A 72089-nucleotide genomic window follows, 5' to 3' on the forward strand; every position below is an offset into this window, starting at 1 on the left:
GATGAAGATGGGAAGGAGAATTTAAATTTTTATTTTATTTTTTATAATGGGGAATTTAATTGTTTTATTTGTCATTGCTATGGATTTTTAGGGGCAGTTTGATTTACGTGGGAGGAATCTGTTAAAATTTTCATAATTAATTAATACTATTTGAACTTATAAGATTCTAGCAAACCCCTGCAAATCTCATTTTCCAAGGTAATCTTAGGTGGAATGTCGGTTTTAAGCATATGGCCATGGGAGTACTCTGCCTGTGATTAATAATAATAAAAAAGGGTTAATATTTAATTGGATAAATCCATCATAATTTGGGGTATTTGGACTTTGCATTCCAAATTATGATAACTTGCAATCCCCACCTCAATTTTTATAAATTTTGCAAGATGTACTCATAATCAAATCTATGGTTAAAGCATTGTTTAAGAGAGTGTGTTGTGTGTAGTATAATTTGTCTTATCTTTCTTTAAAAGTTATTATGGCTTTTTAGTGGAGTTTGTATTGTGCCTTTATGTTAGAATCTCTTTCCCTCTATCTTGTACATGTGTGTATCTGTTTCTCAAAAAAAATTACGATTAAAGCTTATGATCATGTGCAAATCACACGACTCTAACAAATTAATTCTCTTTTATCCCTGCACACAGTTTAATTACATACCATAAAGCTCTTACTAATTTCACAAATAGACCAAAATGCACTACCACCTCTTTCAACAATCACAAAAAGGTAATGGATGGTGCAAGCTCAGAGAAGGTGATTTACATTGACCGGTGAAAATGATAATGGTCCCGTAAAGGGGTTGAAGGGTTGTGGTGGTTGGGTAGGGTTGGTGCTTAATAAACGAAGGCAGTGGTGATGCAGGAGGTTTCAATAGGTTTAGTACTTGATATAACCATGTTTGGTACTCTAATAGAAGGGGAGAAAAGAAGAAGAAGAAGGCTTAGAATTCTCATTTCTATGATATTTTTGCCATGATGTCACTTCTATGAGCAGACTAATATTCAATATTGTTATCAACCATCTCTTTTGTTTCTCCATTTTTATACTTCCTATGTATAAGTTTGCACCCCATTTGATATATGACTTGAGAAAACCTAAGTATATAAAAACAATTTGATAACAAATTTCACATCAACTGAGGTGGCAATCTGTAATTGGTATGTCATAAAATAATGATATTGGTGGTCCCATATGAAAATAATGTTACCACCAATCATATTCTACCAACTTGTGTTTGTAGCACTGCTCATATGACTTTCCACTTGACTTGTGACTATGATGGTTAGATTCATGTTATTTGCCTTGGAAGAGGGATTACAAATCTTTTTAAGGAGTCATATGACACTATTCTAGTCAATTAAAATTGTGTATAAAATTAATTGTCTTATAAGATTTTCCTATGAGCTACTTGATAGAGTGTAATGCATTTTTTGTTTTTTTTTTAAATTTGGTGGATTTCTATTGGCCCCTTGGTGACTGTTGGTACTTGGTAGGGACTACAAATTTCTAACATGTAAATTACTCTCACTTCATTGCTTACCATACAATTGTGTATATTTATATTGACATTTATTTTGTAATTATATCCAAGTCTTGATTGTTGTGGATCAAGGGGAGACACTTATGAATGCTTTGCAAGATGCTATAACTGAAATTTTGCATACTCAAGTTACAAATTTAAGATTGAATGGACTCTTTGATATTGCTTGGATACTTTATGTTTGTTGAGATACAAATTTTTGGGCCCTAATATCATTAGTCCACTCACTAAAATACTTATACAGGCCCATAAACTATTTTGGGCCCACACAAATATTTCCTACATACTTACCATATATTGCCCAAATATTTTCCCATATTATTGCCCATATTGGGCTCTCACAAATATTTCCCACATAAGCCCCATAAATTATTTTGGGCTCTTTCATAAATATTACCCATTATATCCCACATATTACTCAACTTGGGCTCTCACACAAATACTTATCATGTCACTACCAAAATTGGGCCACAAAATTATACTATCTCTACAAAATGCCCAAACTCATTTACCTTGTGGAAAAAATCCAAAAAACCCAACAAAACTCTCTTTACAAAGCCCGTTGCTACACAGCACCCTAAAACCCCGTTGCTACATGGCACTCTTACAATGCTTGTTGCTACGTGGCACTTATACTAAGTCCATTGCTACGTGGCACTTATACTAAGTCCATTGCTACATGACAATATTTTTACAAAATCTCAAACTATTTACAAAAAACTCAAATACTATTTTGACACCTACTTATAGAAGTCCAAATGCTATTTTGGCACCTATTTATAAAAGCTCAATACTATTTTGACACCTATTTACAAAAGCCCAATAATATTTTGGTAACTTTTACAAAAGACCCAATACTATTTTATCAAAAGAATCCAAAACTATTGGGCAAACAATTATTCTATTAAATCCCAAATATCATTTGGCAAAAACAATTACATTACGCTTAAAGCCCAAAACCATTCCTTGGCAAAAACATATTTTCATATACTAAAGTCCTTGACTCATGGGAAGCATAAACTACTTATAATATATTACTCATTTCTAAAACTACTTATTCTTCAAAATTTATGGGAACTATACTTATTTTTTCCATAAGAAACTCTAACTATAAAAGCCTATATATATTATCCATGGCAAAACTATTCATTTTGCAAAGATGAACAAGCCCAAAGAAGCCTAACAACAAGGCCCAATCAAGATAGCACAGCCTATGTGCTAATCCCAGCAACCAAGGTTCACTTGAGTAACTAAAGTGATTAGACTAGTCACTACACTAGTCAGGTTTCAGGATAATTGAGCTGACAGTTGGGTCCCATTACAACCATTTTCAGCTTGTTAAATCAGATTAGGAGGGGACACATGTCCAGCTGAGCTTACACCCTTCATTGACAAGTTGATTTTCATGATTGCTGATGTGATATAAAGCTGTGTTGACAAGACATAAGGCTGTGAAGTTGCAGCCAACCATTCTCTCCCTCTTCTCCAACACAACCGGTCGAGGAATTAGGAGTAGCCATGAATAGATCATGGAAGCTTTTGGAATAACTTGTAAACAGCTTATTACCATGCCAAAAATGTATACTTTCTGGTTCATAAACCAAGCACATGAACCCAAATGGGGAAACTTAGGAAAATGTGGTTTGAAGGGTACCAAAGAGATCTTTAGCAAAGTTTCCAGTAGAGGGCTCCAAGATTGACACTTGGCGTAAGGTGATATAATTTGCCTTAGGAGGCTCTGATACTAGTAGCAGACAACCAAGATCATTGTCACGGACGATCTCCTTCGACGTGTAATGGTGCTAGTTTCTAAGTTAAATGAGAGATAAAAGGAGGTCCAAACTGAGGTATAGTAATATTTCCCATAAAATTTAGTTATGTTTTAAACCATAATATTAAACAAGTTACATAAAGAGTAATTTACTTCATCCCTTTTTGTACTCTCTTAGCGTGTGATGTTCAAGTTTGAATTGGAAAATGGATCTGATTTATGTTTTTGGCATTTGAGTTTTAAGAAAACTGTGAGCTTTTAGCTTGAAATTGTGTTTGCTTTCATTTTTCCCTATTGTTTGGTTGCTGAGAAAATAATAAAGGAGAAGTTTTTTTGGTTTGTTTTTTGTTTATATGATATTATTATGCTTACCCATATGCTGGTTTAGCTTCAATCTGATGATTTTTTCCTGTCTGGATAATATTATATCGTTTTGTGAGAGACCGCACCCCGACCCTTTTTTATGGAGTGTTAGGGCCAAACCCACATGAATGGGTGGAGTTGTGTTATTGCCTCTCAAAATGGAGGTTCGACTAGTTGTATTTTCCATTTTAGATTAAGGGTTTTACAATGGAGCCGCCACTTATTTAAACATTGGGATAAATAAGAAAACCAAAATTGAAAAATTTCCCAATTTATTAATTTTCAATTGAATTTACATTGATCATAGGAAAATTACATGGCTTTAGTCCTAGGTACAATCTAAGATAAAGTGTATGGCTTGGTTTCCTAGGTACAATCTAAGATAAAGTGCATGGCTTGTTTTCCTAGTTACAATCTAGAAATTGAAAAATTACATGGATAAGTTTTGGATCTATTAACCCTTGATCTAAGCTCGGAGGCTATGTTACAAGGTAGGAAGGTGTTAGGCACCCATCTTGTCCAGTGAAACTGGTCTTCTAGACTATGGCAGCCAACATTCATATCACATCATTCAATATGTTATCAATCAATTTGCATGTTGAATTTGAAGTGTGTGCACGTGATAAACCCTAATTCAATTTATTAAGCATTTCATTTGGATTGAAAAATAAATTCTAATGATTGTGTGTGGATGGTGATATCCTAGATTCAAGAATTTAAAAGAATTAAGAAACAAACATGTTTTTTATATTTTTTATGTGGATTTAAGATCTAAACTAGTGTTTATGCATGAACATGTGAATAACATATAAGAACAATTAAGAACATTCAAACATATTCAAAGGAATTTAAATGATTATTATCATGCTTTAATCTTAAACTCTTATCATGGCAAAAAAAATAAAAATAAAAATAAGGGAAAGAGATTATACCTTCATGCAAGATCCATATGGTGGATGAGAAGACTTTTGAGGGAGGTCTTAAGGTAGAGGAAAAGAAGAAATAGGAGAAGAAGAGTGAGTCTCACTTAATACCTTGAGTCTCAAAAAGACTAAGATATGACAAGACCACTCAACTTCATTAGAACTCAAGAGAGGGGAAGAGAGGGGTTTTTTTGTGTCTTAGAATGGAGGATAAAGGGAGTTTATATAGTAGTAGTTGAGGAAATATGAATGGAATGTTATTTAATAAGGGTTGACAAAGAATCATGAACATTGACCTCATTTTAGCCTTTGGGGAAATCTAGTATATTAAATGTAAAGATTGGTGGGAGTGAGGAGCAAGCCAAAATTCGGTTTTCCCGTAGCTGCTGTAAAGGTCTGTAGAGCCAACTTTGAAAAATCACATTTGACTTAATCCTGATCGGAATTGTCTTGTTCTTGTACTCAAATTGAAGCCCCGGATGTCTAGTTTCTAGAAAAATTCATAGATTCAAAATATTTTGAGAGATATCGATAAAATGGTGAGCAGAAGTCATTTGTTAGAAAATGATTTCAGCACAATTAGCATTAATAGGTCCCAAATTAGCTCCCAATTAACATTAAATGACTCCAATCACTCTCATTTCAGACTTAATTGATTCCAAATTTACTCTGATTAAAAGATAATTGCACCAATTACTCATTGAATAATTAATATTTAACTATCTAAATAATTAGGTGTGTGCAACCTTACCATGAAATGTAGTCCTAACCAATCAAATTGTGACACATCATTAATCTCAAATTGACTATAATTATAACCAATTGGAACCAATTGTTCATAATCACATAGAGTCGGACTCAATTTGTAATAGTGCATCTCGAACATTAAAACTTGATTTGATGATAACTTTCAATCTGATAGTCCGATTGGGGCTTATGACCAGTCGATTTGATCGTTATAATATCAAGATCATTTTAGTGAAATGAGATTAAGTATCAAGATGCATATTTCCAAGGAAAAATTACCCTTTTACCCTCAATGTGAGGTTAAATGCGAGTCGCAAAATGGGGTATCAACACTTTTTTTGAAAATATTTGATTTGAAATCAGCATAAGTAAACCAATCCATTCACAAACACCAACAGTCACAAAGCCCTTAAGAACTTTTCAAAATCCTCGACCCAAAGAAAGAAAACTCAAACATCAAAAAAAAAGAAAAGAAAAAGAGAAGTAAACACCCAACACACAAACGCCATGGGTTGGCAAAGATCAACGATAATGCAAAATACCACAAATAAACCAACAAATCAAATGTATAAAACAACTCAGATTTTACGAGACCCATTATCAATTTTGAAATAAAATGGAAAAAGAGGGTTTTACACTAATATACCTTCAGATTGATGAAAAAACTAAGAAAGAGGTCGACGGTGAGGAAGATCGGTGTAGTGGCACCATGAAGAACACTCTGAGGTCGGAGCAGTATGGTTTGGCTGAGGTAGGCTCGGTGAGTGCATGTGTGAGGAGGTGAGGGCAAGGCAGAGGCTTCTTTTTGTTTGGAGTTGTGGTGGTATGAAGTTGAAGTGATCTTGCTAAAACCTGATGAAGAGAGCCATTGGTTCTACCATCAAAAGTTGCGATGGACGTGACTTCTCTCTGATCGTGGGTACTAAAAATGTGTGTGTATTTACCAAAATTTCATCATAACTTAGTTTCCATAACTTGAAAACATCCAAAAGTTGTTTCAATTTTGCTAACTCATCACTCAAAAATCAGAGAATTGAGTGATGAAAACAAAACTTGAAAATAATGCCAAATAGACTTCCTCCGTGTGGGACCCACCAGTTTTGAGTTATGGGTTATGAAAACAAAGTGATGAGGGATGAAAAACATGAAATCCAAATAGCCCCTAAGCTTCTGAGTTCTTAGTTTCAAACTTAGAAACTAAGTTCTTCAGCCCCTAGCTCACAAATACCCTTTACACCTCTACTTATAAGCTCTTATCTATCCTCAACAGAAAGTCCTAGCAACTTTACTAAATATTCTCTCTCTCTCCCACTACTCATACTACCAAAATGACCCTCACTACTCACTATATGTGCTATATCCATGAGCATACCCTTGCATCATAATGATCTTGTTGCGCTAACTAGAATCTCTCTCTCTCCCTTCATCTCACATCAAGCTTTCTCCATTACTTGTTATACTAGAACCCATATTGTTTGTTTATTCATTTACTATTGAAGGTTATGATGTAATTGTTACTATAGAGTTTTTCTCTCATGTTCTTGTATTAAAGGACTTCTTCTCACTAGAACCTATGGATGATGATTTTGGAGATGTAGACACTTTCCTTAATCTGTGAAATAATTAACGGCTGGAAATTTATTCTGTTCTGTCTCATTTTACTATTGGAATATTTTATTGCTAGAATATTTTACTGCTGGGCTATTTCTTTATTGTAGTATGCTTTTTTGTTGTGTTGAAGTGTCTGTTGTAGGAAACGTTTTTTTGGGTCATCCCATAATCCTTTTCAGTCCCAACCTAGGCCCAAGGCATAAAATAAGGTGAATTCTCCAAATCTTCACCGATAGCCTTTGGGTCGTACTTCAAGCCCATTGTTGAGTTTATGTTTAGGCCCCCAACCTAACACAAATCTCATTTGTCGAAAGGAAAACTTTTCCACCCCCGACAATGTTTCATCAGGATTGAAGGAAAACATTCAAGAAAAAAGTTGAAACATTAGGTGCAGAAGGTATGAATACATATCATCTTTCTTCAAATTAACTAGATAAAAAAGGGCATGAACTCACAGATAGCTTGATTGACACTAAATTTGGCACAAACAAACCTACTGGGGATCTAGAATTAGATCTCCCTTTAGGGAAATCACAAAGAATTGTCAATTTGGAAAGCGTTCTAGCCTTCTAGGGCAAATGGGAGAGAATTTTAATTTTTTTAGGGCTAGTGACTTGCATATGATAGTTACTTTTAATAATAAATCTGACAATATTGGGGTGTGTTTTTGTTAGGGTTATTCTAATTTTGCAGTTTGGAGTTCAAAATATGCAAGTGCCTTTATACTATATACGGATTTGTGCCAAAGAAAAAAAATTATATATAAATTAAAATATATACTTCAACAATATAATTCTTTTTTATAATTTAATAGTTACTTACAATTGTAGGGCAATTTAATTCTTAGGTGTTTCTGTCGGAAATATCAAGAAGTGTCAATCAATTAAACTACAAAACTCTCAGTACTTCAATAATATAATTGAAATTTTAAAAAAGAGTAAATAGTAAAAATGAAAGAATGACTATTATTTTTAACTAATTGTCAAAAGGCAAAAGTACACAGAATAAGACTTCAAAATTTTTTTTTATTGAAAAAAAAAATTATAATAGATTCCTAAAATAAGTAAAAAATAAATAATGAATCCTTTCAATTTTATTGAAAGTTTTTGGTAATTCGTTTTAATTATAATATTAATTTTTTCTTTTAAAAATTATTAATATAATTTAAAATAAATAACGAAAATCCTTAAAATTTTTAAATTCCTTGAAAACCTTTGGTTCTCTTTTTTCTTTTTTTGGGAGAAAAAGATAAGTATATATAAATAGTATTTTATCTTTTTTTAGAAAAACTTTTGGTAATTAATTTTGAATTATAATATTATCTTAAATTCCTTCAAAACTATGTTAACAATTTTTTTTAGGAGGAAACTACGTTAAAGATTATGTACTTATAATGCATTACGTGACAAAAGCATGCATACGTATAAATTTATGTTGAACAGCACAGTGCAGACACAAAGTGTTAGGCCTAATTTTTTATTATTATCTAAGACAAATATATTATGGTAGATTATTAACGTAATATAAAATAAATAATTAAACATATTAAACTTTAAAAAATTGTTGGTAATATAATTTTTATTGAAACGGTACCTTTAAACTTCATAGAACTTTAGTATAGAGTTTAGTTAGAGGCATAGAGAAAACTATTTTACTAATTTTAACGTCCAATTGGTGCAAACAAAACTTGTAAAACTCAACTTTTATTATATAGTATAGATATGATGTGAAATATGTCACTACTCATTTTCCATAACTTTGGCCACCAACCATTAACAGAACCCATCAACCACCCTCTTCAACCCACGTTCAATGAATGGAAGCAACCCACTCTCCCACTAGCTACAACCTTCACCATAAAAATAAAAGCTCCTTTTATAACATCTATTTAACAACTGATTTTTTTCAAACCTAGATAAAACTTGTTATCATTCTTGAGAATTTTGAAATTTCATGCAACATTTCTATCTTTTTATAAAAAATAAAAAAAGGTTTCATGCAACATGTAAAAATTGGAATTAGAGCCAAGTCACGAGTTCGATTACCTGTTGTGCATGTGTAGGTGTTGGGGGTAGGATTGTTGGGCAAAGGCCTAATGGGCCTAGTCCAACATCCTGTAGAGCAGGGACGAGGCATATATTGACTAGGGGGGGGGGGGGGGGGGGCAATGGGCCAATGACCCTCCCTAATTTTTTATTAATATATATATATATATACACACTAATTTTAGCAATTTTGTTCAATAAAATTACATTTTGCTCCTCTTAACAATATCATTGATTCTTTTTAGAGTAATATTGTTACAGGCACAAATTTATTTACAACATTTTTACAAGCCCTTGAGGTACAAACTCTTATTGGTTAGCATCTGGATCTATTACTTACATCTTTTTTTTACTTGCCAATAACCACTTACCATATTAGCAATTTGTAAAAGAATTTGTAACTCTAGCATTTTCCTCATTTAAAGGCCATTAAAAATTTATAAATCTAAAATCTAAAACAAAATATACAAGCCCAAATAAATTAGTGCAATAACAAAAATTACCAATAGTAAAGTTAATAATAATTAAGCATAATTAACTAATTTTACTTCAAACAAACAATCAGCCCTTTAAAAAGTTAAAAAAAAAATTGTGTCTTTACCTAGCAAAAAATGCACGCATCAAAAACTCAAAAAAAAAAAAAAAAATTAGCAGCTAAGAGGCAGCAAAGCCAACGATCAGAGTCACCCTCCCCTAACTTCAAGTCCTAGCTCCATCTTTGCTGTAGAGGTGAAGGCCAAGTTGGGCCAAGTCTTAGTCAACCCATTAGGGCTGGGCTGTCAACCATTAAGGGAATAAAGTTGCACCATTACCATTAGTTGTAGCTTTTAGTGCAATAGGCAAGGGCTTGGTCTTCACAAATTGTATTTTCAAAAAAAGTCTAAAAGAATGTTAGATGGCAAACCAAACAAGGAAACCTTGTATTTTAATGGGACATTCAAGATTCTTTGAATCAAATCATCTCTTAAAAGTTAAAACATTCAACTAATATCTTAAAATAAAAAGTCTCTACATTATGTTTTGTATGATCATAGAAGTAAATGCTTAAGAGCAGGTATTGGCAACATGTTAATGAAGCAAAGTGCAGATAAAAGTGACTGTGAGACAACATATGGGGTAAGTGTTCCAATTATCTCCTTGTTGCTATAGGATCATGACTGAAGACTTTTGGTAGTGTAATGCTTCCACTTGTACGATACAAAAATTAATGAAATAATTAGTTGCCTTCTAAAAAGTTAAAATGATATACCATGTTTTTAAATAAAGCAATGAAACAGTATCTTCTAACTTCATGATTCTAGATATAGGTGCGCAACAATCATACCCTTTTTGTTTTTGCTTTGTTTTTGTTTTGTTTTGTTTGGATGAATGAACCAAATTTTCATTTGCTCAATATTTAAGCTTGTGCAATATCATGTTTTAGAGGCAGCATTGCTTGCTGTTCTGTTTGCAAGTGTTCGTTTATTTGATTTTTTTTTTCATGAGAAGAAAAAACAAATTTACTCTTTTACTTACACTCCATTTGTTTCAATGGAAAACCTTATGTAAGAATAGTTTTCCTTATTTTCCAGTGTTTGGTAGCATAAAAAAAAATGAGTCAAAGGAAAACTATCTTTGGTTAACATAAAAATATGGCTTATTTTTTGAGATTGTTTTTCATTAAATTTTTTTGGAAAACAACTCTATTTTACAGCAAGCTAAATAAGGGAAGTTAGGAGGTTGTTTTTCAACTCATTTAAAGTTGCTACCAAACATTGAAAAATGAGATAGTTTTTATAGAAAATGCTATTTAGAAAATAACTCATTTTCTAGAAAATATCATTGTTGAAACAAATAGAGCGTTAATTAACATATGATTCACATTTTATTGATTAGTATTGTAAAGTTGTGATTTACAACTATGTTTTATGTTGGCTTTATTCCATGACAAAAAGTGTTGTAATTGCGTAAATTTGTTTCCTTGTATTTTTGTGGGATTTTATTGTATTGAGTTTAGTATTAAGTTGGTGAAGACTCAAACTTAATTGAAGATCAGTGCATTTCGTGACTAGCTTGCAAGAAATTCGCGAGAAGGGTTCCCGCGAAAAAGGACATGTGAGAAGCACATGACTGGAAGTTGGAAAGTCGTGCTAGGCTGTCAATTTCGCAAGTGTCTCACGGGTAAGGCCTTCCCATGAGATACCCGCGAAACTTTCTGCCTAGAGGATTTTTAAGTGTGACTTTCTTACCCTTCACCCACACTATATATATCCTCATTACTCACAAAAGTAAGTGAGGCCATTCAGAGTGAAAAACTCTAAATAGGTTTTTTACAACGCACACACCCATCTTTTAGAGAGAGAGAGAGAGCTACCCATCTTTAGTGAGAAATCATTGTAGTCTTTTCTCATTCCTTTTCCCATTGCCATACCTTGAGAGAAGATTTGTACTTAAACACAACCCACACCCTTTCAGAGTGTAGAGAGTGTTTTGGAGCTTGGGAAGCTTTGGGGATTTTTCAAAAAAAGCCGGTGAGGCTTGGCGGATGCAATCGGGCGTATTGCGGGATCTGGAAAGCTAGAGAAGACATGACTCCGAGAAGTCTGTTGGTAGCAGGAGCTTGGAGGGCTCAAGTACATTAGGTAGACTAGGCCTGGAGGGTCTTTTGTTATTTATGTACTCCAACTTTATTCTTTAGTGGATCGATTTACCGCTTGGAGAGCAGCGGAGAGGTTTTTTGCCGAGATCTTCAGTTTCCTCTTCGATAGCACATCGCCATGTTATCTTGTGTTTGCATCTCTCTTCTCTTACTCTTGTGCTTTACTTTTATTGTTTGTTGTTTTTGTTTATGCACTAAAGTAGTATCGGCTGATTGCACTTCATTTACTCTTGTTCCGCACTTAGATAAGTTAGAGTAAAATCAACTGAGCCGTAATTTATTAATTTGAGGTCTAAATAGCTCTTGTGTTTTTAACACAAATCCGAGCTTTCAAGTATGAAGCGTTACATAAGGTGCATTTCATTTTAATTTCAAAGTGACATATTCCTAAATAAATTTAAAACACTTTATGCAGGGAAAAAAGGGTCAAAAGGGAAGCAGACTCCACTTAAATGAAGGTCTTTTGCGAAATTGAGTTGTGCTAGTGTTAAAGGAATGTAGGTTAGAATCCTGTGCAATTACCCTCATCCCTCTCACAAAAACATTGTTACTTCTTCATTTTTTTTTTTTTACCTTTTCAAATTTTTTTATTCAAGATTGAAAAGTTGTTTTTTAATTCTCAACCTTAGTCCTTGAGAACAATTGCACATAATGCAAAACGCTAAAAGTTGCCCATTATTTCAATCAAGGAATATACAACTTAATTATAAGGGTTTGTCTACAAAAATTGGAAAAGTTTCACCACCATGAAAATTTTACTGAAAATTAACATCTATTGAGTAACCTTTAGGAAGAAGTTATGAAAGATAAAAAGTTTGATGAATCTATATATCCTGGCGTCTACATAGGACTATTAATAAGTTGAATTTTTCATCCCATATATAAAGATTCTCTTATTTGGGAAATACATTTTCTATAATTTCTTCCTTGATTAGCTTTTTTATTAACTTTATTTTCAATAAGAAAAAGACAAAATGTTTGTTATATTATGACCATGGAGTAGCCATCAAAGAAGTATATCTTTATTACCATTATTTAAACCAACACATTATTTCCTTTTTTTCAATATTGTCTTATGCAGTTATTAACTGATAATTGGTCAACCTTGAATATTCTATATATGAACTATATTCCTTAAAAAGAAAAAAAAAAAGAAGAAAAAGAATTCAGTTCCTCTAACGCTCTGTTTGTTTCAGGAATGATGTTTTCTAGAAAATGAGTTATTTTCTAAAAAACATTTTCTATAAAACTATCTCATTTTCTAATGTTTGATAGAAACTTTAAATGAGTTGAAAAACAACCTCATAACTTCCCTTATTTAGCTTGCTGTGAGATAGAGTTGTTTTCCAAAAAAATTTAATGGAAAACAATCTCCAAAAATAAGCCATACTTTTTATGTTGACCAAAGATAGTTTTCCTTTGACTCATCTTTTTTTATGCTACCAAACACTAGAAAACAAGGAAAACTATCTTTACACAAGGTTTTCCATTGAAACAAACGGAGCGTAAATTTGAACTGAGTATTTTTATATTACTAAATTGAAATTTTAAAAGTTAATACCTCTTGTAAATTATTGTTTCTTCTCTTTTCTTAATAAATTCTCTGCTTTGATACACTACTAATGTAAAATATCCAAAATGGTCTGGACCATAAAGTTGTTATGTAAATGAAATTATATTTTCCAAATTAGTTTTATTATTTTAAGATAATTGTATTATTCTATAATACTAAAAGTACAATTGTTATATAAGATCAGGCATTCATTCGTAGCCACACATATAGTGGTGTAATGTCTTTATCTACTAAAATCATGATCTCTCGTTTAGGTGTACAGTCCTTTAAGTGGTAATATTTCTTCTCAAAAAAAAAAGTGGAAATATACTAATATTTGACAAGTAATTGGTTTTGATAATTTCGTCGACCTAATTCTTGATAATTTCTCACATTTAGTTTAACTTTCAAAATTTTGTTCAAAGACATTTTGAGTAATTACAGCTATGTTTTTCAATGGTTCAATCTTGCTTTGTTTCATGCAAGATACAATTAACAAATTTGGCAATATTCATCCACTCACAAGTGATCCTAAAAATAAGTGTGTAGCTAAACTAGTAGAGTTTCTTGCGGTCGAACTTGTATACACCAAAAATCGATTAATATTTTAATATGATGATAAAGATAAAGATCAATCATCATGATATAGACACCGAAAGTTAAAATTCTATTATATCTCTAAAAAATAAAAAATAAGAGTAACTAAAAAATATATTAGATAAACGTCAAGAAATTTGTCTTGCAATATTTTTACTTCTTCACGCACCTTTCGAAAATTTGGACTGTTCAACCATTTTTTTTATAGCATAAAACCGTAGAAACCAACCATACAAGTTCTAGATGTCCATAAAGATAAAATAATGACAAATGGATAGTGGATGTGATTATAATCCAAAATTACTAAAAGAAACTGAGAGGTTTAATGAACTAAAGGACAGTTGGACCATAAATTTTTCTTTGGGACCAAACTATATAAGACTATAAATTTGGAGTTAGGATTCCATGGTTGATATGCACTATATTTTGGGAAGAACAAAGTTTCTCTCCAAACTAGTTTGGAGAGAAACTCTTCAAACTTCTCATATTTTCTTTTTTGGGTGTGAATTTTGAGAATCTAACTATTGAATTTTATGTTCCTTATGTTGTTAACATACGTATCAAATTTCGTTCAAATTGCATATTATTTACTATTTGATCAATTAACTTATTTTTTTATATATAACTTTAAATCACAAAAACTTGAAATTATAAGATTTATTTGATGACACAGCAATTGATCTTTGATTTTCTTGAAATTTTGTAAGCATTAAGAATGTAATAAGAACATGCAATCTAACGGTTAGATTTTCAAAATTCACACTCAATATAAAGATATATGATGAGTTTGTAGAGTTTCTCTCCATACTAGTTTGGAGAGAAACTTTGTTCTTTTGGGAATTCGCCATGCATTAATATTTTAAGAAAGTCCCATTGGCAAATGCCAAAATCATTTTTTCCCCATAAGGCCCATAACATAGTTCAGTTTTTGACTGAGGTAAAATGACAAATGTATGATATTATCAAATGCCTAAAAATAAGAATTTTAATTTAAAATGGAGTGTGTGTTTCTCATAATACGTGAGTTCTACAACTGTATAAGACCCATATAATGTGAGAAAGATCATGCATATTAAATGCATGAAATATTATTGGGAGCTTCATGTCACTATGTGATTAGTTGTTTTGTAGTTTCTCAAAAAAGAGAAAAAAAGATTAGTTGTTTTGTAAAATAACTTGAGTTTTGTGGGTGTCAATCTAAACTTTTTCTCTCAGCACACGATTAACCAATCCACAAGCTCTACTCCGAGACGTGCTTGTCTCCGCTCATTAGTGGGTTCTCAAACGCAGTGCGCCTCTGCGGCAACTTCTATTTTGTGGCTTGGGTGAGTTAATTTTCCCTTCTTTGCTGTAGTGGTGCCCAAATCTTAAAAGAAAACTTATTAAGTGTTGCCAATGCCACAGGCAAGTGTGCAACTCTCCAAAATTAATTTTAAAATGTAATAACTCATCTCTCCCTTCTTTAGATTGGGATGCTTGGAAAATAGATGTTTCTCTTTTATTTGTTTAATGAAAATTTCTCTTTATAAAAAATAAAAAAAATGTCACTATCTTATTGACCGATATAAGAGAATATCGTTCAAATTACTTCTTCCCACTTATTGATGAAAAAAATATTCTATTAACAAAACCCATATAAATGAAGGGCAGTTCCCTTTAGCTTTTCATTCATGCCATGCATTGCTATATCTATAATTGTTTTTACTTTACAAGATTCTATTGAAACTTACCTAAAACATACACACACATACAATTTTAGCAAATAGTTAATTCACTTGGTGCTTTCCATATCTTCCATAACGGTAACTTACTCTTCCTTACCATTTCTCAAAACAATAAAGGGAACTTTTATTATTATTTATTTTTTTTATACCTGATAGGCTAAATACTACTAGTAATTAGCTTCCTTTAAAATTTAAATCTTCTCAATTCTCATATCCAAACATAGCAAACATCATAATCTATTCTCAACCTTTATTAAAGAATAGAAAAGAAAAAAAAAGAAAAGTGGCCAAGATAACTACACGCTAATAATGCACATTTACCCAACTAGTCAAAATTCTAGTACCATTTATGTTCGTAGCTGTAAATAGGGTAAGCCATCAAAATGGAGACCGAGAAAATGTATGGAATATTAAACAAAAGAGGAAAGGAAACACCCAGAAAAGAAAAAGATCAAAACAAAGGCTGCAATTTGGAAAAAGTTGAAAAAAAAAAAAAAAAGCAAAAGCAAAACACAAAAAACATCAACAAATGCATTAACAAAGAGCAGGTAGCAATTGATGGCGGCTATAATGAGCAAAGAGAGAAAGCAAAGAAAAGAGTGAAAGACTCTTCACAGAGAGAGAGAGAGAGAGAAAAGCAAAGAAAGAGAGAATGAAGGAAAAGAAAAGGAAAATATGGGGAGAAGAGAGAGAGAGAGAGAGAGAGAGGGAGAGACAGAGAGAGAAAGAGAGGGAGTGTGAGAGGAGTGTGACACGTGGTGTGTTGTGATTGGTTGAGTGGTTTGAGGTTCAACAACATACGGCAACACCAACAACAACAAAAACAAACATCAACACCAACACATACTCTCTCTCTCTCTCTATCTTTGCTGCCATGTCAGAGTGTAACCCCGTCCTATGACCCCGGCGAATCCGTATTTGTATGCTTCTCTCTCTAAAAACTTTCTCTCTCTAAAGTTAAACTCTCCCTTTCTCTCTCTCTCTCTACATATATTTATTTGTTTGTCTCCTATACACTTTCTCTCTCTTTCTTTCTTTGTTTCTCGTATCTCTCATCTATCTCCAAAGTTTTCTATACCCTAATCTTGCTCACCTCTCTCTATATCTCTATCTCAATCTGATGAAGTTTGCTCTTTGATCCAACAATAAGACTGGTAAGCTTCTGAATTCAACTGGGTACTGTGTATTTTTCAGTTTTTTTTTTTTTTGCTTGTTCCTTGGTTTGTACTTTTGTGGGTATTTGTTTATTTGTGTGAATTTGAGCTGACCCAGGTGAGTTTTCATGCTCATTTTGGTGTGAATGTTGTTGGATTGTTTGGATATTGGGTTTTTGCGCTGTGATTGTTGGTGCTAAAGTTGGTGTCTTTTGGTGTGTTAGCTGAGTTTGGTGAATTAGGTATTTGGAGTGGGGTTGTGGGATAAGTGGGTGTTCTGGGGTTTAGTGTGAGCTGAATGTGTGTGCATGCTGAGATTGATGTGATTTGGTTCCTGAATTTCAGCATTGTTGTTCTCTTTTGCGGTGTATGTAGTCATTTTGAATGACTCGTGGCTTGAAATAGATGGTTTAGTAGATTCAACTATTGGGTTTGGATTTGGCAGTGATTTTTCCTCTTAGTAGTTGATTATTGGCTTTTTGAATGGGTTTTATAAGTTTTTCTAATGCTACTTTTATATTGGGCATGTCAGAATGTACTATTTATCTTTGAATCTCCTGCTATACGTAGTGAATTTGTACCCGTGCATTCTTTTTCGATTAAAGAGTTAATGAGTTCGATTCATTTTGTTGCGGTAGCCATGAATTAATTGCCTGGTATTGTATCTTGGATTGTTCTTGCTTCAACGTGTTCTAGTACTTCTTATTGAACTAATTTTCTGTGTCCGCTTTTGGCATGGCAAGCTACAGAGTGAAACTCTTGTGTGAACCACTAGTTTGTGCCTTGATGTGTTATATTTAGTGTGAGACAAACAAATAATTTGCTTGCAGAAATGCATTGTTTTTTGTACTGAATCAAGCTTGTATAATGTTTCTTGAACTTTAAATTGATGTTGGTCCTATATCTACATTTTCTGTGCTATACTTAGTGATTTGGAAATTCTCCGCTTAATGACATTTGTTTCAGTCTTAGAAAGCAATGTCTTTATGTGTCTGTGTAGTAATCAGTTATTTAGAGTTGGCACCAATTTGCAATGGACCCTGTAGTCTGCGCCTTCATATTTTTCCTTTTGTCGCATGGTTCCTATCTTTCCTCTGTAGGCACATGTTTTTTCTGCCACTGTCAGTGGAACTCTTTTTTTGGCCACGCATTGTGCTTGATTATTGAGCTCTTTTCACATTTAATTTATGTGATATGAAAGCTGTTACTATGGGGTTCAATTCCAATATTTTGTTAGTCTTGCATTTTGTTTACTTGATCTTTGTTTCCGTGTACTGTAAATGTATGACTTGATCTTTATGCTGTTTGCTGCTAAATTGTTATGCTGCAGGAACAAAACTTTTAGAGCTTGCAGCAGAATGCTGTCTAGAAGCTTTGATGCATCAACCTTATTGCGGACTTGTGATATACTTGCTATACCTTTGATCCACCTATGAAAGACCCAGGTTGAAAGATGAAGGAAAGCGATTCATCGGCTAGTAAAATGATTAACAAAAACTGGGTCTTAAAGCGCAAACGGAGAAAACTCCCTTATGGATCAGGTCTATCCAATGGTAAAGAAGACAGCTCCGTGGCACCAGAATCCCCAAAGAATAATTCTTCAGCTAAACGCAGGCTAAAGGGTGAAATTAATTCTGAGCAATTTTTATCCAAGAAGAAAGGAAATGATGGGGTAGGTTATCTTCCGTGCGAAAATCATTTTCTATTGTTTATTTCTTTTAGTTGCTGAATGTTTTTCAAGATGTTGCACCTTTTATTGATTAAACATGTATTCAAGAGGAATTTTTTTGGTTACAAATGTCATAGGCTCCATGCTGGAAGTTCTACATTAAGTTATACGTGATGCAATTTAACATAACATTGTGTAATCATATTACCCCTTCTACTGAACTGAAGCACTTAATAAGAACTGCTGTTGCTGGAGTTGCTTTATCATTGATGCTGGATTTAGCTTTTTTGTGCATTCCTTTTCCTTTTCCTGTTGGCATGGGTTATATCACTATTGTTTGATTGTATTTTTTTCAAACATCCTTGACACCTTCAGGTGAAAGAGTATTCAGAAAATCATCACTCTGGGCTCATTGAAGTGATTTCTTGAGCTCTTGCTTGTTTTTGATGTTGCTTGATAATTAGTTTCTGTGGGCTCCCATAATATATCTGTTACTCATATGTAGCTTTGAAATTTATGTTTATCAATATGTTTAAAAAATGCTCCAAAGCTATAAAACTACGTAGCTTTTTCCTTGTAATTCAAAAGAAGTGTTCATACTGTCAAACTTTTGATTGGTTCTTAGTTTTGCATACTAAGAATAAGGTGGTTTAAGGGTTTGATCCACTGAAATAGGAATCGATTTAGTTTAAGATTGTTTCTTCCACTTGTTTTAACAGATATAAAGACAACCATGCCTAGCTTACCTTTAAATAAAAAGAACTTTAGTTTTATTCACATGCTGCACTTATCCTTTTATGTCAGCTGAGCAAGTTCTGTTAATATTATTATTGTGACTGTATGAAACACTTGCCAACTAAAATGGTTGTCCTTGTTAAAGCTAGGGTCCATTTGGTTGGGAGCTTAAAAAGTGAGAGGATAGAAAAGTTGAAGTATAGAAAATGTTCTAGTTTTCTCGTGTGTTTAGTAGAGATGATGGAAAAGTGGAAGTATAGAAAATGTTCTAGTTTTCTGTAGTAGAGATGATGGAAAAGTAAAATAGTAAATTCCAAGTGAAAAACATTTTCTCCCCACTTTTCCTCCCAAATTGGGAGGATGGTTTTTGGTGGGCCCAGTTGGAAAACTCCACACACCCCGTTTTCCATCCTCCCTCTTTCACCGCACCAAACAAAGGAAAACTTTCATTTTCCATCCTTCCCCTTTTCTACCCAACCAAATGGACCATTAGGGTTTTTTTGGGCACTCTTTCAATAAAATTACTTATAAAAAAGAGTCTTTCTGCTTTCTGTCCCTTGCAATAGTGGCTGCAGGTCAAGCATTAACTAACTACTTCCCCCTTTTGCTCTACCCAATTTCTTTGTCTTCCAGTATTACTATGAATGCGTGATCTGTGATCTTGGTGGCAACTTGTTGTGTTGTGATAGTTGTCCCCAGACCTATCATCTCCAGTGCCTTAATCCACCTCTAAAGGTATGTTTAGTTAATGTATCTTTAGCTAGCTAACTTGAGGGCTATCTAATTTATAATTTTTTTCCTAGTCATATATGCCACTCTCGACACTTGTTATTTTCTTGTTATGATTTTTTATTGTGTGTGTTTTTAATCAAATGAAGCGCATTCCAATGGGGAAGTGGCAATGTCCAAGCTGCTGTCTGAAAAATGACCCTTTAAAGTCCATAAGCCAACTTGATACGATTTCAAAACGAGCAAGGACGAAGATAGTCACTGGAAAATCAAAAACTGGAATTCAGTCTGACATGGCCAAAGTATCCCGTATTTTTGGAAGCTCCATTATTGCAAGGAAAAGGTCCTCCAGCAAAGGAAAATCTGTCAAACTAATTGAACAGAAACCTGTCTCCCCCCAAATAGATATATCCTGTAACACCAAGCCAAGTCATCCATCTCCTGGTTTGCTAGAGGGTAGTGCAGCATGTGTGCATGATGATAATGAGAAGAAGCCTGATATATCTCCAACAGACTCCCCTGTAGACAGGAAGTCAATGTCTCCTGCTAGGGAAACTTCATCTCATTCTAAAGTGACAAATACAGAGGCAACTGAGGAAGCTCCTGAGGAAGCTCCTGAGGTAAAGCCTGATTTATCTAGTAAAAATGTCTCTCCAGGAAGAACTCTGGTTCTTGCAATCAGTGCTGCCACTGAGGAACATAGAAAAAGAAAACCCAAATCGAATAATGAAGACAGTCAAAAGAAGCATAGGACTGATAAGGGAAAATCTATTCTTAGTTCTTCTAAGAAACGTAAATCCAAAGCAAATACTGACAGCCCTGTAACTAGTAAATCACTGCAGAAGCGTAAGTCTATCAACCATGAGGTTTCCACAGCTTTGTCAAAGGAGGATCTTGGAACAAAGAGTTCAGATGCCCAGAGGAAAGATGAGGTATCATTTTGTCTCCTACTTGTGTGAGTATTTATATGTGTACATTTGTTCTGTGTTTTTCCAGAAAAGATTAGAAACCCCCGGAAACTTGAAAGCATTGGAGAATAAAAATGGTAGTTGCTGCAATGTTTCTGTTGTTTTTTTCTTTGAATATGATTAGTAAATATATTTATTTTGATGCAGAAGCTTCCTCAGGAAGCAACAAACCTATCACATGAGTTAAACAAAAAAGGTCGTGTTGATGAAACAGTAATCTGTGGAGAAAGTGTTGCCACTGAAACTCTGCAGGTAAATGAATCTCTTCAGCACAAAGTTTGTTAGATTTTATGTGTTAAGTGTCTTAAATATAGGTTATGCGGGCCAATTGTGAATATCATGACATATTTTTGTATTTCTTATATGTCTACATGCAGGTTGATCGGGTTCTGGGGTGTCGAGTTCAAGGCGATTACACGGGCCTTTCACGTCACTTATCTGTGAATGTAGCTGATGACCTGCGTTCTGAGGACTTACTAATTTCAGAAACTCAAAACAGACTCTCAGAAGAAAATTCTGCTTGTGATACTGATTTAGATGTAGGAGCTGCTGAAAATCATACTGAGGGTTGTCAGAATATTGATAAGAGTTTTGACAGGGAAGAAAGCTTGAAGAATGAAATGAAAGTGGATAAAATACACGTATACAGAAGATCTGCAACCAAAGAATGTAAAAAAGGAAATGCCATGGATCTTTTAAGAAAAGATATCAAGGATTTAGATTCTTGTGCTATAAATGGTAAAGATCAAGATGGATCTGCTGTAACTACAGAGGATTTTGAAAAGGCAAATGAAAGAATGGTTACGGAGGAGAATACTGATGTCAGTTTGAGAAATCAAGATATTGATGAAGTTCCAAAAATTTATGAAACACATGTCTCTAATGAAACCAAAGATGATAAAGAAGTGGATTTAGAAATGGGAATGAGAAGCTCTGCAGAAAACAAAATTCAGGAGCCCACCCTGGCTGAATCTGCTTGTGTTGATGGAGAGAAGGTATCTTATGAGTTTTTAGTTAAGTGGGCTGGGAAGTCTCATATTCATAATAGTTGGATTTCTGAATCTGAGCTCAAAGTTCTGGCAAAGAGGAAACTTGACAATTACAAAGCAAAGTATGGGACAGCTGTAATAAATATCTGTGAGGAACGCTGGAAGCAGCCTCAACGGGTGATTGCTCTCCGTAATTCCAAACTTGGCAATGGTGAAGCTTTTGTAAAATGGACTGGTCTCCCTTATGATGAATGCACTTGGGAAAGATTAGATGAACCTGTTCTTCAAAAATCTTTGCACCTGATTGATCTGTTTAATCAATTTGAATGCCATACGTTGGAAAAAGGTTCTCCGAAGGATGCTTCACTAAGGGGGAAGGGTGACTGTCAGCAAAATGAAGTAGTTACACTCACAGAGCAACCGAAGGAACTAAGAGGTTCATTATTTCCCCATCAGCTAGAAGCACTCAATTGGTTGCGAAAATGTTGGTATAAATCCAAAAATGTGATACTTGCTGATGAAATGGGGCTTGGGAAAACAATTTCTGCTTGCGCTTTTATTTCATCTCTGTATGTTGAGTTTAAAGCTACTCTGCCTTGTTTAGTATTGGTTCCACTTTCCACAATGCCTAACTGGCTTGCTGAGTTTTCACTATGGGCTCCCAACTTGAATGTTGTGGAGTATCATGGGTGTGCAAAAGCAAGAGCCATTATCCGCCAATATGAGTGGCATGCTAGTGATCCAAGTGAGTTGAATAAGAAAACGGCTGCCTATAAGTTTAATGTTCTTTTAACTACATATGAAATGATTCTTGCTGATTCCTCTCATCTGCGTGGAGTTCCTTGGGAAGTTCTTGTGGTTGATGAGGGCCACCGTCTGAAGAATTCTGGAAGTAAGCTTTTCAGCTTGCTGAATTCATTCTCCTTCCAACATCGTGTACTGTTGACTGGTACACCTCTTCAAAACAATATTGGTGAGATGTATAACTTGCTTAACTTCTTGCAGCCAACTTCATTTCCTTCTCTATCGGCATTTGAAGAGAAGTTTAATGATCTTACAACTGCCGAAAAAGTCGATGAATTGAAGAAACTTGTTGCTCCACATATGCTTCGAAGGCTTAAAAAAGATGCAATGCAAAATATTCCTCCTAAGACTGAACGAATGGTTCCTGTGGAGTTGTCATCCATCCAAGCAGAATACTATCGTGCAATGCTGACAAAGAACTATCAGATATTGCGGAATATTGGGAAAGGGGTTGCCCAGCAATCAATGCTAAATATTGTGATGCAGTTAAGAAAAGTTTGCAATCATCCGTATCTCATACCCGGTACTGAACCTGATTCTGGGTCAGTAGAATTCCTTCATGAAATGCGGATAAAAGCCTCAGCCAAGTTGACCTTGTTGCACTCTATGCTTAAGATCTTATATAAGGAAGGTCATCGAGTCCTTATTTTTTCACAGATGACTAAGCTTCTTGATATTCTTGAAGATTATTTGACAATAGAATTTGGGCCTAAAACATATGAGAGAGTGGACGGCTCTGTTGCAGTGGCTGATCGTCAAACAGCAATTGCGCGCTTTAACCAAGATAAAAGTCGGTTTGTCTTCTTGTTATCAACGCGCTCATGTGGCCTTGGGATCAATTTGGCAACTGCTGACACTGTCATTATCTATGATTCTGATTTCAATCCACATGCTGATATCCAAGCTATGAATCGTGCACATCGAATTGGACAATCAAATAGACTTTTGGTATACCGACTTGTAGTTCGTGCTAGTGTTGAAGAGCGTATTTTGCAGCTTGCAAAGAAGAAATTGATGCTTGATCAGCTTTTCGTGAATAAGTCTGGATCACAGAAAGAAGTGGAAGATATTCTGAAATGGGGAACAGAAGAACTTTTTAATGATTTTCCTACCACAAATGGGAAAGATACAGGAGAAAATAATGGGAACAAAGATGAGGCAGTAATAGATACAGACATTAAGCATAGGAAGAGGACTGGTGGTCTGGGAGATGTCTACAAGGACAAATGTACGGAGAGCAGCAGCAGGATATTGTGGGATGAAAATGCAATTTTAAAGTTGCTTGACCGTTCAAACCTTCAGTCTGGATCAACTGATATTGCTGAAGGGGATTCAGAGAATGACATGCTTGGTTCAGTGAAGGTGATCAATTAATCTTATGTCTAAGTGATTGCACTTTTTTAATTTTGAAATCTTTCATCAATGTTTACTTGGAATCACAATTTATTATAGTTTCATGTGTTCCATTGACATAAAATGTATGTAAATTTTGCAATGCGAAACATTTCTTTTTTTAAAACGTTGTTGATGTGTTTTTATTGCCTGCTTCTCTCTCCTCTTAAGTAGCTACAAATGGGACTCATGTTTCTTTTTTAAGTGCTCCAAATAGTTGTAGATAAACTTATTTAAATCTCTTCACTCTGATGATTGTTTTGCTTTGTTGATTTCTGGTAGATTAACCTTCTTGTTTCATATTGTTCATTTTTTTTTTTTTTTTCCGGGAAGTTGTTTCTAATGACTATATAGACAAGCTATGTAGAATCTAATCTCCTTTTTTTTGCTTCTTTTCAATTGATCTTTTAACCAGGCGGTCGAATGGAACGATGAACCAACAGAAGAACAAGGAGGAGCTGAATCTCCTCCTGTTGTTACTGATGATATTTGTGCACCAAATTCTGAGAAGGATAATGCAGTAACTGGTACAGAAGAAAATGAATGGGATAGACTTTTGCGTCTGAGGTTAGGAGTTTTTCCTGCCATCAGTTAGTTCCAGAGTTTTTATGTATTACTCTAGTACTGCTAGTCTGTGACACTTGAACTTTGTAATAGGTTGTCCTATCTGCTTTTAATTTATACTAATTTCATTGCATCCAAGAGAAGAATAGGTTTGGGAGGAAAAGTAATGCAGGGCAGATAAAAAAGGAATAGGAAGGGGAAATAGATTAGGAATTTAGGAAAAACAATTGAATGGAAAGTAAAGGATAGGCCCTAAGAATCAACAGTTACACTATGTTTGGTTGGGTTGAAAGGAGAGAAGGTGGAAAATGGGGGAAGAAAAAGGGCGAGGAAAATGTAATTTTCCATTGTTTGGTTGGAGCAAAAAGGTAGAGGAAAGAAAATGGGTGGATGGGGTTTCCACCTGAGCCTACCATTTATTTTCCTTTCATATTTGGGAAAAAATGGGAGAGAAAATGGTAATGAGAAGGAAAGTACAAAATTGTACTACTTTTTCATCATTCTACTTTTAATAATGACATAATAGCAATTTACTCTTTATCTTTCCACTTTTGTATCTTCTCTGCCAAAGACACATGGTAAAAAATGCAAATATTTCTATCCTCCAACCAAATAGAGCCTTAGAGTTTCCTTGGAATCAACACCAAGCAGAAAAACTTATGAATCAGTACCTAAGTTGCTAAGAATTAGCACTCAACAATTGGAAAAATTCTAATTTAATTTTTTTTTTGATAGGTAATAATACTTTTATTGAAAAAAATTGAACATCATGTTCACGATGGTGAACACTTTGAACGAGGAACAATTACAACCAAATCAAGAACTAAAATAAAGGGAAAGTAAGGGCCTGTTTGGTCACCCATTTCAAACTCACATTTTTACATTTTAAACAACATTACACACTTTTTCACCTACATGTATTTCAAAAAACTACAAAAATCTCATCTTAAAGTACAAAAATTTCATTTCAAACTACTCTACCAAACATCCCCTAAAAATTCAGAAATTGAAATACAATTCCTACACCACCAAATACGAGTCCATTGAAACAAAGTACGGAAGAGAAGAGATTTTAAGTGGTCTAATGGTCTCTCTTTTTATTTAGAAATGCGGGTATTACATTCCTGCCAAACTAACCACATTAAACATGCTTGGACCATATTCCATATGGTTGAAAGGTGCTTTCCAAACCAATTTCTCCAGGCAAAGAAAAGAGAGCCAACTGACTTTGGCATTACCCATTGAATCCCAAACACTTCAAAAGCTTCACACCATAAGGCGCGTGAAAACTTACAATGAAGTAGAAGATGATCCACTGATTCCCCATTGCAGCAACATAATCTGTCTTCTATGTTTAGCCCTTTTAAATAGGCTTTCTAGGGGTTCATAAATGTGGAAAATAATTCAAAAACAAAATATAATCCACCATAATCCTCAATTAGGATAAACTTACATCAATGAAATTTCAAAATTCAAAATTCAAATTAGAACTAATTTCAGTGCATCTTGCTGTCTGCACCACCACTCCTTTCTATACCATCATTTTAGTTCTATGACAGCAATGGCAGGACTAGTTTTAGTTAGTTTTCCTGCTTTCATAAATATATAGCTATGAAATCGTAATTAGTTAGGTTTGGAGTGGGACAGAAGAAGCCGGGATGGGAAAAAAGAAGCCTCTTAAACCTGTATCCATTGGAAACATATAGCCCAAAATGATTTCAAATGATTTAGATTTACATAGCTGATCTTATAGCAGTCTTTAAAATTTTCTCCTTAACTTAGTAATTATATTACAATCACACAATAATCTTGTTGCATCTCTTGATTTCATACATTTTACTCTTATCCTATGATTTACACCCTCTTCAATACCTCCATCTTTATTAATCATTGACCCAAGATATTAAAAGCTCAAGCTCTTTAGCATCTCTTGACCATTAAATCTTACAGCTCCTTCATCTCTGTTTCTACTTTTATTTAATTTATATTCCATGTACTATGTTTTAGTTCTACTTAATTGAAAGCCTTTAGATCCTAAAGCATTTCACCAAATTTCTGACTTGAAATTAACTCTACCTCTAGCTTCATCCACCAAAACTATAACATATGCAAAAAGCATACACTTAGTAAGCTCATCTATCTCTAGCGCTGAGAGACATAAAACTTGATGCCTATCCTTGATACAAACCTATAGTAACAAGAAACTCAATTGTGATGCTTCTACCTCAATTGAATGTCTCTTTTTTCTTATAAATAGGTATTAGAGTACTTCCCCTTCACTCACTAGGTTTTTTGTTAACACTAAAGATCATATTGAAAAGGTTTGTAACCAACATACACTATCATCTGGCAAGCACTTCTAAACTTCAATGGGGATTTCTTTGGGTCCCATGGCTTTTCCCATTTTCATCATGCGCTTTATCTTCGCTGTTCTAATTCTTCAAACAAACCTATGGTTTCTACCCTCAATTGGGTTACTCAATTTGCTCCCATATTTTGTATCGTTTCCACTAAAAAATTTATCAAGATAACTTTATCCATATCTCTTTAATCTTCTATTCTTTTACTAATGCACTTTGATCTTCATATCCAATGTACTTGGCACCATTGAAGTCTCTTGTTTTTGTTTCCCTTGCCTTAGCAAGTTTATAAATATTCTTTTCTTCATCATTCATCCCCAACTTGCTGTATAATTTGTCATAAGCCTTAAATATCAAGATACAAACAAAATTGATATTATTCAAACTATCTTAAGATATTAAAGATGCAAAATAACAAATTAAATTTTTAATTGCACATGAATATATGTGTCATAAGGGGGTGAGATGAGAAAGAATATGATAATAATGTTCTTTTTTTGATGACATCGAACCTTGCCAGGGCAGGGCCCTCTGGACCTATCCTCGAGGAGTAAACCACGGATACACAACCCCACTATCCTAAACTGTGTATCAGTATTCTAGGAACTCCTGGTGGGGATTGAACCTAGGATATCTGGGCTTACAGCTTGTCCCAAGCCTCCAACCATTAGGCTGCACCCTAGCGGGTAAAGAACATGATAATAATGGTAGAAAAAGGTTATAGAAAAATAGGATTTTCATGAATTTTGACTATGCTAGAAATAATTTATAATTAATTTGTATAATCAGATTGGGTTTGGATACAAAGGCCAAAATCCCAAACCTTGTTGGGTTTTAAAATTTAAGCCTAAACCCAATTTCAAACTCATTTACACACACAAACCTGCTGAAGTTGTCTCATTTTATCTTTACATAGAGCCACATTCACAAAAAAATCTCCATCAAACTTGGGACTTTTAGAGGTAGTACTACTAAACTAAACCATGCCAAACCAACCATCAGTGTTCTCACGCTAAGCTGGTTGAAATATGATCTTTTTTTAAGCTGCACTCAAGCTTGATTCAAGCTTCCCACCTTGCTTTCAAACTTGGCTACCTCTGTGAATGAGCAGCTTGTTTTTGGACTGGCTGGCCTTAGTTATGTCATCATGTTCAGAGATTCTAGTCGCTTCCACAAATCACAATCATGCTTGGGCAGAAAACATTTGAAATGCCCTTTGTCAAGTTTGTGAACGGTTGTCAATCCCAAGGGGTAACACAATTGGTCAAGAACCATGCCTCATGAAGTGGAGGTCATTAGTTCAAATCTCTGCTTCTGTCTCACCATGAGGCCAATACTCTCTTTTTAAAAAGTCTGAACATTTTTCTCTTGTTTCATTCCTCTTAGGTTATTAAATATTAGAGGAATTTACACTTTTCCACCTTAAACCATTCCTCATTTTACACTTTTCCCTTGAACTATCAAAACGTTCAATCAACTCCCAAATCAAAAACTTTGTAACACTTAACCCCATGCCATCTGTTTTGCTGTTAAGTCTAACGGAATTTAGTTTACTTATCAAAAAAAAAAAAAAAAAGTCTAACAGAATTTAGTATCAAAAAACCAATTTACCTCTCTACCTTTTGTTTTGGAGGGGTAAATTTGTCTTTCAATACTTAATTGTGTCATACTTATACCAAAACAGACGGCAGGGGGAAGGTGAGGCATAGTTATTACTTTGGGGGGTCAGTCGTGCATTTCAACAATTCAGGAGGCAAAGTGTAAAATGGGGTAAGTTTAGGGTGGAAAAGTGTGATTTCCCCTAATATTTACTCTCATTTCACATCTTGCCTATCTACATGCCATTATTAGACCTTTTCAACTGCATCAGTATTTTTCTAACATGCTATAATGTTTGTGACTGCCTTCTTTTTAAGCTGAAAAATTGGTTGTTTGTGCTTGGATTTTGTATGAATCATCTTGAATATTTGGCTTGAAACTGGCTCACATTATGTAGGCAAGTTTGAATTAAGTGTTATTCATGATTGGGGTGGTTTGTTTGCAGCTGTAATTTGAAGTCATGTAGTTGTGCCTGAATGTGCCATTAACCCTAATCTGTCTACAATTTAGCTTCTACTCATGGAAAACATTGGATTTTCAAATAGTGACTAGAAGTAATAGACTGTTATCTTGAAAAGTCTGATATATTTTAATGTGTTTTGTAGGTGGGAAAAATATCAAATGGAGGAGGAAGCAGCTCTTGGTAGAGGGAAGCGCCAGCGAAAAGCCGTTTCTTACAGGGAAGCATATGCTCCACACCCAAGTGAAGCATTGAGTGAGGTACTTTTTCTTTCTGCCTTAAGCATGAGGCTATTCCAAGTCTATGTAATATCTGTATATTTTCTGTGACATTGTCCATAAAGATGTAACTAGAATAGAAAGTTTGTTTTTAATAATGATACATATCAATCCTTCTCCTGAACTTTCTTGATGGAATAGTTAATCCCGTGAACTAAGTATTGTTGACAGTTTGAGCTTGATGCTGCTTTTTTTTTTTGTTTAATAAGTAAACGAAATTCTTTAAAAGCATAAAGGGGCACAACCCATGTAGTCAGAACCATACAAAAGATATGCCAAAATCAAGTTAATAAAAATATCAAGAAATTCAAACAGGTTAGAAAAAGAAAGACAGTGAAGAGCTGCTAAGCAGTCTAATAAGTTCTTCAATGGCAATATCTTCTACTCTACGACTGTTTCCTCACAAAGATGAAACTATGTGCCGTACTCTCCAAATACACCGCATAATGCATAAGGGAATGACATTCCATATGCCTGCATGACAATGCCTGCCAAAACGTCCCTTCCAGCAATTGAGCATATCTACCACCCCATCTAGGCATGGCCCATTGTACCCCACACATATACAAGATCATTTCACAAAATTTACCATCATTGATTTAGATTACAACCTCTTTCAACTAAACCTCACAAACAGACACAAAGAATACTAACAAACCTTAGAAACACAAACACACTTAAAATCCATAACAAATACTAACTCAAATCCTAATACTCTAAAAACAAACAATAAATACTTAAAAGTTGGACATTCTCACAATTTCAACACCCTAACACATCAGCGTTCTCTTACTCAAACAATAGTCAAGCTTATTTGTTTTTATTTTTTTGATGATGTGGAACCTCACCAAGGGAGGGCCTTTGGACACACCCCTGGGGAATAAACCACAGATACAAGACCCCTTGCCAAAAAAACAATAGTCAAGCTTATCTCACACGCATGGGTATCTTTCAATTCTAGAAGAAACCTACTAATGTTCTTCTTAGAGTCTTCTCCTCTTCCCAATGGAAGACCTCTTGGATTGAAGCACACCAAACCCTTTATGCTCTTGCATATATAAGATTTCAATAACTAATTCTTGGTGGATAAGGAATATTAAATTACTTATTTTAAAAGGAATAAACTTCCTTGTACACCAAGAAAACTCAAATAGTAGCCAACTCAAAAAGGAATTTGGAACAATATCTAACACCCCCATATACTCTTCCAAGGGAAAGGGGTACTGTCCTTAGGGATCAGTTTTAATATGTTTTAACCTCAAATGAGTGGTCTCTAGATGGAGTCCAACATAATTTATCTTCTCCATCACTAAGTTTAGTGGAATAGAGAAGACAGAGAAAAGAGGATTCAGCTTCTGACTCAATCCTACTAAAAATGAACTAATGTGAGAAAGGTTTAGAGGGTACTCTTGTTTACTATTTAAAAAATATAAGTTTTAGATGGTACTCTTTTGTATTAGAGATTAGGAATCTCTTGGGTTGCACCACTTTTGTGCCTATAACAAAATTTTTATCATATCACAAAAGGCCTTGAGTTTCCAAGTGCTAATTGCTTGGGTTTGAGTTTTGAGAACAATCACTTCATGCAAAAATACTGAAGGATAGTAAAACAACTTAAGTGTGACCAACATGTATACCTAAAACCTTAAATATCAAACCCTAAGGAAGAACTCTTCAAGATTTTTTAAGAATCCTAATTTAGTGTTAAACTTTTTGTTAAATTACTGATTCTTCCAAAAGCTTAAGCTTAAATTACTATTAGGAAATAGTAAATTTAATCACTTAACCATAATTCTAACACTCTCCCTTACGTGTGACCCTAAACTTACCCTTAATATGTGGAGGCCCAACATACGGGATTTTTAACATTTTAAATGAGAGGTAGGGTAAAGCCAGAGATAAAACTCAGGATCTCCTGCTTTGCTTCCATATTAAATTATCAATTTTCTCAAAACGTTAGGCCATTAGGAAATGGTAAATTTAATCACTTAACCATAATTCTAACACTTCTAAAGATCCTATATCAAAATTGGTATTGAAGGCCACTAAAACTCATCCTGCCACTGCATCACCTACGTACATGAGATTTCTCCTTGTCTTTGTTTTCTATACCTGTTAGCATGGACAATAAATTGGAAAAAAATACAAAGGGATTTCTCATGGGGTGGTATTCGTAGTGAGCATAAACTCCAAGCTCCATTTGGTAAATTGGTCTACATTGTATTCTAACAGTGGAGTTTGGGTATTAGAAAACTTCTGCTCTTTAACCAAGCCTTACTAGGTAAATGGCTGTGGCATTATTTAGTTGAAGGGAATCATTGTGGATGAAGGTGATTGATGGCAAATATGGTACTGGTAGGGCTGATTGGGGCCCTGGTGTTGTCAAAATCCATTATGGGGTTGGTTTATGGAAATACATTTGAAATCTATAGATTTATTTTGGAAGGATCGTTCAACTAGTAATGAAATTTTCAAAGAAACATATCCTGAATTATTAAGAGTTACTAGAGATAGACATGACCTTGTATCGGACTATGTGGTGTGGGTAAATGGTCAGTTACATTGGAAGCCACTTTTCCTTGGAGAAGCGCTAGATTGGGAGATAGAATTGTTGGAACACTTTTTTGATGATCTACATGCAGTGAAAGTCACTGATATGGCGGATGATGATTGGTGTAGCTCTCATCAAAGAAAGGATTTCAAGTTCAAAGTTTCTATAGAGTGTCTAGTTAGGAAATGCAATATCCGCCCCATTTCCTTATAAGTGCATTTGGAAAGCTAGAACCTCACCTGGAGTTACCTCCATCTGGACTGTAGCAACAACAAACAAAACCTTTATCTGGAATGTAGCACAAGGAAAAATTTGACATTGGATAATTGAAGAAAGATGGCAATAATAATTGTGGACTGGTGTGTACGTGTAAGTCTAATGGAGAGTCAGTGGCCCATATTCTCTTACATTGTACTATTGCTAGTGATTGTACAATATTTGACTCTTCATATTTGGAGTTATGTATGCTCAATTCTGTACTTGCTACGTTGGAGTCTTCGAAAGGTACTTTGGGCTGTCTTAGAGGTGGAGTCGTGGGGCACCACTCCTTCATGTCTCATGTGGTGCATTTGGGAAGAGAGGAATTGTTGTACTTTTGAGGGCAAGGAGTTATCTTTACCAAATCTCAAGTTCCTCTTTATGAAGACTCTATGAGTGGAGCTCCAAATCCTATACTTTCTCCACATTTTCTTTCACGGACTTTTTAGATGACTCATTTCTCAGTCTATCTCTCAGGCTTTGTAATTTTATTTCGTCTCTGTACATTCTTTTCTTTGCTATTCTGTTGTATACTTCCCATGTACGAGATTAGTACTTTAAAGATTTTACATTACTTATGAAAAAAAGTACATGAGGTTTTGTAATATTAAAACAAATAGTAATTGAACCATAAGGAGCGCTGTTTTAGTAAACACGTAATGCCATAAGAAAACATGACTGGTATTTTCATGGCTATGCACAAGGTATGTGAATAAATGATTTTCTAATAATGACCAATTTATAGCTTACACGTTCTTTAAGATATCACTCGTTATCTGTGGCCTGTTGAGAGAATTTTGTAAATATTGTTTTTGAGCTTGATAAATGACTGTATTGAAAACACCATGACACAGACACACAGCATCAAAAGATTTCAACGTGTTTGCCGGTTTGTTTGTTGTTTGCATGGAGCTTTATTTAGAACTGTATATTCTGATCTTGGCAATCATGTCTTTCCTCAAGGCCTTCACTGCCATTTTTTGGCCTCCTTTTGAATCAAATAATCTTTTCTTTTCTTTTCTTTTTAAAAAATTTAAATTTTATGGAATCAGATCACTTTGATGATTGGTGTAAAGGAATTTCTCCCTTAGATTAAAAATTGGAACCATCTAGGCAAAAACTCATTGTGCATTTTATCAATGATTTAGTGAGAACTTTCAGAATAGGTACTTGAACTTGCTCCAAATTTGTCTCTTTTTTGTGAACAAGTCAGTATCCTAATTGTTAAGCTTGTTAAATCAGAGTGCTGGAGAAGAGGAACGAGATCGGGAACCAGAGCCTGAGCGGGAATACACACCAGCAGGACGTGCTCTAAAAGCAAAGTTGTGAGTTTAAATTCTTTTCTACTGTGATTGAGTTTGGTTGAGAAGGCAACATAGTGAAAACTTTTAGCATGGATAGTTTATCATTGGCACATAAAGTAGTTGACCAGAAGACAAATTGACAAGGTAAAATAAAAAAAATAAAAAATGCTGGGAAAAAATGCAGCATGGTAGCGTAAAAGGAGGCTTTTTTCCTCAGTATGAAGTTGTCAGAACAATTTGGCAATTTTCTTAAGTATTAAGATTTTATTTTTTAAGTATTATTATTATTGTTGTTGTTTTGGTACTTGTGAAATAAATTGTGACTTTCAAATTATTGAATAGTATGTGGTTAAATTAACGTTTTTCACCCTTAGTTAGATTGATCAAGTTTACTTTCGGATCGTTGTTGTTTTGATGCTGGATTCTGCAATTTACTATCTAGTTTTCATTGTACAGTGCTAAACTCCGTGCTAGACAAAAAGAACGGCTTGCTCAGAGGAATGCAGTTGAAGAATCTCGTCCTACTGAGGGACTGGCTGGACCTGATTCAGTCGCTCAATGTCCTTCCTCAAATCCCAAGGAAGGGGATGCGACTGAATTAGATCAACCTATCAAAGAGAAGATTTCAGTAATTGACTTGGAGGATGATAAAATTGTTCAGCCGGCAGATGTTGCAAAGAGTAAGACTGAATCACCTTTAAGGCTGAGCAGAATGCAAAAGTACAAAATGAGTAGTCACCTGGATTTTCCTGTTAATCCACTTGGTCACCCCTCTCCTGAAATTTTCCTTCCAAGTCACCAATTTCAAAGCATGAGCTATACAAACTCAGTGCCCACCAGTAACTTGTTACCAGTTCTGGGACTGTGTGCTCCCAATGCTAATCAAACAGAACCATCATATCGGACCTTTTCCAGATCAAATGGAAGACAAAGTAAGCCAGGAACTGGACCAGAGTTTCCATTTAGTTTAGCTCCTTGCTCCGGGACTTCAATTGAGACAGATGTAAAATGTCAGGACTCTACCTTAGACAAAGCAAAAAAACCAGATGCATCTGCTGAATTTTTGCAACAGCGTCTTAAGAATGGCATCCCTGATAATTGTCTTCCGTTTGCTCCAGTACACTCTTTCTCTCTCTCTCTCTCTATATATGTGTGCGTGTGTGTGTGTTTTTAAATGCTGTCCAACCATTGTATATGTACATAACAGCCATCCCTTTTCTATTTGCAGGGCCCTCCAGCTGTCAAAGGAAAATCTTCTGAACGCTTGGAAAGTTCTGGTTCTACTTTCTCAGATTTTCAAGAAAAGATGGCACTTCCCAACCTTCCATTTGATGAAAAAATGCTGCCCAGATTCCCACTTTCAGCTAAGACCATGCCAACACAATTTGACTACCTACCTAGCTTGTCATTAGGTAGCAGACTTGAAGCTGGGAATGGTTCTATGCAAGACCTCCCAACGATACCATTGCTGCCCAACTTAAAATTCGCTGCACAAGATGCAGCGAGATATAATCAGCAAGAGAGGGAGTTGCCACCCACATTGGGTCTTGGACAGATGCCAAATACATTTTCCTCATTCCCTGAAAACCATAGGAAGGTTCTTGAAAACATAATGATGAGAACAGGATCTGGATCAAGCAGCATGTCTAAATATTATTCAAGAGGGGGAATAAGATGGTCTGAAGATGAACTTGATTACCTGTGGATCGGTGTTCGGAGGCATGGACGAGGTAATTGGGAGGCCATGCTTAGAGACCGTAGGTTAAAATTTTCTGGCGACAAAACTCCAGGAGATTTGTCAGTAAGGTGGGAGGAGGAACAACTTAAGCTCTTCGATGGGGCAGCCTTTCCTGTTCCAAAAATGAAGCCAACAAAGTCTTCAAAATCTTCATTGTTTCCAGGCATCTCTGATGGAATGATGGCCCGGGCATTGCAAGGAAGTAGACTTGTTACACCCCCAAAATTTCAGGCCCACCTGACAGACATGAAATTGGGTTTTGGGGATCTTGCATCGAGCCTGCCAAATTTTGAAACATCTGATCGACTTGGGTTGCAAAATGACCAATTTGTACCAATTTCAACTTGGAATCAAGAAAAATATCGGGCAAATCTTCTGGGGGAGTCTTCTGCTGGTCCTTCTGATCGTCCAGGAACTTCTTCAAATGTACCTCCCATTGACAAGCCAAATCTGCTCAATTCTTCCGGAACCAATAACTTGGGTTCAAATTGCTCAAGTGGCTTTGATCTACAGAGAAAGGAGGATGAACAGAGCGCCAGAAAGTATGGGAAGTTGCCCAGTCTCTTGGATAGATCACTAAATATTTTGCGTGATTCCCATCATAATTCAGGAGGTGGTGAGTCCTCCAATTCAGGATTGCTTCCTGATCCTAAAAAAGGGCTGAATCTTTCACATCTAAAGGGTGAAGAAGCAGCTGGAAGTAGTTCTTCAAAGGACAAACTACCCCATTGGCTACGGGAAGCTGTGAGTGCTCCTGCAAAACCCCCAGATCCCAACTTGCCCCCCACTGTATCAGCAATAGCACATTCAGTTCGTTTGCTATATGGGGAGGATAAGTCAACCATTCCTCCTTTTGTGATCCCAGGTCCGCCCCCTTCCCTACCAAAGGATCCAAGACGGAGCCTAAAGAAGAAAAAGAAACGGAGGTCACATTTGTTTAGGCAGGTCCCACCGGATGATGTTGGAAATAGTCAGGATTTTCAAAGAAACATTCATGGTGACAATGCTGCTTCAAGCTCAATTCCATTGGCCCCAGCATTTTCAATGCTTCCACAGATTGAACCTGACCTGAACTTGCATCCTCTCAACTTAAATATGACAAACCCATCATCTTCCTTATCACATTTACACCCACAGAAGAAAAAAAGCATGGGATTGTCCCCATCTCCGGAAGTGCTTCAGCTGGTAGCATCATGTGTTGCTCCGGGCCCACATTTATCATCAGTTTCTGGCATGACAAGCTCAAGCTTCCTTGAAAGCAAGCTCCCAGTGCCAGCGTCTGTTGACCTAGTAGGATTTCCAGACCCACAAGATGCAATTTTGGAAAAGAAGGCTAAACAGAACTCCCCTCTTAGTGTATGGGGTACAGTTCCTGGGGAGAAAGTAGAACATCCCGAAAGTGGAGATTCCAGCAAAACACATTCAGATCCCCCTCGGACTGAACGGCCTGATGTTGAGGAAATATCATCTGAGGGCACTGTCTCGGATCATCCTGTGAGTGACCATGAATCATAGCTATAATATTAGACTGAAAATTTGAACATAGCTATTCTTTCATGCTACTAAAGTTTCAGGCTCTTTCACCAATGTGCTCGAATTTTTGTAGGCATGATGCAGTGAATTATGAACTAGCAAATATAGGATTATTAGGACATCTCATGTAAAGTTTCTTAAGAGAAAAATGCAATATAGTGTTGCTTGGTTTTGCTTAATTCATTGCCTTGCTCCAATCCTTGAGCTTCCTTTTTTCCTTCTAATCTCCGACCAATGAGATTATTATCTTTGTGGTGTCAAATCCACGGGTTTAAACAACAAAGAGCTGGTGCTAAAGTCCTGTCAGCCATGTCAGAAAACAATGTGGCTCACCACTGCATTCGTACTGGAGTAGAGCTTTAAGCAGTGAATAGCTTATCCAAGAGGCTGAAATGAGCGAACTCCTGTTGCTGAAATGCAGTTTTAGGACAGTGCAAGCAAGTAGAGGTCAGAATGAGCAAGTTTTTGGTTCTAGAGAAACAATTATGTAAATCTCTCTTTCTCAACTGGTCCATTTATAATTGTAAAGAACTGTGTTAAGAGTTGATTTGGTTTCAATGTAGAATTAAGGCAAACAGATTGATTTACATGCAATTTTCATTAGGAATCTTCAGTGCTATTGGGAAAGAGACAAATACCAGTCCAAAAGTGGCTACATGTACTAGACACCATGTAGCCAAAGAGGTTTTCTAGTTATCAGGTGCAAGTTAAAATTGTGAAAAATATTGAGATTTCCACAGTTCATGGACACAAGGATGGAAAGCTCCCTTGTTAGAGAGGAATTGATTGTGAAAATAATATAATATGTTGTATCCAAAGTTTGGATGACTCAGATGTTTTCAGGTTTCATGCACCAGTAAAAAATCCATCAGCCCCTCTTGCCTTCATTTGTTTTTGTTTTTGTTTTGTTTTTTTTTGGGAAACAACCTTCTTCATTTGTTATATGTACAAAATCCCTCAACTTTGACCTTTCTTTTTCCTGCCATTCAAAATGTTTTTTATTTTTATTTTTTCAAGTTCTCAAGATTAAAAGTAACATGAAGGATATCACAAAATAATAAAAAGGCTGGTACTGCTGAATCGTCCCTTCGGATTGTAACGACTTAGATTCAGTTTCCAAATCCACTGCTTTAGAATTGGGTTGACATTTTTACCAACCTGAACTCAACCCAATTTAAATTTCAAAAAAAAAAAAAAAAAAAAAAAAAAAAAAAAAAAAAAAAAAAAACACATTTAGAACCCAACCTAAATGACCAGAACCCAACCTAAATGACCAAAAACCAACCTCATGAATATTGTTTGATTGGATTGGGTTGGATCAAGTCATGAGATCATTTTATGAGATTCCTTCTTCGACCAAAAATTATACATATTAGTTTCTTCTTTTTTTAGACCATTATCAACAAAGATGCCCTTTTTTGCATATTTTATATTACAATAAAATAAAACAAAAACATGTGGTTTTGACATATCTAACATCTGCAGGCACTTTGACGGTACAACATTGTTTATTTATTTATTTAAATTGTTTAAGGTCATTCTAGATCCATTAATTACTACGTCCATAAAATCCTCTGGTGTAGTTTTTTTTTTTTTTTTTAAATTAACAAAATTCTGGCCTTATTATTTTTCTAGATTTTCATTTTTTAGTATTATTCTCTTAATACTATTACACACAAAATGAGTATAATCAATTACAAATAAAACTTCCTGCAATTAAAAAAAAAAATGAAACTAAATTATATTCACACATCACACGGAACATTAAATAGTAATATATTCAAGTGGACACTCTAGGATTACGTTAATCTTCTCTAATTTTGTGTCAATTATCCCTCCAACGTAAAACCATTTCAAGCATTGTAACTTTTTTTTTTTTAGCACATCAAGCATTGTAACTTAACTGACACATTTCGGTATTTTTAATGAAGATATTTAAAGCTCAAATTCCTCTTCACCTAACTATCAAAATAATAATAATAATAATAATAACTGTAGGGCGTTCCAATCACAATGAAACAACTACAACCGAACATACTCTGTTCAATTACCACCACTTGTTTCTCTATTTAAGAAGAGAAGATCTTCTGGTAAAGATCTCTCTCTCTCTCTCTCTCTCTCTCTCGCGCAAGATCACAATTGACTTGAGCTTTGGAGTGCATAACACCTTGCCTGGCATGACATTGCTCTTTTCTCTATGTAGAACTTATGTTGTGTCAAATTTCAGCAGAGCTTCCTTCGATCAATAAATTTACTGTAAGAAAATTAATCAATCCCAATTTGAACACACTACAATAATAAAACCATTTCAAGCCCATTCAAAATTACTTTGAATCTTTTTATTTTTTTATTAAAGTTAAAATACTTCAAACTTATCTAACCAAGGGAGTTTATTCTATATAAAACTAAAAGGTGAAGTATGATATTAGCATTTTACTCCCCAAAAATATCAGTGAAACATTTGTAAAATAAATAATAATAAAAATTCAGTGAAACATTTCAAGGATCATTAGTGGAATATTCAAGATAAACACACATTACTATTCCTAATTCCTAATTACTGTATATCAACGGTTGAAACAGGCCTGTTTAAACGTCGCTATCAGGCTTATAAATTTTGTTTTCAAGAAAGCATTTGCTTAAAAAGAGCTCTTCTTCTTCTTCTTCTTCTTCTTCTTCTTCTTCTTCTTCCTTTTTCCTTTTGCTAACTGAAGAGTGAAGAGTACCAATAGTGCATAACCAAAAGATACTTTTACTATCTTTTAAAATAAATTAGTACACTCTTTTATTATTTTAATGCAATATAGTTTAATTTTATTCTGAATAAGATATTGGACTGTGATTAGGCCCAAAAAAAGAGTATTCAGATTCACATGTTTCTTGAGATTTTTTTTTCCAAGTACTCTTTTATGACTAATAATTTATCAACCACTGTTTAATTTTAATTTGAATAAGATATAGGCTATGATTAGGCAAAAACAAAGTATTTATATTCACATGTTTCTTGAATTTTTTTTAAAACAAGTAAGGATAGAATATTTTAATCAAAGTTCTCTTCATGAAGAAAACCAAACAATGCCACTAACTCATAAGAATCTTGACTGTTCTTCGAAATTTTGCATTAATTTTTAGCTTTTTAATTTTTATTACAGTTTTTAAAACTCTATTTTTTCACTTTTTTCACTTTTTTTTTTTTTAAGATACAAGTATACTTTAATACATTTTCAGCAAATATATTTTCAACCAAAAATTAAATAAACTGTTCCAAATAGACATTTTAATATAAGTTCTAGGTTTTCTTTTTTACATTTTCTCTCTATTTCTATTTCTCTTTCTGTATCACATACAGTTCTTGTTTATTTTCAGATATTGGACTGCAAAATATACTTGTCCACCATTAAATACGGAATATTGTCTCCCAAAATAATAGAAGTTGCAATATACAACATTTTTTAATGATTTTCTTGGAGATGGTAGCTGACTTGCACATGGCTCAAACTTTTCCAACAAAACTCTCTCTCTCTCTCTTAAAAAAAAAAAAAAAATTGTACCATTTAATTTATTATGCATACAAAATAAAAGCTCACCAAGCCTAGGAGCCCACTTGGAAGCATAGATACATCACTATCAGCAACTGAGGCAGGTTCTACTTGGTCATTAACTATCTTCCTCTCATTGTCATATGAAAATAACTACTATGCTCCCATTCTATGAGGCTAGCAATCAAATGGGCTTTTCTTTGATTCCCAACCCGAAGTGAACATATATATATATATATATATATATATATATAATACAAGAGTCAACTGTATTCCTTCCACTAGGACACTATCAAAATAGCATCTTGTTCATTGTATTCAACGAACCAGTAACATTGCTTCTTTTAATATAATCATAGTATAAAATAATAAATTGACCCGTATTTAGAGTCTTAGACCCTATATATTTTCACCATGTGATCTTTTTGCCTACCCTATTCTATATATCCTGGTCATCTATGACCATCAACTGACGGAACATCTGAACCACAAAAATATTATAAATAAAAGATTAAGATAAAAAAAGAAGAAGACAAATGTTAAGATAAAAAATCATTTACAATTATCTTTAACATTCCTTGATGTACCACCGCACATCCTTAGTGCGATGGTAACTCCACAAGTATAAATACTTGTGGGGTGTGGCGGCAAAGGTCAGGGTTTAAGTCTCTAAGAGGGAGTTTCACACACATATACACTTAGATTAGGCTAAAGTAGAATTCTATCCTGTATCCAAAAAAAAAAATTCGTTGATGTGATTGCAATCAAAGTGATATCACTTTTACACGTTTAATATCATTTTTATTAATATTAATCATAAATTCATAGCATATCATATTAATAGTTAAAAAAAAAAAATTGTATATTTGTGTATCTCTAAACTTGTTAAAATAAAATAAAAGAAGTAAAAGAGCAAGAAAGAATGGAAAGGGTTAAGATTTAAGATGCTATCAACTATAAATATATATATTACTCTTGTAATGTAACCCAACTAACATTTAGAGACATGATTTAGTCCAAAAAAAGGAAAATCAAAAACAAAATCTACCAAAGAAAAAAAAAAAGAAAAAAAAAGGGGGGGGGGGTGTTGCACTAGTTTCTAGTGAGAAGTGGCCACTAGAACTCTTGGACAAGAGGATAATCTTGGGTTGGCTACAAATCTCGAAGAGAAGGAGTAAAAGTGACGGTAATCTTCATCCAACATGCTCCCACATCCAGTGCTATCAAAGTTGAGAGAATAGCTCAATGGATCATATCGACATTGGAATGAACTCTGTCGACTTGTGGTGGCACGTAGACCTTTGCTATGTCTCTTTAGTTTCTTCACTAGTTTGGCAAGACAAGAACAATGTGATGATGAGGCATTGCGTGCTAGGCAAGCGGCCGACACGGCTGTGTTGGCCACGGCGGTGGTGATGGTACTGGCAGTGGTCATGGTGGCGATGGTTGTGCCACCGGGTTTGCAACCACTTTTGGTGGTGGTGGTGGGACTAGTGTTCTTTGGCCACCAATGGAGCCACATTATTTGTGTCATGTCTCTTTCTTTCTTTCTTTCTTTCTTTCTCTAAGATATGTTACAAAGTAAAGTTGTGAAAGTGAGCAAGAAGTACAAATAGAGATGTGGAAGTGAGTATCCAAAGAGTTTCTTTGAATATATATATAGGGAATTGGGGGAGCTAAAAAGTTTCACGCGTCAAAGGGGTAGTCAAAGAAAATTTTATAGATTCCACCTAAAAGTTAAAAGTGGATTATTTTATTTTATATTTTATTTTGTTAATTACAGCTAAAAAAGAAGAGTAGAAGAACAAGAAAGATTAAACTTTTGATGCAAATCCAAATGTGAACGGCTTCGTTGCACTTGATAACACTTTAGAGACCCAGTTGCATCATCATCCACGAGACACAGAAAACTATGCAAAACTTAGTTTTTTGGCAAACCTTAGTTTAGTTACTAGCTTTATATATGTTTCTTAATTTCGACTGCTAGTTTAGTTAACTGCCTATTGTATGAACTATTTTCAGGTTGCTTAGTTTATAAAGTTTTTTTTTTTTTTTTTTTGATAGGAAGTTTATAAAGTATTATTTTGTCTATTTATCCACCTCATTCCCATTTTTAATAAATAATAATAATAATAAATAAACAAACTAGATAAATCAAAATTTAAAAAGGGTATTTGAAAAAAAAAAAAAAATTGTGGAAGCTTTGCTCTACCTTTGTTAAATTACCGATTGTCCCAAAAGCTTGACTATTAGGAAATTGTGAATTTAATCACTTAATCATATGTCTAACACTCCCCCTCACTTGTGGGCCTAAACTTCCCCTTAATAAGTAGGGGCCCAACAAGTGGGAATTTAACATTTTAAATTGGAGGTAGAGTAAAGCCAAAGATCGAACTCAGGATCTCCTGCTCTGATACCATATTAAATTACCAATTGTCCCAAAAATTTAAACTGTTAAGAAATGGTGAATTTAATCACTTAACCATATGTCTAACAACCTTGAACACAAAATCCTCTTTGAATGTCAAGCTCTTGCTCCGCCTTTGACATTGAAATTGGTGGATAAAGAATTATCATCCCCAAAAGTAATTACTTCTTTCATGATAAGAATTATTAATCTCAATGAATTCGTTTGAATGATTTTTTTTTTCGTTCAAATACATAGTGTGTGAATGATTAATGGATATTCATGTTATCTTATTTGAAAAAATAATTACTCTTATTTGAAAGTCTAATTCCCTTCTCTCAAAAAAAAGAAGAAGAAGAAGACTAATTCCCTAGTTTACATTTAACAAGAAGAAAAGTGATCAAACTCTAAACTTTATTTCCAATATTGGTTTAAATGACATTTCAACTCAAATTTATAGTGTTTGGATTTTATTTATTGCAACCATCGCACCTTTATAGGTCAGTATCTCCTCATGCACAAAGTGTTTGAAGTTTTGATAGAAGTCATAAGTTGAGCCATTAAGACAACATATTAGTAAATAGTATTTCTAACCATCCTTAAAAAAAATTAATTAAAAAATTGCAAAATCTCTTCATAGCAATAGCGTGAGGTAGAAGCAAAATTCTTTAAAATAATTTCTTCTTTTATTTTTGGAGAAACTAAAAATTACTTTCTTTGATAATTGAACAATGAACACTTTTCCTAATGTAACAAAATCATTAACTTCATTTAACATGCTTAATCTCAATTTAATAACAACGAACTTGACTGACGAGGGTATTATTTTACTTGTATTATTATATATTTTTTGATAAATTTCAGTTTAATAACAAAATAAAGACAAGAAATATATTTAAAAAAATTACAAGGAAGAAAAAAGAAAAGTCCCCCCTGCAGGTTTGGTAAGAATACTGTAGTTTTAGTTTTCAAAATATCGTGAAAATTGTGATTTAAAAAGCGTACTAAAACACAAAATTAGGTGTTTGGTACGAGTATTTTTTATATAGAAAAAGTGTGCAATGCACATACATGAATAATGTAGAATAATTTATTTTATTGAAGAGAAAGAAAACTTACTAACTGCTACTATAACTTTTTTTGTTCTCTCCTTCCTACATTGCCAATAGATATATATATATTTAACTCAAAGAACATTTAGTAAACTATAATGGCAATTACATAGGAATAAGAATATGTATTAGAAATAATACAAGACGCTGTAATGTAATCCTTATTACTATTCATTTATTTGGTGACAACACAATAATAGAACCCTGAAGATAATGGAATGAAAGCATTTTAAATCAAATTTAAGATATATTTTAGAAAATAATTTACTTATATATTTAAATTTCCTAAAAAATATTTTTTTTTTTTAATTTGAAAGAGAGATTAGTTATTTTTTATGATTTTTTATTTTCATAATTGTTATGTTTATATGAAAGGTTTGTTTATTTGGAAATATATTAATTTTAGAAATTAATACACCTATTAAGGAATAGCTATTACAACCCTTTTAGAGATGAATAGTTATTCCTCATTTTAAAAAATAGTTATTCACAATAAACGACCATTTTCTGTAATAAAAACATAACCAAAATATCAAATAGCTAAACTATAATAATAACTATTATATTACAATGCCTACTACAGTTTACCAAACATACTCTTAGGATACAATCTGCCATGATCCATTTATTGGCTTGGTGTGATTTGATTGTTACCATGATTTAGAAGATTTGGAGAGTTAAATGGGATATTATGAGGAGTAATGAGTGGTAGTTGGAAGTTAAGAGGAGGATCTGAAAGATTAATGTTGATTTGAGAGAAAGCTAAGTGGGTTTGAGAAAGAGAGATAGTGATGAGATGTTGATTTGGTATGGATCTGAGATGAGCATTTGATAGAGAAATCTAGTCCAATGAGAGAGAGAGAGAGAGAGAGGTGTATTTTGTCAAAAATCAATTGACTATGTGTGGGTCCTAAGATTTTCACAATATTTACAATTATGTCATTCGGAACTGTAACTTAAATGTTGAATACACTTCCGTATGGGTTCTTTAAGTACATGTCTTAAGCTACCTATATTGAATACTACAATCTAAATATCCTTGTAAGAGAGATAGCAGTGAGATGTTGATTTGGTATGGATATGAATGAGCATTTGATAGAGAAATCTCGTCTAACGAGTGAAGGAAAAAGAGAGAGAAAAAGCAAATGTGTTTTGTCAAAATAATTGACCATGTGTGGGTCCTATGATTTTCACAATATTTACAATTATGTCATTCAAAACTGTAACTTAAATGTTGAATACACTTCTATATGAGTTCTTTAAGTACATGTCTTAAGCTACCTACATTGAGTACTGCAATATAAATATCCATGTAAGAGAGATAGCGGTGAGATGATGATTTGGTATGGATCTGAGATGAGCATTTGACAGAGAAATCTCGTCTAATGAGTGAAGGAGAAAGAGAGAGAAAAAGCAGTTGTGTTTTGTCAAATCAATTGACTATGTGTGGGTCTTATGATTTTCTCAATATATACAATTATGTCATTCAGAACTGTAACTTAAGTGTTGAATACACTTCTATATGTTCTTTAAATGTATATCTTAAGCTATCTATATTGAGTATTGCAATCTAAATATCCTTGTAAGAGTTCCCTATCGTTCTCTGCCAACAAGCTTAGTTGTAATAGATTCCGGGATTACCTACCAAACAACTCACTCTAAAGTGAGTCCCACGATTTTTAGTATTTAAATCACACAAAAGAATCTTCAAATGACCGTACAAAACAGGCTGCTTGCCTCTTTTTTTACAGCATTGGCAATTTCCGCTTTGGTCATATTCGTTGATCACTACCAAATGCCAACCCTCATACACCAATTTGAAGAAAGTATCAACAGGAAATTCTTGTTAAAATAGTACTAGTAGTTTGAATATTAATTTTATCAAGCATAAGTGTTAAAAAGAAAATTTATTTGACTGTGATGAGTTTTTTAAAACCTACTTTTTTTTTTCTTCTGAATTTATTAAATCCTAGTTAAAACAAAAATAATCCTCACTTAAAAGGATGCTAATGTATGAAGTAGTGATTGATACTTTTATATTTGGAAGAGAATGAACACTAGTAACAATGTATTATAAATTATTATAAATTAATTCTAACAAAATATTTTATCTTTAGAATTATGTTAAATTACCAATTGTCCCAAAAGCTTGAGCTAATGGGATATGATAAATTTAATTAATTAATCACATACTTCTAACACTCTCTCTCACGTGTGGATCAAAACTATTTTTTAATAGGCGAGGCTCAACACGTGGAAATTGAAATGGGAGGTAGAATAGAGGAGACATGAATCAAACTCAGGACCTCGCATTCTGATACCATGTTAAATTACCGATTATCTCAAAAGTTTAAGCTAATAAGATATAATAAATTTAATCAACTAATCACATACTTCTAACAAATTAACATTTGCAAGTTTCTACAGGTATGTAAAAATTTTTTTTAACAAAATTCAACAATTCATTGTACTTCTTAAAAATCTTTTCTTTTTTGAATTACTATCATCTGTAATAATAAAACTCCCATGTTTAGCTATTTTTAAGCATTATAATGAATTTAACCTTTTGGACTCTAAATCGAACATTTAAAACTAAACAATTGAAAACTTAACAGAAAAACAACAAAAGCTTTAGTTCCAAAGAAAACATATTTCTACAATTTCATTTATTATTCAACTATAAATATAACTTATTGTTCATAAATCAAAGCAAATAAAATAAAATTTAAATAGACCCAATCAAGTCCTCAGGCCACTGAGGCTTCCGAGTTAAATGATCGAAATAATTTTATTTATTTATTAATTAAAAACTCTATAATTTGTACTGAAAAAGAACTAACTTACTAGATGAGATAGGAAAAAAAATCTCTATTAAATTTTTCCGTGTTAAAAAAGGGAAAGTCTGTTTTTGTTTAAAATGAACTTTGTTTTTTTTAGGGAGTCATTGGGACAACTATATTTTTTGGAACCTTCAGGTTAATCAAACCTTTTCATTTTTTTTAAGGGGCAACCCTAATTTTTGGGATGGAAAACTCTTATATTTGAGATATAAATTTTAAAAAATATCCATTCTTTCTTTTTTTGAAATATGGAAGCTCCAACATGACTTTACCTCTATCTCCATGATAATTGCTTTTAATCACCAAGTAAAAACACCAATTTATTTTGGGTAGACAGAATTTGATCCAGGCCTATAATTTGACGATAAATTTTTTTACTTATTAAGTTAACTGAAATCCAAGAACAAGTTTTGTTAAAGAAAGCTAAGAATTTAAAATGGTTCAAAATATTAATGGCATCATTTTTCTTCTAGAGGAGAATAATGATGGATGTAAATATTTTCATCATTTTTTATTTTGCTTTCACAATGGAATGTCAATGCTAATTCCGTTTTATATTTCACAATTATGGTAAATAAAAATCAAGTTGGAAAATGATCCCGCTTTAATATAATAAGGTCAGTTAATGTCTACTAAACCTTATTATTATTATTAAAATTTTACTAATGAATACCTTTAGAGTATATATTAATAAACTGTTTTAAGAAAATTTTTATAGAAAAATATGAAAGTGATTAACTTTTTTTTTTAATAGTTTTTTTAATTTCTAATAAAAAAAATTCTAAAATTGATTATCAATATAGCATACATTAACTGACCTTATTATATTAAAGCGGGATCATTTTCCAACTTGATTTTTATTTACCACAATTGTGAAATATAAAACGGAATTAGCACTCACATTCCATTGTGAAAGCAAAGCCATGATTGTCAATATATAGCCATAATAAAGGAATTTGATGAAATTGACTGCAATGGTATCCCACATCCCAGTACTCTCTGTGTCTATTAGTACTGTCAGGGTACACAAATAAATTTCACGCAGATCAAGTAATTATGTGGATTTATAACATGGGTCCCAAATATCAAGGTCGTTATCCTTTAAAATCTTCTCTGTGGCCAAAATATACACTTTGTTTGCCAATTTCCATGATAAAATTTGGAAAATTAAAGTCAACTTTAAAAAAAAAAATCATCTCATATTAAAAAATATAGATAGAGAATATATTTTATTTAATGGTATTTTTGGAATTTGCATTATTAATAATTTTTTAATAATTTAATAATGTATTAACAAACTCTTCCCTCATTTTATTATCAATAGATTAAATATATGATTCTGAAAAAAATAAGATTAAATATCTTATTTTACGAGGATATTTGCTTCTCAGTCCAATTTTTTTATTTTCTAAAAAATTAATTAATTCCAACAAAGGTAAAATAATTGCTCTCTTTAATTTCATCTGCATTCTCTCTCTCCCCCCATTTTATCATTTATTCTTCTTTTCTTTAAAACTTATTTTAGACGTCAACATGATGTAAGTTCTCTGATATATGATGAATGATTCACAACTTTTTCCATTAAGCAAAGAATTATCTTTAGATTACATAGCATAATTACCTAATAGTCAATTAACATTTTTTTTTAATTTAAGAAATAGTTAATTAAACTTTTTACCAAAGAAATTTATAAATTTTATGCGTAACACCATTCACTATTGAGTATTGATCAATAGATTGAATCAGTCAAACTGAAACCACTTGCAACTTGCAAGTGAAGAATATATATGGTCAATTACAACAATCCAAAAATTGAAGAATCTCAACACTTAAAAGGTGAAACACTTTATAAGCTTTATGCCTTTACCTTATCAGTCGTTGATATTTATAATTCAAAGCCTAGAGGACTTCGTGAAATCCTTATGAGGTAATTGAAAGAAAATTTAACTTCGTTCACCATAATCCATATCTAATAGTTTTTTTTTTTAAAACCTTACAATGAGTCATTTATTTTATTTAATTTTTACGAATGATAGTATTCAAACCTCTTCAAATATCTAACTATTTCTTTAAGTATATGAATCATGTATTAGGTGTATTATAAACTCATTTGGGACTAATTTATAATATATATATCCTACAATCCAAATCATATTTATTATACATTAATACATTAATTACAAACATCACTTTTATTATACACTAATTATAACCTACACTACAATAATAATACAAAATGTTGTAAAATTTGTTTTGTCTTTGAATCTGAATTAGGGTATTCACACCTTTTTGAATAATGAGGATCAATGCACAATTTCCTTTTTGTAGTTGGTGAGGATCCATGTATCTTTTTCTTTTCTTTCATTTTTTTTTTCTGTACTTGGCTAATAGAGAGAGAATCCATGAAGCTAGAATTCAAACTTTGTTCTTTTGTAGTGTTCGAAGAAGATAGTAAAAATACTTACAGAGACAATATATAGATAGTGTGGAATAGGTCAATTAACAGAAAATGCTGACGTAGCTGACGGAAGAATTAAAATATTAAAAAAAATGCCACATCACCCAGGCCACGTCAGCACACAAATTTTAAAAATTAATTTATTAATTTTAACTAAATAAAAAATTAAAAACAGAATTAAAAACTAAAATTCACATAAACTAAGATCTAAAAGTTTATTGAACAAGAACACCAAGAAACCCAACCCAGATCTAAAAGTTTCTCTCTCTCTGTCTTTTCTTTCTCTCTCAATTTGGACTCGCAGGTAAGCAAAAAATACAAATTCATAAATCCCACTCTCTCGTGCAAACCACTCTCAATCTCAATCTCACTCCTCATCACCATTCTTCCTTTGTTTAACCTCACAAACTGTCTGTCTTCCTTCACCAACGTCTCATTCAAGTCCTCACTTCCGACGAACGATACAGAAGGGCATCACCGAACGACATCGTTCTATGCCTCCAAACCAGACCATCGACGACAACTTCCTTGACGCCAAGGTAACCTAGACCAATTCCATTGGCGTCGTTTATGGGTATAGAGCAGATCTAATGGCACCGTTTCTAGATTTGGAACAGATCTACCTTGATCCGAACTAGACCATCTACACTCGCCTCCCTCCCAAGGAAGATTTCTCAGTCCCTTCTCTTAATCTCTCCTCCGTAGTCAAGCACGCCGACTCCGCCTTGCCGAAAATCCATACTGAAATTCCCGAATTGATTAGCGAAGATGAATACAAATCTGGGTAATTTAAGGACTAAATTACTGGGTTTTTATGGGTAATTTGATTAGTGAAGATTGTGCTTTTCTGGGTTTTTTGCTAGTTCGAATTTTTGTGTTTGATTTTTCCGACGAAATTGAACAGCTAAAACCTCGAGATTTGAAGCTATACATGAACATCAAAGACCAGCACGGCAATGGACAGTGGAGATCTGTTCCTTTGTATTTGAGCTAAATTTTTTGGGTTTTTTTTGTGTTTGTTTCCTAAGAAAATATAGGTTTATGGGTTTGTTGGAGATTGGCTTTTTTACTGGGTTTATAGGTTTGATTTGCTGGCTGATTAGTTTTTCAATTATGGACTTTGTAAAAATCATGTGGATTAGTGATTTGCTGGAGAATTTGGTGTTGAATGAATGTTTGTTGTTGTTGTTGTTGCTGTTTTTTTTTAAATTTTTTTTTAAATTTTTGGGTTGGGGTTCTTGATGTTCTTGGTCAATAAACTTTTAGATCTTAGTTCATGTGAATTTTAGTTTTTAATTCTGTTTTTAATTTTTTATTTAGTTAAAATTAATTTTTTAAATTTGTATGCTAACGTGGCATGAGTGATGTGGCATTTTTTATAATATTTTAATTCTTCTATTAGCCACGTCAGTATTTTTTGTTAATTGGGTGACGACAAGGACTTAAATGTCACGCGTTAATTGGTTTAGAGACTAAAAGTGGTAAAAATAAAATGTAGCGGACCAAATTAGAAATCAGGTCAAAATGTAGGGACTAAAAGTGCATTTATTTTATTTAATTTTTACGAATGATGATATCCAAACTTCTTCGAATATCTGATTATTTCTTTAAGTATATGAATCATGTATTAGGTGTATTACAAACTCATTTGGGACTAATTTATTTTATATATATATATATATATCTTACAATCCAAATCATATTTATTATACATTAATTACAAGCATCACTTTTATTATACACTAATTATAACCTACGCTACAGTAATAATACAAAATGTTGTAAAATTTGTTTTGTCTTTGAATCTGAATTAGGGTATTCACACCTTTTGAATAATGAGGATCAATGCACAATTTCCTTTTTGTAGTTGGTGAGGATCCATGTATCTTTTTCTTTTCTTTCATTTTTTTGTTTTTTGTTTTTTTTGTTTTTCTGTACTTGGCTAATAGAGAGAGAATCCATGAAGCTAGAATTCAAACTTTGTGCTTTTGTAGTGTTCGAAGAAGATAGTAAAAATACTTACAGAGACAATATATAGATAGTGAAAATAGGTCAATGAATGAGGGAGATATGCATCAAACTTCAAAGGTGGGTCTAGTCACTACTGAAGGGGCATCACGTGGTGGCCAGAACTAGGTCGTATATAAGAAAAACAGAGAAAGAGAAAGAGAGCAGTGGGGGAGATAAAAGCACATGGTTGAAGCTAGCCAAGGTTTACTAGGCAGTGATCTCTGATCTGTGTCAGTGACATAAAATGTATAAAACTATAAAAGACATTCACTTGTGGACATGAAATCTTTTCTGTCTTCTTTTTTCAAAATGTCCTATTTTAGGGCTTTACCGACTTATTTTTGTGTAATACTCAGCTCTCTCTCAAAACCCTGACATGTCATTATAAGAGTTGTGATCAAACATCAAATCCAGTGTCCTGATAAAAAATCTACATTGGAGCCTTATAAAGTTCAAGTTCTTCTTTTATTATTTTTATTTTCATCACCTTTTTTTAAAGTTGTTTGTCAGATTGATTAATTTAATTATATTTGTTTTTCGATTAATGGTTTTGACAGTTTAGTTTAGGTTAGCCCTCTGACAGTGAAGGTATATAAATTTCGTACTGGAAAATATAATGCATCAATATAAAAATTAGCAATTGGATGCTGTTTTTTGCTATATTTTATGCATGGATTGGTCCTTGTCATACATTTTTTTTAAAATATGTTTTGAAACTCATTAACGTTTCTTACAATTAAAATATGGAGCATTTTAAATTAGTTAATATTTACCATTGATGGTGTATATAGGAATTTGTTTTCTTTTATCATACCAATGAAACATTTCATTTTTATAGTAAGATAAAGGTTGTTGTTCTAATCAATTTCTCAATTTCCGTTTCGGTATATGTATAAGAGATATAGATATGGAGTCCCAAAAAAATTACTCCATGTATGTGTTGATTAGCATTTGAAAGAAATTGCAAACATACTTGAAGCTTTTCCAATCCTAACTGCTATAGCTATTCACACACAAAGGAAAAAAGAAAGAAAGAAAAACTAATATCTTTGGTTTTTTTTTTTTTTTTTTAATCGGGAGAGATTCAAACTATTTACATTTCCGTTAAAAACACCAAAATAGGACATTTTAGCTATATATTAATAACAATTAACATCCTTGTTAGTATTAGTATAAATAATTGAGGCTCAACTCACTCGTTCAAAACAAAAGAAAAGGAAAACCAATGTTGAAACACACCATGAGGTATTATAGTTGTTGGGAAATAACTAGTAGCTAACTAGATTATACAATCTAAATGTTTGCAACCAATTGGTCCATATATACTTCCACTTAAATGCTTTGAAAACATTTATGAAAAATACTAAAAAGGGAAGATAAATTGACATTTTAAAAAAAGAAGGGGACAAAAATGCTTTGAAGAACAGTATTGTATATGGTACAACATTTCTCTTTTAATATACACATTTTCCTAGGAGGTATGATTGTCGTTGTTGCATCATGCATGATCTTGAAAAGAGATTGGTGAGAATTTGCTTGTTTTCTTGTATGACGGATTTTTGTTCTACTTTAACTGGTCAAAATGATAGTAAGGAACAATAACATTTAAAAGTTAATTTTAAAAAATTGCCTTGACTAGCTGCTTCATATATTCTTTTAATTCTAGCTCCCTTATTCCAATTTGGGTTTCGAGAAAAATATTTGTTTACTTCTAAACTCTCTCTGTCTCTGTCTCTGTCTCTGTGTCTCTCTCTAACATGTGCATAGAAGTGATAGAACGTGCTCTTTCCTAGCATGCAAAAGAAATAAAAATGGTATTCCATATGGTCTACATGGTTTCAAGGCTGTGGGCTAGAATATATAGTAGTTTCAAGGAGAAAGAGAATTCACCATTGTTTTCTATGGAGTCCACATTCCAAGCCAACCGACCACTATAGGGGAGAGTAATAGGGCATAGGACTAATAGACCTACATTAGGATATATCATATGTATAGGTGCTGTCTCGTCTCTCGAGGAAATTACACCATAAACTTGGGGTCACTATAATAAATCATGTAATACATACCATATTCTAAACTATGGACTAACGGTTATATATTCCTTTTTAATATTGACTCCCAGGTTTTTTTTTTTTTCCTTTATCTTGTTGAATGAGAACTTGTGGAAAATGTTAGACTCTGCCTCTCTGTCTATATTGTCATTGTATATCCATTTTGAGTATAATAATATTTCAGTTTCAACCAGAAAAAAATTAAATAACAAAGAATATCCATAAAACCAGAAGCGTGGAACGCTGGAATTGTAAGTTTACATGAGTATCAACCACTAAAACATTGTGGTATATATGTTCATTGATTTATTAGCATTGCACCACGTAAGTGATAAATCATTGGTTGTTCTACAAGTATAATAAGCTGTTTGAAAGTAATAAATTTAATTATTTAATCATCATTCTAACAACAAGACATTAGAGAATTTTGTATCAGAAGTATTTGCTATTCTAAGAAGTGCGTATGAAGAAGAGGCAAACACACTGTCCAACAAAATCTTCTTCAAATCTTGCCTTGAAGTTTGTATGAGCAAAATTCCCTTAAGCATAATTCCAGTTTTTGCACTATGATCACTTCACTCCACAAGCCTTATACAAATGAAAGCCACAAAATTATGCATAATAGATCATGAAGTTTAAAATCTAAAATACAATCAAACAACTATTAATAGAAAGATGATATTTATCATTGTTATGTACAGTACACATGATTCACTTAATCCAACTAAGTTATTGTGAGGTGCCGAAGACCCAAGAACCCGAGGACCCGAGGAAGGGAAGCTCGGGACATAGTAAGCAAGGGAGAATAAAGGAATAAAGAAACTTACCCGAGGATGCCCGAAGATGAAGTGGCACGGGCGTTGTTGACATAGGGGACGTATTGCGACTAGCTGAATGTGGCAGGATAACTTAGAAGGGTGCATTAAATGTCTGGCACCAACCTTTCTGGCCGCATTAATTAGAAAGTACCAACTTTATCCGTTGCATTAATGTAGACGTGACCTGAACAGTACGAAACGCAAAGTTAGGGCCTTGCTCCATTACCGACGGACAGGTGTCGGGGGAAGAAGCGTAATAGATTGCAAGGTGTAGGGCTGAGATGATAGGAGCCAAGGATATAAATAGGAATCGGTAGATACAGAGGGGGGACTTTTGTTGTTGGACCCTTTCTACCAAATATATTATATTCGGATCTTTAGTCAGGGAACTAGCAGTGGTATTCTAGGTTGGTTTATGATTTTTTGGTCCTTACAATTGGCGCCGTCTGTGGGAACAACAACGTGGTACATTCCGTTTAGAAGTATATGGCGGAGGCGTATCCAGAAAGAGAGGAATCAGTGAGTTCACGAAGTAGGGACGTAACCGTAAGTCTCCAGAAGGAATAGGGAAGGGACATACCTCAAGGGTGGCGGAAGCACATGATAGCGGTCAGGGGGCTGAACAACGATCACCAACTGAGGGGTAGATGTCCCGCGATGATGTATTGCAGCAAATGCAATCTGAGATAGTTTACTTACGCAAGTGCTTGGATAGTAGAAAACGGGGACGGAAGAGTTATGCTTGTTCTTCCAGTGACAGTTCGGAAGCAAACCTTGGAGGAAATGAGCCTCCAGTATTTGAGCCTACGCGAAGTGTGACCCATGTTAGCACGTCTTCGGGTGTTAGGACAAAGAAGCAGAAGGAGATGAAGATGCCAGGTACTGATGGGATATATCACGATGATGGAAGTGATGCAATGGGTAAAGCCCTGAGGCAAATCGCCAAATCCCCTTTTGTGACCAGGATAAATAGGGCAAAGCTACCTCGTAGGTTTGCTCAACCCATTTTTACTATGTACAACGAGAGGACTGACCCTGTAGAACACGTCAGTCATTTTAATCAAAAGATGGCCGTTTACTCGAATAATGAGGCGCTGATGTGCAGAGTTTTTCCCTCCAGTTTGGGGCCCGTAGCCATGAGGTGGTTTGATGCTCTGGCAGAGGGTTCTCTGAAGTCTTTTGAGGAGTTGACTAGGGCATTTGGAGCAAGGTTCATAACTTGTACTAGGATTCCAAAACCCTTGGATGCTTTACTATCTATGTCTATGAGGGAAGGCGAAACACTCAAAACCTACTCTGACCGATATTGGGAAATGTATAATGAAATTGATGGAGATGTGGAGAGTGTGGCCGTGAGAACCTTCAAGGTGGGACTTCCCACGGAGCATGGGTTAAGGAAGTCCTTGACAATGAAGGCCGTGGTAGATATGCGTCAGCTCATGGACCGGATAGATAAATATAAACGGGTAGAAGAAGACCAGATGCAAAGCAAAGGAAAAACGAAAGTGTATCCGGAGAGGAAAGACCTTTGGGGAAGGGGGTTCCAAGGTAGTCGGCCTAAACGAGACTTTTCAAGCCACCCGATGACCGCCGAAACTCCTCTAATTAATTCATTATTCAAAGAACCTGTGCATCACATACTGGAGAAAATTCGGCATGAACCATATTTTAGGTCACCCAATAAAATGAGTGGAGATGCATCCATGAGAAATCAAAACCTCCATTGCCATTATCATCAGGACAAGGGACACACCACGGAGGATTGCCGGACATTGCGCGATCATTTGAATCAATTGGTTAAAGCTGGGAAGATCAATCATTTATTGGCTAAACCGGACGGGAAAGGGGGACAACAAGGCACTCGGAAATATTGGGGTCATGCCCCCCAACCATCTCTAGGCACTATTAATGTCATTCTGGCACAGCCGAGAAGAGAATTCGGGAAACCTCCTCGGGTTATGACCGTTCAAAACGGTTTTGGAAATGAAGTCATGGAGGAAAGTAATCAAGTAGTTAAGAGAATGAGGTTCTCGGCGACGCCAGTATTGGGATTTTCCGATAAAGATAAAGAGGGCACGTATCAACCCCACAATGACGCCTTAGTGGTAACGGTTCGTATCGGGGGATATGATGTAAGACGAGTCTTGGTGGATGATGGAAGTGGTGTAGAGATCATGTATCCTGATCTATTTAATGGTTTAAAGTTGCGAGAAGAAGATTTGGAAAAATATGACTCCCCGCTGGTAGGCTTTGATGGAAAACAGGTAACTCCACGAGGAATGATTAAGTTACCTGTGCAGGTGGAGGGTTCCGAAGTACAGGTTAACTTCATAGTTGTTATGGCATACTCCCCGTACATGGCCGTTTTGGCCAGACCTTGGCTCCATGCAATGGAGGCAGTTTCATCTACTTTGCACGTAATGGTGAAGTATCCTATATGAGGAAATGTGGGAGTGCTACATGGTAGCCAGATGGTAGCCAGGCAGTGTCTGACGTCTGCCACTATCCGAACAAGTCAAGGTTCATTGGCAGGGGAGGTTCTGGAGACATCATAGCAATTAAAGGAAAGTGCTCGAGAAGTCGGCAAAGTTGAGGGTGGAGGCTCTGCCGAGCAGATAGACAAAGTATTTATAGGAGAAGATAAAGAGAAATATTTTCAAGTGGGATCAAAGTTACCGATACCGGAAAGGGAGGAGCTGGTTCTCTTCTTACAGGATAACATTGATGTTTTTGCATGGACGACCTATGACGTCCCTGGAATTGATCCAGAAGTTATTTGCCACCATTTGAATGTTAATCCCCATGCTACACCACGAAAGCAGCCTCCTCGGCGTGCGTCTCAAGAGCATGCGGAGGCAGTTAAAGAGGAGGTTAGTAAGCTAAAACAAGCTGAGGTAATCAAGGAGATTTTTTATCTTGAGTGGCTAGCCAACACTGTTGTGGTAAAGAAAAAGAATGGTAAGTGGAGAGTTTGTATTGACTTTACAGATCTGAATAAGGCATGTCCCAAGGACCCCTTCCCTATACTCAGAATCGATCAATTGGTGGATGCAACTGTGGGGCATCCCCGAATGAGTTTCTTGGATGCATTCCAAGGGTATCATCAGATCCCTTTGTCACTGAATGATCAGGAGAAGATGGCCTTTCGTGCCCCTAATGGCAATTACCATTACCGAGTGATGCCTTTTGGTCTTAAGAACGTAGGATCCACTTACCAACGGATGGTGACCAGAATGTTTGATTCGCAGTTGGGCCGTAATATGGAAGCTTATATCGATGACATGGTAATTAAAAGTAAAAAGACGGGAGACCATTTGAAGGATTTGCATGAGACATTCTCAGTTTTAAGAAAGCACAAGTTACGCTTGAACGCATCAACGTGCTCTTTTGGAGTAGGCTCGGGAAAGTTTCTAGGGTACATAATAACTCATCGGGGAATTGAAGTTAATCCCGATCAAATCAAGGCCATCTTAGGCTTGCATCCTCCTCGGAATCCTAAAGAAGTGTAGAAGCTAGCTGGCATGGTTGCAGCCTTGAATAGGTTCATATCCCGGTCCGCAGACAGATGTCGTTCCTTTTATCGTCTTTTGCACAAATGGAAAGATTTTCGGTGGACTAATGAGTGTAGCTTGGCTTTTGAGGATTTAAAGCAATACTTGACTAAACCACCGGTATTATCGAGACCAGAAAAGGAAGAAGTGTTGTATGCTTATCTAGCCGTTACAAATCACGCTGTAAGTCTCGTCTTGATACGGAATGATAAGGGGGTTCAAAAACCAATATATTATGTCAGCAAGTCCTTACAGGAAGCGGAACAACGATACCTACCTTTAGAAAAAGCTCTTTTGGCCGTGGTACATGCAACTAGGAAATTGCCCCATTACTTTCAAGCTCACACCGTAGTGGTACTCACCCAGTTGCCCTTACAGGCTATTATGAGGAAGTCAGATTACACGGGTCGTGTGGCCAAGTGGGGAACCAAGCTTGGAGCCTATGATGTTAAATATATGCCTCGGACAGCTATCAAAGGGCAAGTCCTTGCCGATTTTGTGGCCGAGTTCACAGAAGGTCAGATCAACCAAGAAGATATCCTGGTGACAGTAATGACCATCGGGATGGGAAACGACACTCCTTGGGAAGTATATACGGATGGGGCGTCAAATCGAAAGGGAGCTGGGGTTGGAATTGTGTTAATTGCACCCGAAAAATTAGTTATCGAAAAATCATTGAGGCTGGGATTCTCAGCCACTAATAATGAGGCTGAATATGAAGCTCTCTTGGTGGGCGCCCAAATGGTCAAACACTTGGGAGGGAAGATAGTGAAGTTGTATTGTGATTCGAGACTAGTGGTAGGGCAAGTTAATGGAGAGTTTGAGGCAAGAGATGGAAGAATGACGAGTTATCTTGAACGAGTCAAAGGGATGTTAAGTTTGTTTGAAAGTTTCCAAGTACAACAAGTCCCAAGAGGACAGAACGCCCACGCCGATTCATTAGCAATGTTAGCCACATCACTGGGCTCGAAATTACCACGGATGGTCATGGTGGAGGATTTACTGACCCCTAGCCTGACAAGCATCTCGGTAGTAAGGGTTCACAACATTCGTGTGGGCCCAAGCTGGATGGACCCAATCATAGCTTTCTTGCAGCAAGGAATACTACCTGAGGATGGGATAGCGGCCGAGAAGGTACGAAGAAGTGCTCCCCGTTACTGGCTGTTAGAGGAGTAGAAGCTCTATAGGCGCTCCTATGCTGGACCGTATCTGCTCTGCGTACATCTTGAGGCTGTGGAACCCTTGTTGGAAGAATTACATGAAGGGGTATGTGGGAGCCATACCGGAGGAAGATCATTAGCTCATAGAGCCATGACTCAAGGGTATTGGTGGCCGAACATGCAGAAAACCGCTCAAGAGTATGCCAAGAAATGTGATCAGTGTCAAAGATATGCGTCAAACATTCATCAACCAGGAGGTACTTTAAATCCATTGTCCAACCCATGGCCCTTTGCTAAGTAGGGCTTAGATATCGTTGGACCTTTTCCTCGGGCAGTTGGTAATAAGAGATGGCTCATTGTCGGCACGGACTATTTCACGAAGTGGGTAGAAGCCGAACCGTTAGCTAATATCAGGGACGTGGATGCAAAGAAATTCATTTGGAAGAATATCATAACTCGCTTTGGAGTCCCTCACACCTTGATTTCTGATAACGGGCTTCAATTTGATAGCAAGGCTTTCCGACGGTACTGTGCGGGGATGGGAATAAAGAATGGGTATTCAACACCGGCCTATCCTCAAGGAAATGGTCAGGCTGAAGCAACAAATAAGGTCATCTTGGCTGGGTTGAAGAAGCGTTTGGATGACGCTAAAGGATACTGGGTAGAAGAATTGCCTCATGTATTATGGACCTATCGCACTACGCCCCGAAGATCAACAGGCGAGACACCCTTTTCAATGACATATGGTATGGAAGCTATAATACCCTTAGAATCGGGTTTTCCCACCCTAAAATCTGACCAGTATGACGATATGAGTAACCGTGACAGGATGCATGATTGTTTGAATACCATTGAGGAAAGAAGAGAAGTAGCCAGTGTGAAGATGGGTAGCTATCAGCAGAAACTCAAACAGACATACGACAAGGGAGTCAGGTCCAGGCCTTTAGTACCAGGTGATTTGGTGCTTAGAAAAGTAGTAGGGACAACAAGAAATCCTGCTTGGGGAAAGTTGGAACCTAATTGGAAGGGGCCGTATAAAATTACCTCGTTAGCAGGTATAGGGGTTTATCGTTTGGAATATCTGGATGGGAGAGTGATTCCTCGCCCTTGGAATGTAAATAACTTACGACGTTATTATTATTAAGAAAAGAGTTTCCTTTTGTACTAAAAATGTTGTCTTGTTTTTGCTTTGTTTTCATTTGTATCAATCTCGCAGTTATCAAAGAACAAGTGTTAAACTGACCTTAGCTCTTGTTCGGCTCCTCGGGCCACAAGTCTAAGAGAAATTAACTACTTGTAAAAACACAAGTGTTAAACTGACCTTAGCTCTTGTTCGGCTCCTCGGGCCACAAGTCTAAGAGAAATTAACTACTTGTAAAAACACAAGTGTTAAACTGACCTTAGCTCTTGTTCGGCTCCTCGGGCCACAAGTCTAAGAGAAATTAACTACTTGTAAAAACACAAGTGTTAAACTGACCTTAGCTCTTGTTCGGCTCCTCGGACCGTAAGTTAAGGAAAACCTAGCAACTAAAAGAACAAGTCAGATACAACATGGAATTATAAGTCCAACGCAGTAACTTTTCAAAAGAAACAGCGTAAGTGTTAGCGTATCTCAAACAAAAGTACGAGCGTAAGCAATCTTTAAATGCGCTAAGATAATTTGCTTCATGCCTCGTCTCTCGAACGTTGTTAAAAGTTAAACAGATGAGTTATGATTCTCAAAGTATAATAATGAACAATCTTTAAGTTATATCATGGTTTTTGGTTTGCGTAAGCCTTTGTCTAGATGCGTGAAAGGAAATAATTGAACGGTAACACATACAATAAACGCATAACAGAAAGGCCGATCAGTTTCTTGTGAAATATTCCGTACAAAAATGTGGCAGTTATGTCGCCCCTTACATCCTTACATAAAAAAAAAAAACAAACAAACAAAACAACAACCATAAAACGACTAAGCAACAGGCTGCTTGTCTTTTCTCTTTTCTGATTCTTTGTCTTTTTTCTTCTTTTTTACCGGCTCTCCTTCAGCCAAGTCACTCTCAATTACTTCTTCCACGGGCTGGGCTGTAGGAGAGGGGTTTTTCGTTGTTGGCGCATCAGATGAGTCAGGAGCAAGGACAGGAATAGCTGATTCACCTGTTGGCATGAGGGGAGCAGGAGCTAAGTGTAATGCCGGAGGATAGTAAACGCTATCTGGAGCGCGGAGTTCAGAGTCAGTGGCTATTCCGGCAGCATCCAAAGCCCGACCCCATACCTCCAAACAAAATGCTCTCGCAACCCCTTTGAGTTGGGCGGTCAAGCTATCAGCTGCCTTCTTCATCCCAGCGTCATACGCTGCTTACTCAGCAGCGGCCTGCTCCTGCTCCTTGATGGCTAGCATTTTTTGCACTTGCTTAAGCTCAACGACAATGAGGCGAGTATGTTTTGAGCTTGTTTTTGGGCCTCAAGAGCAAGATTCGCCTGCGATTCGTAGCTTTGCAAGGCAGCCTCAGCATTCTTGTGAGCTTTTTCTACTTCGGATAAGCGAGTGAGGGTCTCTTTTAAGTTTAGCTCTGCTTCTTTTTGGGCCCTCACAGCAGCCTCAGCATTGTGCTCAGCTTTTCGGGCAAGGTCAAGTGAGTGATCTACCCATTCCTCAGCCATAAAGGATGCCTGGACCGCCTATAATGCATTTTGAATTAACAAAGTTAGAAATACTAAAGAATTAGGCTAGTAGATGAAATGTACAAAGACTTGGGAGATACCTTAGCTAAATCCTGTTTCAAGGACAGGAAGACTTCCCTCTTGCGGAATGACCGCAATTTAGCCATATCTTCCGGAAGGCATAGAGCCTTCTCTAAACACTCGGCCACCAGGCTCGAGCTTCCCTTCTTCGGGTCCCTCAGGTTGGCGTCATCCAGAACGGGTTACCCGAACTGAGGGTGAAGTTGGGTCGCCAGGCTGATGCCTTCCTTGGAGGCTCACTGCTGGGGTCCTTGGACGAACCAGTAGGAGCAGACTTTTTGGAAAGGGCTTTTCCAGCCCTGGTATCTTTAGAAGAAGGGTCAAGACTCTCCCCTTCTTCGATTTCTATTATATTTTTATTACTTTGGACCCTCTTTCATTTTTTGTCCACAACTTCCGAAGAAGGTGCAGGTGTCACAGCCGGGGTAACTGGACGAGGAGGGACCGGCATTGCCGGTGAAGAATCACCTGCATGCGCTTGAAGCAAGGCCAACAGGTCGGGCTCTTTCTCTTGAAAACCCATTGTGCTGGTTGAGGGATTGGAACTGCAAGGAGCGTCTTTGCAGTAGAACACTTCAAAGTCCTTCTCCATCACCTCGGGTTGAGTGGGCTCGGGAGTGGCAGCTCTTTCTTCGGTTACAGGATTGGCAGCTTGTTCCGAGGGATAAAGTAATCGGGCGGCAAGTGGGGCTGGAAGTTGTGCGTCTTGAGTTCCTGCAGGCGGAGGTGTAGGTAGTAGGAATCCAGGAACCGCAACGTCAATATGAGCTAGTCGAAGATCCCTTGCTCTGATTACATTCTTCGGGCTTTGGAAACGTTTGGTGGATGAGGTGTAGCCGAGGATGATGTGGGCTGCTCGGAGCTGTCCGTCTCTATGTAAAAATATTTCTGACCGAAGAATCCTGTTTAGATCTTCACGGTTCACAGCAGACAAGTTTGGAGCGGTATGGTAATCGTCTGCAATAAGGAATAAAACCGTTAGAGTGAGTAAATTAAGCAATACAAATCACATAAAGGAAAAATGGTTATTCCTAAATACTAGGTCGGTCCTCGGGAACCCTACCTGGCACCCCTTCTCGGGTAGGGCAGTGTAAGCCGTCATGCCAATTTCCCGAAATGACAAGGTAATCTTCATCCATCCCTTTACTTGAATCGGGTAAGCAAGAGATCAGCCTAACAGAGGGGATTCTACATTTCATATAATATTTAGTCATGTCCCCTTTTTGGCAGTTGTACACCCAGTTTACATCTTGCCAGGTCAAATTGGTCCCCATCCTTTGGTTAAGGGCGTCTACGCATCCTAAAATTCTAAGGACATTTGGGGAACATTGTGATGGGGTAAGCCTATAGTTTATCAGAAAATCCCTAGTCACTCTACCCATAGGAATTTCCATTCCCCCCTCGATAAACGCAATCATTGGAATCAGAACGGACTCAGGTGGCCGTGATATGAGTGGAATTTCCTCTTCCTCACAATATTGAATGTCTACATCATCGGGGATCCTATATCGGTTTTTAAAGGCGGCCTTCGCCTTATCTGTGTTAACTAGCTTAGCGTACCTACCCATTAATCCCCACGACAAGAGGAGGAAAACAAACAAGTAGAAAGAAACAAAAGGAAAATGAACACACCTCTGGAGAATGCTTAAAACTTGTCCTCGGGAGCTCTCTCTTCTTTTAATCCTTCAAAACGCCAAAATGAGCTTCATCTAGCCTGAAGGTTTGCTTTTATAGGGGTGGGAAAGTAGAAATAATGAGGTAAGGGCGGTAACTTTCCCGCTCATAAGTAAGATCGAAATCTAAGCCGTACAATGTTCATCCAGTCGTAGAACGTGCACGGGAAAAGAGACGCCAGACTCCATAAATGCTCCATCGTGGGATACGAGGCGCCAGACGCGGGTCATGGGGCAGTGAAAAGACGTCTGTACGTGTGAAAACAAAGGAACATGTAAGAAGCGTGTATGTGAAGTTAAAACTTGGTTATTAATTTATGGTTAATAACTCAAGTGTTAAAAGGGCTATTGTGAGGTGCCAAAGACCCAAGAACTCGAGGACCCGAGGAAGGGAAGCTCGGGACATAGTAAGCAAGGGAGAATAAAGGAATAAAGAAACTTACCCGAGGATGCCCGAAGATGAAGTGGCACGGGCGTTGATGACATAGAGGACGTATTGCGACTAGCTGAATGTGGCAGGATAACTTAGAAGGGTGCATTAAATGTCCAGCACCAACCTTTCTGGCCGCATTAATTAGAAAGTACCGACTTTATCCGTTGCATTAATGTAGACGTGACCTGAACAGTACGGAATACAAAGTTAGGGCCTTGCTCCACTACCGACGGACAGGTGTCGGGGGAAGAAGCGTAATAGATTGCAAGGTGTAGGGCTGAGATGATAGGAGCCAAGGATATAAATAGGAACCGGAAGATACAGAGGGGGGACTTTTGTTGTTGGACCCTCTCTACCAAATATATTGTATTCGGATCTTTAGTCAGGGAACTAGCAGTGGTATTCTAGGCTGGTTTATGATTTTTTGGTCCTTACAGTTATGTATGTATCACATATAACGAGATACATATTATCTTCCTATTAGTAGTAAGAGTTTAAGGTTTCAAACATGTTTGAAGTCAAAATTTTTCCAAATATGTAACTTTAAGAAAATATCTACAAGCTCAACATGCTATCATGCATGCAACCAGAACCATTTGATTACTTCTTCATGGTGTACATGTAGTACTTGCAAAATTTGGCTTAAAGAATTATCCTTTTATAGTTATATATGTTGTTGAAAAATAATGTTTTTTTCATTATTCATTTTACATAATCAAAGGGAAACCAATTTTCATGCATGAGATGAGAAGGGAATATTTTCATTTCGGATATGTGATTCAGGTATGGTTACATTTTATGCAATTGCATGTGAAGGGAGCCAATAATTTGTTTTATTTTTAGTATTTTTATTTAGATAATTTTTTTTTGTTTAATGTTATTTAAAACCTAAATAATTAATTGTAATAGGTCAACATTTTGACTGCGAAGTCATGTGACAGTGTCAACATATTCTCCAAACCTAAAGATTTATGGACATGCTGACATGTAGGTAGGACCCTAGAAATTTTATAATGAGAGAGAGAGAGAGAGAGAGATTTCTAAGCATGTGAAAGTATATCCTATCATTCATAGGACAAGGCCATATGCATCAATGGTATAACACTATAAAGTATAAACAATATATATACATATATATATATATATATATATTTTATAGTTATAGAACAAATAATGGATCAATTACTTTATAGAAACCAACAAAATTGCCTCTTTCTTGCCATTAAATTAGCAATCAGTCTTGAAACCTTGTAAACAATTCAATAATTTTTAGTTCTTTAATCTTTCTATTAACATGCCAATGGTCTTAATAATCTATGAGACATTGCTGAATCAGAATTTGAATGAAATGCTTCCTAATGAATATAGATACCAAATTACCAACCAACATAACTTATCAAGTCCAAGACCATGCATATTTTTTAAAAGGTTTTGCTCATTGTTGCTTAATTCTAACTTGTGCATCTCTCAAGCAAAAAAAAAAAAAACATTAGCATCTAAATTAAACTCCTCTCAAGTATCTACTTTTTAGAGCCATTTTTTAATTATTATTGTTTGTTGTGCTTGTGTTGTGAATGAGTAAGACATCTGAGATTATTGCTCTATATGACAGTGAATGAAATAACTTGGATTCAATTCACTTTGAAGCAAAAGCCAAAGAGGAGAGAGAGGTATTGGATACATGAATCACTTCCTTGTTTTACAAAACAAAGATTAAAAATCTCCAGGAAGAAAGATTTATTAATCATAAGCGCATGCAATTTATATTATTATCAAAGGAATCGTGTTGCATGATCATCAAACACGATGAATAAATTCTCAAAGTTTCATGCCAAATCATCACTATTTTTTGTTCCTTATCTTGTCCTTCCAATACTGTGTTCCACATTCATGCATATGCATCTTAACCAAAAACCATCATCTAGTTTCATTCTCCTAATATTAATATATAGTAATTGGTTATGAGTAGTTGGGCTTTGTCCTCTTCTATTTGCAATAAATTTAGGTAATTTTAAAAACCAAAAAAAGATGTTAGCTAGTTTGGTAGCCAGTGCGTTCGGCAAGTCCAAAAAAAAAGTTTTTTTTTTTTTGAGTTTTTCGAACTTATTTTAATTATCCTAAATATAAAATAAAATTCCACCTTTTTTTACAGTATTTTCTACATATAAACAATCATTAAAATTTTGGGCTATGTCATGAGTTTTGTAGCTTCCTTTACTAGAAGAATCAGAATGTAAACTGCCCTTACTAAAAAAAGATCATAAAAAGTTCATATGGGCCAGAAAATGATGAAGTTTGGCCGAGAGGCCATATTCAAGATCAGGCCTCCATTGTACATACCAACAAACCCTTTGAGCCTAAGCCCAACCTTTTTGTCAAGCTTCATTCTTGCCCTCTTATATTGGTTGTGGTGGAGAAATCAGTGATGGGCCCAACTTTCCAAGCTTTCTTTCCAAGTCACACCTTTGACTCTTTGTTCTTTGGTTGCTTTAACACCTCAACACCTCATTTTAGTCCTTAATCGTGTTCAGGGCGTGAGTTATGGTCTATAGAGAGAAAAGAAATAGTGAGCAAGAATTCTGGGCTATCCACTCTCTTTAATTGTGTAATTTGGAAACCATAGAAGTAGAGGAATATATATAGTTGGTTTTGGGACATGTTGGTGATAAATTCCAAATAGTATATGGGTTCATTGATAAACTAGTAAATGAATTAAACACTTGGATTAACATCAGACAGAGAGCTGCATTAAACAAAACAAACATCCTGATTTGTAGCTCTCTAATCTCTGGTGCACAAGAGGTAAACACAACAAATAATAAAACAATCGTGCTTCTATTAATTGTTACTTGGAAATTTCACTTGAATATAGTTCTTCAGATCAATTATACACTTGGGAATATAAAAAAGGAGATTTACAATTGAGTAGATTTGAGGGGAAGAGAATTATAATCTATATATATATAATAATAGGTGAAGTTAATAGAAAATACAATTAAATTTTATATTGAAGTTTAATTTTGTGCCACACATGTCTTATCTAATTTTAAATTTATGTGTCAAGTGAATTCTAAGGTGCAAAAATCAAAGAGTTTAAATTCAATTAGATTCTAAATTGAATATTAATTGAAGTTTAATTTTGTGTCATGTGCCCATCTAACTTTTTAATTTTTATGACAAATGAATTATTAGGTGCAAAAATCGAAGAGTCTAAATCCAATTAGATTTTAAATCATGTCTAATTTTGCGCTACGTGCCTCATCTAATTTTTTTAATTTTTGCATCAAGTGAATTATTAGGTGCAGAAATCAAATAGTCTAAATTCAATTAGATTCTAAATTGAAGTTCAATTTTGTACCAAGCGCCTCATCAAATTTTTTAATTTTTATGACAAGTGAATTATTGGGTATAAAAACTGAAGAGTTTAGATTCAATTAGATTTCAAATCATATATATATATATATAATTGTGATTGGTTTTAAATGTACTTGTGCATATGCACAGAGTTACATGCTAGTTGATAATAATGGGAGGGTATAAAAGTCAAGCAGTTGATTTACTAGCACCATTCCTTGCTCATAATCTATATATGTATATAAATAATAATAAGTAAAGCTGAGAGAAAATCCAATTAGATTTTTTGGGTAATTACACATAACCCACTTGTGATTTGAGCAAAAATCACTTTGCCTACTCGTGATTTGAAAAGTATCACTTAACCCACCTGTGGTATGTTCCGTTTGTTTTCCGTAATCCACCTTTGTTAAAATTAGGGGTAAATAGGTATTTTTACTCAAATTTTATGTCTCTCTCCTTCCAAAACAAAAAATAGAGCAAAAATGTAAGAGAAACAAGATCAAAATGTGGTATTTGTCTCTCTCTCCATTCACACAAATTTTGAACATGAAGAACATACCCAACAAAATAAAAAAGCCTAAAATTAAATTTATTTATTTTTAATACCTTCTCTTAATAAGGCTTTTTTTTTTTTTTTTTTGGGTATGTTCTTTATGTTCAAAATTTGTATGAATGGAGAGAGAGACAAATACTACTTTTTGATCTTGTTTCTCTTGCATTTTTGCTCTATTTTTTGTTTTGGGAAAATTTGAGCAAAAATATCTATTTACCCCTAATTTTAACAGAGGTGGATTACGGAAAACAAACGGAATATACCACAAGTGGGTCAAGTGATACTTTTCAAATCACAGGTAGGTAAGATGATTTTCGCCCAAACCACAGAAAGGTTATGTGTAATTACCCCTAGATTTTAAATCAGAATTCAATTACAGTTTAATTTTGTGCCACGTGTCTAAACTAATCTAAGTTTTTAAATTTTTGTGTCAAGTGAGTTAATTCAATGTAAAAATTGGATTTCAATTAGAGTTTGATTTTGCAACATGTGTCCCATTTAATATAATTTTTTTTAATTTTTTGTGCCAAATAAGTTAATTTAGTGTAAAAAACGATGAGTCCAATATAAGTAAATCATAAAAAACATAATTTTTGAATGATTTTATATTTATGAGCTTTTTTTTGTATGACTAAAAGCAATTCAAATTTATAAGTAATCTATATATATATATATATATATATATATATGTATGTATATATGTAAAGTTTAGAGAAAATCCAATTAGATTTTACAATTGAAGTCTAATTTTATGTCACGTGTCCTAAATTATATATTTTTAGTAAGAGTTTTATTTTTTAATTTTGGAATCAAATATGAGATGAGTCTAGAATTAATGAACATAAAAATATTTAAAAAATAGACAATTTACATTTTCTACCTAATAACATTCTTAAAAGACTTTTTAAGAAGTTAAAAAAATATAAGAATGACTATTGTAGGGGTATTGGGCCCAATAGTATATGAAGGATGGCCCAACGAAGTATTTTGGGCTGGAAACCCAAAATCCGAAGACATCAAAATGGTCGTGGACTATTTAAATATCCAAATACGTCCGAGGAGTAGATTTGTCCTCGGATTACAAAGCCGAGGACATAGGAAGAGAAGTTTAGTATCCTTGGGTTATATTATAAAGAGTCCTACAATTATGGGGATGCACAGTATACGTGGAGGGCGATAGAAAGAACGGTGGAATGTTTAAAAATAAAGCTGCTACCACCGCCCATACATTAAAAGCTCTGTAAATTGATACGCTGACTGTATAGATGGAAGGATGGGACCTGAACATCGAGCTTGGAACTTGGTCCCTAATCCCAGCGGGCTTTAGGGAAGAATGGATGGGACAAGTATCCAAAAATGAGGATTGCAACCAGGAAAGTGGAAGGTGATGAAGGGAAAGAAAAATATATAAATAGGAGGAAAGGCATACGAAGAAGGAGAGGACTTTTTGAGGAGAAGAGATAGAGTCAATAGTAAATGATAATCAACACTTGTATCCAAACTTGAGAAATATTATTATAAACCATCCTCGGACATTATCCGAGGACGACTTCTCAGTCTTACTCTTTGCAAACGATTCTTTGTTTTGTTCCATTGGGCCCAAAGCCCGTTCTTTTTGTAATTGTCTAAACCATCCTTGAAATCTAAATTACAAACCCATCCTCTACAAATTCATTGTGAAGAAAGGCCTTTCAAGCCCATTTTTCTCCCAGTCGTTGTTTGGGAACTTGAATTGTGTCCTTACAATTGGCGCCGTACGTAGAATTTAGTTTTTTAAGGAAGTTTAGGACATCATGGTAGGGACAGAACCACCACGCAGTGCAGAGTCCGTCGGCTCCCAGCGTGAGGATCACTCCTTACATCCTGATCATGGAGAGAACCGAGAAGGAAGTGTACATACTACACACACCATCAGAAGTGCTAGTCATTCGCAAGGAGGAAGTAGAGTCCCTTATGAGAGAAATGCCAGGGCCATGCAGAAAGAGATTGACGGCCTAAAAAGGAGACTGCGTCACGAGAGGAGAAGGAGAACTCCTCCGGCCTCTGACCCCTCTTCGGAAGGATCCGAGAATGACAATTACGAGCGGAGATCCGAGAACTCCCCGGTGAATATGTCTCTTCAGGGAAGACAATGCGCATGAGAGGCGGGCGAGACTACCCCCCTAGGGGCTTGGGAAATGACGCAATGGGAAGAGCGTTGCACCAAATATCCAGATCACCCTTCGCGCGCAGATTGGAGGAAGGGAGGTTACCTCGGCGTTTCACACAACCGGCTTTCACTCTTTATAATGGTCGGACGGATCTGTGGAGCACGTAAGCCATTTCGGCCGGAGAATGGCGATTGCATTCCGGGAATGAAACTTTGTTATGCAAGATTTTTCCTTCTAGCCTAGGGCCCGTAGCCATGAGATGGTTTGACGGCAAGGGCGAGGCTCCATTGATTCTTTCAAGGAGCTTACTAGAGCATTCGGTTCTCGCTTTATCACGTGCGGTAGAGTTCCTCGTCCATTGGATTCTTTACTATCCATGGCCATGAGGGAAGGGGAAACCACGAAAACGTATTCGGACCGATATTGGGAAATGTTCAACGAAATCGATGGAGACTTTGACGATGTGGCCATAAGGACCTTCAAGGTCGGCCTACCAACGGAGCATGACTTGAGGAAATCCTTGACGACTAAGCAAGTAAGAAGCGTACGTCGGCCGATGGATCGCATCGACGAGTACAAAAGGGTTGAGGAAGATCGGCGAGCGGGGAAAAGGCAAGGCGAAGGTTATCCCACAAGAAAGGAGGGATTTCGGGTCGGACCGATACAACAACAATAGGCCTACGCGGGATTTTTCCGGGCCGGTGGCCACATACCCCCACAAGTGGTCAACACCGTCTTCGGGGAGCGGTGCGGCGGCCTATTGGAGAAAGTAAGGCATGAGCCTTTTTTCAAATGGCCGAATAAAATGGCGGGAGACCCTTTGAGACGCAATCAAAATCTCCTTTGCCATTATCACCGGGAGAGAGGTCATACCACCGAGGACTGTCGCACTTTGTGGAATCATCCGGAACAATTGGTTAAAGAGGAAAGGCCAAGCGTTTCTCGGTTACCAACCCAACGGGCGAGGAAACCAATCGGGAGTGGCAAACCACGACGGTCCTTCATCCGGACCCCCTAGGTACTATCAATGTCATTTTTGCAGCACACAGTAGGACCGGGCTCAACCTTTCGAGGTAATGTCGAGTTGCTCGAACATTTTCGAGGAGTCACGGGATCGGCCGAAGAGGATTAAGGCAAGTATCCCCACGGGTCCTAAGTTTCTGCGAAGAGGACAAGATCGGGACCATCCCGGCCTCGTGATGATGCCTTAGTGGTAACCCTCGGAATAGGGAACCATGATGTAAAGAGGGTAATGGTTGATCAAGGTAGTGGTGCGGATATCATGTACCACGACCTATTTAGAGGCTTGAAGTTAAGGGTTGAAGATCTTATGCCATATGACTCACCCTTGATAAGCTTCGAAGGGAGAGCGATCGTTCCAAAGGGACGAGGGGCACTGTGCAATCGTGAGGTGGTAGACGTAGATTTCATCGTGGTCGATGCTTATTCTCCCTATACGGCTATTGTGGCGAGACCTTGTTTGCATGCGTTAAGGCTTTCCTCAACCTTGCATGTCAAAATCAAATTTCATTCTCGGAGACCGAGTGGTGGAGTTACTTGGGAGTCGGTACGTGGCTCGACGGTGTGTCACGGCGCAGTGCGTCGACGAGAACCGAACTCCCCGTCCTCGGCTAACGGTGAAGCATAGCATTCAAAGTCTCTTCCCATAGCCGAGGTAGATGAGGCAAGTATGTGAAGAATTGGAGAAAATTATCATAGGCAATGATCCTGAAAAGTTCTTCCGAGTTGGAGTTCAATTGCCGCGAGGAAGAGAAGACGAGCCGATTTTATTTTTGAAGAAAAATATGGATGTGTTTGCTTGGAACGCGTATGAGGCCCCCGGGGTTGATCCGAACTTCATATGTCATCATTTAAAGGTCAATCCAATCAGTAGTTCCGAGGAGGCAACCACCTCGGAGGTCCTCAAAAGAACATTCCGAAGCCGTAAAAGAGGAAGTGCTCGAACTCAAAGCGGCGGGGGCTATTAAAGAAGTGTTTTTTCCCGAATGGTTAGCCAACACAATGGTGGTAAAAAAGAAGAACGAAAAGTGGAGAGTTTGCGTTGATTTCACGGATTTAAACAAAGCTTGCCGAAGGACTCATTCCCAATGCCTCGGATTGACCGGTTAGTTGACGCTACCGTCGTTGGGCATCCTCGGATGAGTTTTCTCGATGCTTTCCAAGGTTACCACCGGATACCCTTAGCCGCCGAGGACCGGGAGAAGCTGCATTCGTCACTCCTACGGAAATTATCATTATAAGGTAATGCCTTTTGGTGAAAAACGCGAGAGGCTACCTACCGCAGGATGATGACGAGGATGTTTGAGGCACGGCTAGGAAATACTATTGAGGTATATGTGGACGATATGGTGGTAAAGAGTAAAGAAGTTTACGCACATCTGGAAGATCCGAGCAAAGACTTTTCGAAGCTAAGAGAGTATAAATTACGGCTCAATGCCTCTAAATGCTCTTTCGGTGTGGGGTCGGGCAAGTTTCTAGGATATATGGTGACTCACCGGGGAATCGAAGTGAATCCTCGCTCGGAGTTAAGGCAATAAACGGCTTACACCCACCTCGGAATCCTAAAGAAGTGCAAAGGCTAACGGTATGATGTTGCTCTCAACCGATTTATATCTCGGTCCGCGGACGATGCGGTG

The 72089-nt window shown here is 35.6% G+C and overlaps 2 protein-coding genes across 4 annotated transcripts; both read left to right on the top strand.

The window, feature by feature from the left end:
* The first annotated feature begins 16359 nt into the window (after positions 1 to 16359).
* Positions 16360 to 37200, top strand: LOC142642019 (protein CHROMATIN REMODELING 4). 3 transcript variants are annotated; one of them, XM_075816367.1, is made up of 11 exons: positions 16360 to 16662; positions 17993 to 18334; positions 19700 to 19801; positions 19945 to 20727; positions 20911 to 21015; positions 21141 to 23918; positions 24364 to 24515; positions 29077 to 29191; positions 33261 to 33343; positions 33779 to 34439; positions 34551 to 37200. In XM_075816367.1, exons 2-11 carry the CDS (start codon positions 18116 to 18118, stop codon positions 36573 to 36575), a joined length of 7023 nt encoding a protein of 2340 aa, XP_075672482.1. In that variant the 5' UTR covers positions 16360 to 16662; positions 17993 to 18115; the 3' UTR covers positions 36576 to 37200. The 3 variants fall into 3 exon arrangements, with proteins under 3 accessions (XP_075672482.1, XP_075672483.1, XP_075672484.1); XM_075816368.1 differs by having other exon boundaries at positions 16383 to 16662; positions 20914 to 21015; XM_075816369.1 differs by lacking the exon at positions 19700 to 19801 and having other exon boundaries at positions 16524 to 16662.
* Positions 37201 to 57349: 20149 nt separating this feature from the next.
* On the top strand, positions 57350 to 58555 carry LOC142643957 (uncharacterized). The gene has a single exon (XM_075818658.1). The coding sequence runs from the start codon at positions 57350 to 57352 to the stop codon at positions 58553 to 58555; it is 1206 nt and encodes a 401-aa protein (XP_075674773.1).
* Positions 58556 to 72089: the final 13534 nt, after the last annotated feature.

This window comes from Castanea sativa, chromosome 7 (genome assembly GCF_040712315.1).
Source record: "Castanea sativa cultivar Marrone di Chiusa Pesio chromosome 7, ASM4071231v1".
Taxonomy (NCBI): Eukaryota; Viridiplantae; Streptophyta; class Magnoliopsida; order Fagales; family Fagaceae; genus Castanea; species Castanea sativa.

Excerpts from the sequence above, each read along its gene's own strand:
- LOC142642019 (XM_075816367.1), top strand. The coding sequence starts at position 18,116 with ATGAAGGAAAGCGATTCATCGGCTAGTAAAATGATTAACAAAAACTGG. Across the intron at positions 20,728-20,910 it reads ATGCCCAGAGGAAAGATGAG|AAGCTTCCTCAGGAAGCAAC; the intron begins GTATCATTTTGT and ends ATTTTGATGCAG. Across the intron at positions 34,440-34,550 it reads ATTGTCTTCCGTTTGCTCCA|GGCCCTCCAGCTGTCAAAGG; the intron begins GTACACTCTTTC and ends TTCTATTTGCAG.
- LOC142643957 (XM_075818658.1), top strand. The coding sequence starts at position 57,350 with ATGGTTGCAGCCTTGAATAGGTTCATATCCCGGTCCGCAGACAGATGT.